Below are 72,089 nucleotides of genomic sequence, written 5' to 3'. Positions count from 1 at the left end.
ATGAAATGGATCCCAGAAAGCGTATAGGTCGCGGTTCGGGCACAAATTGGAAGCTCTTGTGCACAGCCCCAAGCCATTGTAAGGTCCTTGCCCACAGCATGCAATCTTTGATGTAGTAAATCCTGCACAACAAAAATTAAACAAGCAACTTTATGTCACCAACACGAAAAATGCATAGTAAGCGACAAAATGATTGGCAGGGTTGAAAATAAGCGTTGATTAGGAGATTCCTGAATAGGTTAATCTTTCGAACAAAACTTAATCCATGATCATAATATTAGGTCATGAACATAAAATTGATATAAATGTATATTGTATAATTAATTTACCAAATGCTTGAGGGTTCTTGATGAAGTCATTGCGGGTCTCCTGTACGTTGGCAGCAACGAACACATCAGAACCGAGTTGGCTGTTGACTGATCTCAGCATCTGAATGAGTTGGGGGTTGTACAGAGCCGCCGCTCGTTGCAGCTCTGCTGCGCATTCTCCGTTCCTGCTTCTCATGGCCAATTCAGCAGGCGCGCAGCCTAGCGGTCCTGTCCCCGTCACCAAAACCCTTCGTGCTCCAAGATCATACATTTTCTGTAAAGTTATGACACACAGAATGATCAATCTACACATAATTATAAGTCATTAACATGTGACATTGTCGCTTAGCTAGCAAGTTATTTTCGAACTTAGCCAAATTAGTAGTTGGTTACCAAGAGAATTTTTCGGAGCTCGGAAATGAGGTATCTGACATAGTCTGGCAGAGCAAACTGGCGAGATCTTGCGGAGAAAGGCACTAGGTAGTAGTTGTTGACAAAATCGTTGCCGCCGACGGTGAGGAGGACGAGTGCTTGATTTACGAGCTGTTTGGTCCGTTGAGGTCCGATTTGGGCAGACAACCTTCGCTGGTATTGTTGGAAGTTTAGCAATTGCGCTGGCATTCTGATTATATTTGCCTGAAAATTTCACAGATATCCATCCATTACTAGTTCAAAAAAATTTGTTGGTTGACAACTTTACCAAGGTAATTAATTTACTAGCATGTAGCACTTTTCTGCGCATGACGGGCACTAAAGAGCTAATCTCTCGCATGATCCTCTATTTGGTTTAAAAGAAAACTTACAAACTGAACCCCAGTGTCATTAAGAATTCCAATGCCAGCAGAGGCAAAGTTTGCACCAACTAGTAGCTTTTGCCCTGTGAGCTGTGGACTCAAGTATGGCAATGTAGGTTCTGCACCAAGCTTCTGACCTACACACACACACACACATATTAGGTCAATTCAGTACGTGTGAATAACGAGAAAAGAACCCGAAAAATCGGAAAGAAAAAGAGAATGGAAGAAAGCCTAACTGATATAGTCAGGAATGGTGAGGCCATTGGAGAAACGGCCGGTGGGTCGACGGGTGGGATAGTCAATGCCGTAAGGAGGAGAGTCGGCACGAGCACTGGTGGCTAAGTAGTTGTTGTTACCAGTGTCGACCAGTGAGTCTCCAAACACAAAAAAGGCACGAGCCTCAGCCCCATAACTCAACATTCCCAACGCCATGACCACACCAAAAATGGCCAATGAGCTAGCCATGGAATTGGCTTTTGACTTCTTGGGAGTAACCTAACGAAGAAAATAGAAAGGAGTTTGGACTAGATCTTTTCTTATGATTGGACAAAGATCACAGTGTTTGTGAGGAATTTTGAATAGATGAGAGGGCGGTTATATAGAGGTAGGGGTGTTTGACAATTGGAGCAAAATTTTAGGCCCACTTGTACAAAAGCAAAAGCTATATTGTAGTTTGTGTTTATGGCAATACCTTGTATGGTTGGCAATGCAAAAGAAAAATAAAAGCTAACTTTGACATTTCTGCTTCCTGTTCTAGTGATCAATTGAAGTGACTTTTCGACCAAGATTTAGGCTTTAGGTTAATCTACTACCAAGTCAACTCAGAAATGAGAAAATTTTGGTGTAATTGTCAGTTGGGTCAGGCTCATCAAAGTATGTCCTCGAATTGGAGAGAGACTACCTACACAATCCGTTACTATAAAGATATTCAAAACCATCAACGCATTAGTGCGTACACATAGAAAGTCAAAAATTCATTACAGTGCGTTATTGATTTAGAATCTGCCACAGTAGCTAGTGCAGGCAAGTCATGCTCCTGCAACTAAGGGTAAATACACACTATTATGTCTATAACCTGACGAGTGTTTTCGACACGACCATACACCCGATGACACAACAGATTTTCTAGACAAGCTATAGCACGCTTGCATCAAATCTATCAGATTTATAATAGTTAAAACAACTTAAATTAAACTTGCATATACGCTATTCAAGTTTGTTCTCTAGCTCACCTGCAACCTCGTTTTTACAGTTTTTGCTTTTCAAACCTTGTGTGCTAAAGGTCTAGTAGTGTTGGAAGGGATCAAATTAACCTGCTGCAGATAAATTGTTCTTATTTGAAAACACCAGTCTTCCATGAAGAAAGTATGTCAGTATTCCATGAAGAAAGTATTCCATGAAAAATTTGGTGTAATTGTCAGTTGGGTCAGGCTCATCAAAGTATGTCCTCGAATTGGAGAGAGACTACCTACACGATCCGTTACTATAAAGATATTCAAAACCATCAATGCATTAGTGCGTACATATAGAAAGTCAAAAATTCATTACAATGCGTTATTGATTTAGAATCTGCCACAGTAGCTAGTGTAGGCAAGTCATGCTCCTACAACTAAGGATAAATACACAATATTACGTCTATAGCCTGACGAGTGTTTTCGACACGACCATATACCCGATGACACAACAGATTTTCTAGACAAGCTAGAGCACGCTTGCATCAAATCTATCAGATTTATAATAGTTAAAACAACTTCAATTAAACTTGCATATACGCTGTTCAAGTTTGTTCTCTAGCTCACCTGCAACCTCATTTTTACAGTTTTTGCTTTTCAAACCTTGTGTGCGAAAGGTCTAGTAGTGTTGGAAGGGATCAAATTAACCTGCTGCAGATAAATTGTTCTTATTTGAAAACACCAGTATTCCATGAAGAAAGTTGGATTCCATCGTAAAACTAATTGGAAATAAGAGGAGTAGTTCAACCTCTTATAACTCCTTACAAGGTTTCTCCTTTCACCAATGTGAGACTCTTTTACCTTTAAATCCCCTCACACGCCCTCACAAGTGTAGCAAATTTTCAAGCCAAGCACATGAACAACAGGAATTGGGTGATGTGGAGCAAATGTGGCCGTTAGGCTTCACACGTGGGCCAACCTGCTCTGATACCCGAAGGAAAGTTGCGGTTCCACCTTAAACCAATTGGCAATGTTGCGAGTAGACCAACTTCTTATAAGCCCTTGCAAGGTTTTTCCGTTTACCGATGTGAGACTCTTTTACCTCCACATCCTCACATGCTCCCTCGCATGTGGTAACATTTTCAAGCCAAATGCTTGGCAACACGAATTGAGTGATGTGGAGCAAGTGTGGTCTTTGGGCTTTACATGTGGGCCAACCTGCTCTAGTACTAAGAAGAAGGTTGAGGTTCTACCATAAAACCAATTGGACAATATAGAAAATAACTCAACCTCTTATAATCCCTTGCAAAATTTCAAGTTTCACCGATGAGAAAACATCAAATTAATATGACAGCAATTCCACATGCAAGTAAACGGGACAGCTGGTGGTCAATTATTTGTGAAGAAATTTCCACGCTCTTGAATGACATTTCTTCTTAAAACTTTGCTTGTGACAATTACCATACCAACATCGCTATATCTAATGATAATTCAAATTTGGTGCCAGTAAATTAATGATTATGGCTGTGACCATGCATCCTTGGTTATAATTTAATTAGAAGCCATAGAATATAAGAAGCACCTATGAATATAACTTATGGACTTAAACTTTTTCACTCCCAGCAGTTTTGCTAACCTAGAAAACTTACCACCAGGGCATGTGACCAAAACTAATTGTTATCATATAAATGGGTCAATTATTTAGTCAACATAGTTCGTAGATGATTGATTGCAAAACCAACTACTCTCACAGCTCCAAACTCTTTTGCTAATCATTCTCAATTTCATATCATTATGGTCCTGAAAAAGTTGTTTATAATAATTATTGGTGATTGGAATGTGATTGAAACCCTAGATTCAATACAAAAGTATAGCTGCAAGCCTACGTGCTTTAGCATAATTTGTTTGCGAAGGAAATTGAGGTTTTACCATAAAATCAGTTGGCAATATAGAGATTGAGAGTAGTCCAACTCTCTAGCTACAAGGACATGCAAGCTTTAGTAAACTTCTGATATAAGATATTTATTCGTATTCCCACACACCCCCTCACGTGTGATGAATGTTCAAATCTAACATGTAGACATCACAAATTGGAGGACGTAGAGCACGTGTGTTATTGAGCTTCACACATGAACCAACTTGTTCTGAGATACATGAAAGAAGTTGAGGTTCCGCTATAGTACTATTAATAATATGGGAGTAGTCAAACTCCTTATATGTCCTCATAAGGCTTGGTCCTTTCTTGATGTAGGAGTTTTGCCTTTCACTGCATCTAGTTGAGTTGAGAAGGCGAAGAACTTGCATGAAGCAATATATATTTCTCGTCATGTCACGATGTATGCAAGTTTCTCTTGCTGAAAAGATACTTTATAACACAAGCGCGTTCTACTACTAAATAGATTTGTATTTGGGGACCCAGAATTTACTCCTCAAAATTATTGGTACGTCTAGGGTAATTTGCATGAAGTAATAATAGAGCTGAGGGAGCCTTCATAATACACCCTACTACACAACAACATCTTCGTACGAAATAACTTTGCTGGGAACGGTTCAACTAACAAAAAGAAAAGCCTTAGCTCTCCCGAGGGTTGCAAGTTTAGCTCTCCCGAGGGTTGCAAATTTTATTCAACTCTTTTTCTCTCAACCAACTTCAAATGCCAGAAAACACCAGTTACAAAACAAAGTCACCATGCTTCCTACAGAGTTACAACATTACATTCATAAACTTCAGGTGCAATAAAACACCATTGCAAGACCTAACATGTAGATAACGCACAGTAACAAGAGGATCAGGTTCATGCAAAGCTCGATCAAGGAACCCTTGTTGAGGGTTTTCTTCATCCAGTTGAAGATGAAAAACACAACGGTGTTGGTCACTTCAAAGAGTCGGAAAAGGAACTGGTTCTCGACAAGAGTTTTTGAAGGAGTGAAGTCCAGCATAGAGGGTTGCCGAGGCAATTAGTGCTGCATAATGCTCACCGTCCCGCCTTGCTCAGTTGAATGCGCTTCAGCCTATTTTGTCTCAGGTGCCAATGCCATGGCAACGGTATCATCAGAACATAAATGCAGAAGAACATCACAAGTTCACAACAATCATAATCTAAATATGTGGCGTTTCGGGTCCTTTAGAATAACATTGAAGAACTAATCTGTCCAAATTCTCTATTTCTTGAAAAACACATACACTTGAATGGCAAAAACAAAAAGAGAAGAGTAGCATCACAAGTTCACAACTTAGTCATTCAAATGTATAGAATCAATCAACGGTGTAAGTATCAAGTAACATATTCATAATAAACCGTTTATTTACTCGATATGTTTCCCAATCATTTAATTTATATGACCAAGATATGTTATTCGTAAGTGGAGGGATATATGTGCATCCCCCCTATCAAACCTGTTACATCAAAACTTTTCATTCACGAAAGGAACTAAATCACATCTGCTCTATTGATGAAACTGTATTCAAATACAGCAGTTAAACAAGTAGTCACAAATCTTGCAAATCCACTACATAAACGTCAGGTACCCGAAAACACCAGTTAATTAACATTATAAACTTCGGGTGTTCGAAAACACCAGTTACACAACAAGGTACCATGTTTCTACCAAGGTTCTAAAAAACGCTAGGTGCTAGTCAGGCGGCGGGTTAGCCCCTAACGCCTAGGCAGCTAGGCGTTGCCTAGGCGGCCTAGGCAAATTTAGGTAAATTTCTTGTATATCTTGTAAATAAGTGCATATTGACACTTACAAAAAATTTTACTTGTATGAAATCCATGGATAAGATAATAAAAGAATAATAAAATGCAAAAAGAGTATCCAACAAGTCCAAAATTTAAAAACACATTAAGCATATATGCCATATAACCATAGTGAGGAGTATTGTAGGATGACACATGTACAACAAGTTCACAATTTAAAACAACATAAAATGGAAAATAAGGAAATTTAGTAATGTAAGATACTTATCTTTAGCATCCGGAATTTAAGTTGATACACAACACACCTATTCTATAAAATTAACAAAATTTCAAGGTATAATTAGAACTTAGATTTTAAACAAATTTCACAAAAAAACAAAAGAAAAAAAAAAAAAAACCACCCAGCCGCCTAGCACCGCCTGGCCCGCCTAGGGCCACGTAGAGCCACCCCGATTTTTCTAGCCGTTGTGCACAAAATCGCCTCGGTTCCAAGGCGCTGCCTAGGGCGTTTTTTAGAACATTGGTTTCTACATAATTACATCACATTCATAAACTTCGGGTGCCCGAAAACACCAGTTAGACAACAAAGTTACCATGTTTCTTACCGAATTACATCATCACATTCATAAGCTGCAGGTGCACCAGGAGCAAGAAAACATATTCGCAACGCCTAGTATGTAAACAAGGCACAGTAAAGAGAGGAGCGGCTTCAATGTAAACTCGATCGGGGGAACCTTTGGTGAGGATTTTCATCATCCAAATGGAGATGAAAAACCCTGCGGCGTTGAAGACTTCAAAGAGTTGGAAAAGGAACTGGTTCTTAACAAGAGTGTAGACATCGAAATTTCAGTAAAATAAATGTTAACCAATGTATTAAAATTACAACATTTATTTACTTCACCAACCTCACACACTTACTTCACCCACTTCACCTACAACCTCCAACCTCCATTCACTTCACCTACAACCTCCACCCACTTCACCTACAACCTCCAACCTCCACCCACTTCACCTACAACCTCCATTCACTTCACCTACAACCTACACTCACTTCACCAAAAAAATGAATGGTGGTGATTCACTCTCAAAGCCTATAAATAGGCTTCTCCATCAAGAGGAAAAACACACCAAGAGAACCAATTCACAAATACATTTCTCTACTCCCAAAATGGAAGAGAATACTCCTCACACATCCAAAATCCTTGAAGCTTTGAAACTCTAAAGCTCTCAAGCATCCAACCCCCAAATTCCCAAGAATCCCGAAGAATGGAGAAAGCACTCTTCGTTCTTCGTCAAATCCTTGAGGCAATCATTCATCCAAGATCAAGCCCCGAAGGCCCTTGGATCAACAAACAACTATTCTTCAAGATTAAGCCTCAAAGGCCCTTAAAGATCCGTTCAACAACTGTTCATCCAAGATCAAGCCCCGACGGCCCTTGGATCAACAAACAAATCCACACATCTATTCTTCAAGATCAAGCCCAAAAACCCTTGAAGAAAACCAACTGTTCATTCAAGATCAAGCCCCGACGGCTCTTGAAGAAAACCAACCGTTCTTCAAGATCAAGCCCAAAAGCCCTTGAAGATCCGTTCATCACCGTTCTTCAAGATCAAGCCTAAAAGCCCTTGAAGATCCACTCATCCATCAACCTTCAAGATCAAGCCTAAAAGCCCTTGAAGATCCGCTCATCCATCAAACTTCAAGATCAAGCCCCAAAGGCCCTTGAAGAAACTTCCATCAACCTTCAAGATCAAGCCCAACGGCCCTTGAAGAAACTTCCATCAACCTTCAAGATCAAAGCCCCTAAGGCCCTTGAAGAAACTTCCATCAACCTTCAAGATCAAAGCCACGAAGGCCCTTGAAGAAACTTACAACTGTTCATCCAAGATCAAGCCTCGACGGCCCTTGGATCAACAAATCTACATCTTACGAAGATAGAATCAGAGGACCAAATTTGAGAGAGATCGTAACCCCAAAATCATTAAACACAAAATATTATTTTGTACACGTATTCTTGTTCCTCGTCGTCAGGAATTTTTCGTGTTCACACAAGAGCGCATGAAGCGTAAAGTCCAGCATAGAAGGTTGCCATGGCAATTAGTGTAGCCATAAACAACATCATCTCGCGTTGCAGACTTGCATTCTTCTCTGCCTCCAGCGCCATGGGGTTAGTATCATTGCTGCAATAGGCATGGGAAAATCAGTTGCAGATCGAAGGGAAAATGTAATCAAATTCCAGACAGCCTAGTAAAGAACATAATATTTACTTAAAAACATAATCGCATCAAATATATGCTATAACAGAGGAACATCACTAGTTAAATGAGAATATAAAACTGTGGTGTGTTCCGGATTCTTTTCGACTAACACAAAAGAACTAACCTCACCAAATCCTCATTTACTTTGGGAAAACAAGAATACGAACCTGTAAATCGTAAATTTTTTCGAGCAACACATACTTCATTGGCAAAAAAACCAGAGGAACATTGCGAGTTCACAAACTCATAATCTAAATCAATAGCATTCAACAATAAAACCAGTTGTATCTAAACCTGGCAAAGAACATACCCTGGTTTGCCAGTCAGCCTTCTGCCCCTGCGACCCAAGCCAACCAAAGCAGAATTTAAGGCCAATAGCATTTACTTCTAACTCTGAATAACAAATCTCGCCTAACCCTCTATTTTTCAAACAATGCATATACTTAGGGCTGGTTTGGTATTGCTGTGCTTTGAAAAAAAGCTGCTTCTGTTGTGCTGTGAAAAAAACGGCTGTGAAAAAAAGCCAGCAGAGTGTTTGGTAAACTTTTTTGTGAAAGTGCTTTTGGAAAAAAAAGCAGTATGATAGTGTTTGGTAAACTTTTATGTAAAACAGCTGTGACTGTGTAAAATGACCAAAAAGGGTATAATACTAGATGTGCCATTAATTTAATTTTCTTAACCAATAAAGGTGAATTACTAAATATACTTTATTTGTAAAACAAACATATTTATAAACTTTATCTTAAATATTAATTAGTATGACAAACTACTTCAATTGAAATATTTTAGACTGAATAGTTAGAATTCATTAGTACAATATTGTTAATGTACTTAAAAGTAATCTAATTAGATGCATTCATCAAACTTGCCGCTATTCTATTTCTTAATGCTTCTATCTCATGTGATCCTTCAACTTCATAATTTTGGTATTCTTCATCATCATCATCACTACTATCGCTCTCTTCACAATAGTCCCTAGGGTCATCAAAATGACGATCACGTTCAGAATACCTCCGTAGCATGGATAGAAAAACCCTTGTATCATGTGCAGTGCCAAATCATGAATCAAATCATGAATCACTATTATTGAGTAGAATCGGATCACAAATATTAGAAACAATAACGAGCTCAACTCGCAAATACAAATCATCCAAAATTACAGGGGAATAAAGAGAAACTGAAACAAGTGTGGCTTCCATCTGCACTGCTTTGGCTGTAGAGGCACAAGGACGATCCCTCTCTCTCCCTATCTACAGATAAATATATCTTATAACCGCTGTTCAATGCTTGGTAAACTTCCTGAGGACTTCAAAGTAATCGGGGAATGTTTTTCTGGTACAACCGGGATCCTTGATAGTAACTGGAACGTCTCCACAGGTAGCAAGAGAGAAAGCCATGGCCATTCGGTGGTCATAATACGTGTCTATTGCTGTCACGTTTAATTTTTCTGGCGGTGTGATTATGCAGTAATCTGGTCCCTCTTCAACAGTTGCTCCCAACTGAAGGGCCAAAGGAGCTGCCATAAGCAAAGCAGTCAAGTACTGACTACTAATTGATCCAGAGAGCTTCACCTGAAAACAACAGATAAAGTGTGGATTGAATTGATTAAGTGCATCAAAACTGCAGGCATTACAGAACAACCATAAATATACAAGACAATGCAAACCACACCTTCCCCCCTGGAAGGCCTCCCTTTCCAATCACACGGACAGGAGGGCAGTTTGTTCCAAGAAAACAATCAGCATCCACACCAAGCTACTTAAGACCATCAACTAATTTCCTTCTTTAGCTCATTGATCACAAATACAGCGACTTAACAAATCCAAATTCTTTCAAAATTTCATCTTTTCTTTCATCACTCTAATGCACATCACAACAACTATCCTTTTGCATTTAAAACCTTGAAAACCGAAATACCCAGCATTATAAATCACCAAATTTGACTAAAAATTGAACAATATCCTAAAAGAAATTGAATCCAGACATCACCAACCCATAAAAGTAAGAGATTTTCAATAATCAACAGAGTCAACAACAAAATAAACATTAAATTAACAAATAAATGAATAATTAATCAGTTATGTAAGAAATCGGAAGTGTAAAACACACCTTGAGGGGTGGGTGGGGGGAGATCGAGATGGGGCATTGAGATTGAAGGCTGTAACGGAAGAAATCGGACTCGTGAGGGCAGAGAGCAGAAGAAGAAACTAATCGAAACGAAGCTACCAAGGCAGCGATATACAACAATATTACAGATTTATCCATAGACGGTGAACAACGATAACTAGTCGAATCGACGAATGGGAGGAGAAGAAGAAGGAAGAGGAGAACAGGGAAACGAAGAGGAGAACACAGGCGAGAAAAGGGCAAAATCGAAAAAATGGAAAAACCAAAATAAGGGTATGAAATTTTACGAGAAACAAAATCTGGGATAAGAAGAATTGCAACGCAGCAAAAGAAAAGAGCAGCCAAACCCTAACCTAAAAATTTAATTAATTAATTATAGCAAAAATTGAAAGCAAGTCGAGTACTTGGTACCTGGAAGGCGACGACGGTGTGGCGTTGAGAGTGACGGAGAGAAACGAAAAGGAGGAGGAGGAAGAGGTGCAGCGGCGGGAGGGAAGAGGGGTGTAGAGTGCAGCGGCGGGAGTTTTTTGCAACAGAGAAGGAGAGAGTGCAGAGTGTAGGATCGGGAGAAGGAGAAAGGAGAAAGGAGGGGGCAGTTTTGGTAAATTGAAAAAATTCATTAATTGGGTACTGTAGCTCCGCGTTTTGGAAAAATAAGCGGCTTCTGGAAGCTGCAAAATGCAGCTTCCACTTTTTGGCTTTTTTTCATGTGAAACTTTGAAATAAAGCTGTTTTGGGATGTTTACCAAACACCAAAATCCTTATCAGCTTTTTTTCATGGCAGCTTTTTAAAAAATCACCTCAACCCCAAACTGGGGCTTAGTGGCATGCAGAGTAGCATCTCAAGTTTCACAACACGTATAATTAAAATGTGGCGCTCCAGCATCCTTTAGACTAACACTAAAGAGCTAATCTCTAATCCTCTATTTTCGGAGAACGCATATACTCAAAGGGTAAAAAGAAAATAAATATATAAAAAAAAAACAGAGTGGCATCACTAGTTTACGACAATCATAATCTAATACGTGAAGTTCCAACGTCTTTTAGACTAACACTGGAAAACTAATATCGCCTAATCCTCTATTTTTTTTTTCAAAGAACACATTGACTTGAATGGCAAAAAAAATGCAGAGTAACATCACAAGTTCAAAACAATTATATACTATAACAAAAACATTCAATGATAAAACAAAATAAAAAAGAAAAATTAAATTTGAAGTAAAATGACCTCTTTGCCATATTCATCCAAAAAAGTTAAGAATCTGAAACAGAACAGGATAAAATTGTTAATGACAGTTCATTGACAAAAAAAAAAAAAATGTAAAAAAATGAAACTAAAATCCAAGCTCCAGTCACCACCAAACCTCAAAAACCCTAGATCCGAAACCTAAAATATCTCTAGGGTTAGGGTTTAACGGTTTGGAAAGAACACACGAACAAAAGAAGGTTCTAGAAACTAGAAAGTAGAGAAGGTCAGGGCTTCTTTTTCTACTAGTGTTTATTTAATTATTTAAATTTACTTTTTATTAACGAGCTGCTTCTATTGCTGCGGTTTGTGCGACGAGTTGAAAGAGGATAAATAATAAAATAAAATGGATAATTATTTTATTACCCCAAGAGTAAACTAGGGGTGGGCAAACGGGTAGAGGAACCGTGGATTAGGGCGGGTACAGGCTGGTTCTAAATGTTTTAGAAAATAAACGGGCGGGCCCATGTCATTTACGGGGTGGGCTGGTTCCTAAACCTTAGAAAAAGGGGACCCCGGACCGACCCGTTTCTAATTATAATCAACGGTCGAGATTGAATGATAACTTATCATTCAATCTGAACTGTTAGTTTGTACCCTAGTCTCACACTCTCACCACGGTCTCACTCACAGACTCTCTCACTCACTCACTTCCACCTCTCCTCCACCATCCATCACTCGACTCCCTCGAAGCCGCGACCAACACAACCCATCCAGCCATCCTCCGACCTCGACGACATCCCAATTCCCAAGACCTAGAGAACCCCCAGGTCCCACAACCTCGATTCTCTCCTCTTCGATAACACCACCGCCGTTGCGACCACCATCAGCCCCCTATCACCGACGTCGAGGACATTGTGCGACCAGCCTAGATTCTTTTACTTGCCCGGCTACCAATAAGTCTACTTCTTCGAAAATTGAACTGCTACCAGCCTATGTTGATCTGTTAGGTTAGGATTATGGATCTGTTAGGATGGGATTGTGGATATGTTAGAATGATAACTTGTTATTTTGGACGTTGGTAGTGCCGTGGTAGAATATAGAATTTGTGCAAATGCAATATGTGCAATTGCTGCAATCTGTGGTTTGCAGTATGTGTAAACTGCAATAATCTCTTATAACCAACATACTTTGCAGCAGTGATCTTCCTTTTACCAAAAGCCAACTTTATCCGCAAGAATTGTTAAAGTTGAACATGTGCAGTTGTGCACCAGAAGATGGTTGCAATATATTATATATAGCTAATAGCTTTAAATTTTTGTAGGACGAATATTGGGCTCCTCAAGATTTCAAGAGGCTATTATCGAACGATGTTTGAATCTATGCAGGTGTAATGGTTGGAATGTAATCTTTGAAACTGAATTTGTGTTGTTGTAATTGTTTTTTCCCAAACAAAAAAAAAAAAAAAAAAGAAAAAAAAGAAAAAAGGGGAATTGTGGACTCGGCTCGGACCAGCCCGTTTGAAACGGGCCGGGTTCGGTTCAATTCCTGTAATGAAATATGATGTACCCGGCCCAGCCCGTTTTGTTTAAGCTCTGGTTCCTTCAAAATTAGGCCCGGCCTGTGCAGTGACGAAGCCACGTAGGGGCAAGGAGGGGCGGCCGCCGGAAATCAACACTGAAATTGAGGAACCGCCCATCTGGTTCGTCTTTACTCGTCGGAGAATCTAGTTCTGCAGCGGCTGCACTGCTCTGTGCAGGGCTGCTAGGGTGGGTTTTTTTTTTTTTTTTTTTTTTTTTTTTTTTTTTTTTTAAATACCCAGGTCATACGATGCCGTTTTGGACCTGGGTTTAAAATTAATTTGAAACGACGTCGTTTTACTGAATAAAAGCTTGAGACTTCACTTCCTTCTTGGTTGCAAACTTGGAAGCGTTTCCGTATCTTTCTATTTCTCAGACATTCCCTGCCTTCTTTCCTCTCTCTCTCTAGGATTGTTTATTTAGTCTATGGCATTCTTTCTGCATCCCAAATCAGATGTGATCAAGTAGATCATAATCCATTAAGGGCGGTGCAGACATTGCTTATTTTTTATTTTTTATTTTATGTTTTATTAAATTTTCCTTCAAAAAAATTTGAATGAATGCCAGACCCCTTCGTCTTCTTCTCTGCAATCTAGTGTAATGAGAACTGTCATGGAGTTTTAATTGTTTTGTGTTTTCGTATTATACACTGTCACATATGTAATGGATAAGGAACCTGAAAGTAGTATGGATCATACTAATTCTTGTTCATTGTTTTGGCTAAAATGTAGTACATAATTAAAATGAAAAACGTTTACTTTTTTTATATTTCGCCCCTCCTCCTGATAATTTCTGGCTTCGCCTTTGGGCCCGTGCCCAAGTAAACTGCGGGGACCGTGAGGAGAAAGAAGCGATGTGGAAGGGTGAAAAGGGCGCAGCGGCAATTGGGATGACAAAAGGATCCTTTTCCTGGAGATCCTGGGAATCTCGTGATTGTGATCGTTCATCATATATCGTGTGGTCAGTTTTCGTTAGATAATATTTATATTTAATTTTAAATTTTAAATGATTTCTAATCGCATGATATACGATAAATGGTCATGATCACGGGATTCCATCATTTTCCAAATGATGGGAAGTTGCCCTAGTTGGTCAATCTATAGGGGCTAAAAATGTAGGGTTTGCTGGCATGTGATTTTGGATGGTTAAAACTTATGGAGGAGGATTCTCTCCCCTTCTATTATCATCCCCTTCCCTCCTCTTCTCTCACATATTGTTTTTAGTCTTATTATCTCTATAAAAAAATCAATACAAGATGTTGACGTAGCTAAACCGTAACCGTTCAAATAGGAGGGGAGGGAACGGGAGAGAGATTAGGAGAGGAGATAATCCTCCTCCAAAACTTATAAGTGTTTTTAATGACTAAAGACTTTATTTTTTTTAAAAAAAGTTTTTTAGTTGGCTGAAAGCGATTTTCGTAAAAAACGTTTTTAGAGTCAATCTTCGTAAAAATGTAAGTGAATCTTGTAAAAGCACTTCAAGTGCTTTTAGACAAAAATTTTTTTTCTCTAAAAACGGTTTCAGTCAGTTTAAAAACACTTCCAAATTAGTCATAAAAACGCATTCATTTTGGAAAACTGTTGTTTGGCCAAAAATTTACAAATGTTTTTAGTTAAAAATAGAAGCACTTGGAGTGGGTTTTAAAGAAATGCCAGGTGAAAACACGGGAAGTATTTGACTCCCTTTAATGAAATTTTTTCGGGACAAACCTCCTGTGTGGGCAAAGTTCACGAGGGTGGCGACCCTTACAGCACACTGGACAAATATTATAATCATGGCCGCATTTCTCAGTCCCACAAAAAATGCAATTATACTTGTAGACGAAAGTCGGAGAGTCTTCAACAACCTTTTTTTCTTCTTCAAGTTGGAGTTGACTCAGAGTGTCTTTAACAACCCTTGTTTTTTTTTTCTTCTTCTTCAAGTCAGGATCGACAGAGTCTTCAACAGCCCGTTCATCAAAAGCAATTTTTCTCAATCAACATGTTTATAGTTTCATTGGTTAGAGTTTTGTTCAACAATGGAGGGTGGGAGAGTTTTGATAATTGAGAAAATAAATAATACACTAAAACTGATTTGAGGTGTATTTAGAATTTTTTTATAAAAAAAAAACCTAATAAGGTCAAGATTATCATTGCATAATAGGGTAAATAAGTTATTTAATATTAAATTTTAATATGGGGTGCATTCAATATTTTGTGGGATGCTAATATAAAAAGTCTTTCTAAACTATTCCTATATTTTTATTTAGACAGTCTAAAATGCCTTTAGACTTTAAGAAAATATCAAAATTGTATTTACCAATTTTTTCTAGATTTAACACTGCCATATAAAAAAACCCACGAGTTTTTCATATCGTGCTAAAGACTGAAGCAGTCACTCTCTTGGTCTGCATCTTTCCCAAGCCTCTCTCCATCTTCATGCACATACATTTGAATTTAACTATTTTGTAAATGCCAGTTTGTCTATTGCCCGTAACTGGTAAATTGAGTGGTGCAGACTTCATGCATTGATTGAATTTGACTTGAAAACTCTAAACCCACGTTAGTAATTGAGACTTATGATTGACAGATGAGGTGTCACCGTGTCAGAAGGCCTAAAAATACTTTTCTTTCTCATTTGTTCTTTGTGTCTGCTAGCTTTCTATGACTGCTCCTATTTTTTTATTTTTAAGCTTGTAATTTTGGGTCTATGCGTTGTTAACTAGGACATAATCAATTCATAATGCAGTGGTGTATGTTGTTATTGTAAGAATTTAAAGAATGGTTAGGATCATGCCAAGTGTCATAAGATTCTATCTTTTAGTTAGTTAGTTAGAGATGTTATTCTCAATATATATACACCAATGTAATAGCTTGCATGGTAAGAAAACAAAAGAAGAAAACAGAATATATGAAATCTTCTTCTCTCTCTTTTTCAATCTCTCTCTAGTTCTTGAAACCCTAGCTATATTTCTTGATCTTTCTACGTTAACATGGTATCATTCGCCATTGATGCTCACGCTGCTTACTTCGATCTTCTGGCTGCTTCCGTTCATCTTCTCCGTCTGTGAATTTCGCTGGTAGACTTCTGGTATTTTCTTTCTTTTCTGATCTCTAGGGTTTCTGGTGTTCTTCATCTCCTTCTTTCTGCGAGTTTACGATTGTGCACACAAGGTGTTTGTGCTATTTCCTCTATCTTTTTGTTCATCTTTCTTCTGCAAATATGGTGACTGCGTCGCAATTACAAATTCTACAATCTCCAATTACTACTCTTATTTCTACAATCTCTACATCTGTGAATGTTAAGCTTGATGAGTCTAATTACTTGAATTGGCATTTTCAAATGCAATTGCTGCTTGAGGGTCACGGTATCATGGGGTTTGTTGATGGATCGCATGTTTGTCCACCTCGGTATGTTACTTGTTCTGATACTTCTACTTGATCTGAGGATGAAGCCTACATTGTTTGGAAAATGCATGATCGTGCTTTAATGCAGCTGATCACTGCTACTTTATCACCCGTTGCAATTTCATGTGCGATTGGTAGCACTAGTGCTTGTGATTTGTGGAATCGGTTGAAAGAACAGTTTTCAGCCGTTTCACGGACTAGTATTTTTCAGCTTAAGTCCAATCTTCAGACTATTCGAAAGGGTTCTGACTCGGTGTCTCAATACATGCAACGTATTAAGGAGGCTCGAGATTATTTGTCTGCTGCTGGAGTCACTTTTGATGATGACGATATTGTTATCCTCACTCTTAATGGGCTACCCTCCGAGTACAATATTTTTCGTAGTGTGATAAGGGGACGTGAGCATGTCATCTCTCTCAAAGAATTTCGTGTGCAACTGCTTGCTGAAGAACTGATTGTGGACAGTACCGTGAACTCTCAATTCATGACTGCAATGGTTGCTAATAATTCTAGCCTTAAACTCTCTGCAGGCATGTCTCAGTCTGCAAGTCCTAATCTTGGGTTTTCTTCCCATACTTTTGGTCCTCATGGTGGCTATTCTGGTCCTTCAGGTGGGTATATATCAGCTAATAACAATAGGAAGGGTAAAAGGAAGTTTAATCAAGGATATAGGTATCCTAATCTTAATCCGAGACAACAGTATTTCAATAATTTTTCTAATTCGACTCATGGTTCCTCTGGAGTGCTTGGTCCTCATCCACCATCGTTTTTTGGTCACCCTGTACCTCCACAAGTCCCTTGTCAGTTGTGCAATACTTTTGGTCACACTGCTCCATTTTGTACTTCAACACAAATGGATCGACAGGGCTGTCATATTTGTGGTAAAGCAAATCATACCACTTGGTATTGTTTTTTCAATGACAAAGGGCCTAACTATGGTGGTCCTCATCATTCTCAATCGCATGCTCGTGCATCTGTTCCTTCTGCACCAGCATTTCCTACTCCACCTCAAATGTAAGCACTGCACACATCTCGTTCTCAAGTATCTCTAGGATCTACTTCTCATCAACAACTACAAGTCTGGATCACTGACTCAGGAGCTACAAATCATATGACGGATGATCTTAGTAACCTGACTTTGGCATCTCATTATCCTACCAATGAAACAGTACAAACGGCTAATGGTTAAGGTTTGCAAATAACTCATATTGGTAGTTCTGTTATTTGAACACCTGTGCATCCTCTTAAACTTAATTCAGTTCTCTATGTTCCTTGACTTTCCAACAACTTGTTATCAGTTCACAGGATCTGTCTCGATAACAATTGTTGGTTAATATTTGATGCTTATTCTTTCTGGATCCAAGACAAAGCCACAGGGAGGATATTATACAAAGGGCAATGCAGTAATGGACTTTACCCTCTTCGTTCACTAGCCACTCATCCATCCCTTCATACTCACAGCACTTCTCAAGCTTCTGCATTTCTTGGCCAGCGTGTTAGTTCTAATCTCTTGTAACAACCCGTCCCGGAATTTACGGAAGAAAATGAGTATTTTTATATTTTCACTAAGTTTGGGGATACCTTCCTTTTTAAAATTGTTTTTGAGTCTTAATTGGTGAGCCCAAAGGGCCCACCCCCTGTTTTTGTTCCCTGGTTCCTTCCCTTTCCCTTTTCTTTTGTTTTTTTTTTCTTTCTGAAAAGTCTTTCTCTTCCCATGCTCTCTCCTTCCCCCCCTCTTGGTGCTCTTTTCTACGACAAGACCACACACACACACACCCATGCCCACACCTATAGCTCTTTTCTAACCCCGTGGTTGTGTTTTGGACGTCAAACCATGAAGAAACCACCTCGGAGACATTTCCCAGTTTTCTGGCGAGCACCGCTCCTTTCGAGGAAATTTCCGGCCAAACCACGGCGAGTTGGCCGGTGTGCAAGGTATCAATCTCTTCGTCTCGCTGAGTACTACAACTTTTCTTTTTGTTTCACCCAATTTCATTGAGTATTGAAGAAGTTATACTCATTTGAATCTTACCCAGTTTCCGGCGACCTCAGTGACTTTCGAGGAAATTTCCGGCCGCGAGTTGGCCGGCGTGCAAGGTGTCAATCTTTTCATCTCGCTTAGTACTACAACTTTCCTTTTTGTTTCACCCAATTTCATTGAGTATTGAAGAAGTTATGCTCATTTGAATTTTACCCAGTTTTCGGCGGACACCCGTGGCTTCCAGGCTGTTTTCCGGCCAACTCCGGCCACAATGACGGGAACCAAGGGTATATTTCGATTCCTTACCTTCGGAGCTTCAATTTGGTATATTGAATGACATGTTTTCGTTGAGTTTTGAGCTCCAACGGAGCTTGGGAATTCTCCGGCCGAAAACCGGCCTTCTTCCTCCTTGGAATCCGGCGAACTCCAAACCCAAGGCCTTTGGGCCTTTCCTGCCAAGCCCAAACCCATTACCCTTTTAATTGGGCCATTGGGCCGTGAGGTTTCAAACCCAAACCCACTTTCCTTCTAACCCAAACCCAACCCACCTAAAACCTAAACCCAATTACCCTAACCCAAAACCCTAAAGCCCAAACCCGTGACCCGTTGACTCGGTCAACGGTCAGCGTTGACTTTGACTTTGACCGGTCAACAGTCAACGTTGACTTTGACCGTTGACTTTTTGGGTTTTCGTGTGGGACCCTTCCTAGGCTAATTTCGACGTTCTAAACCCGTTTTCGATGTCCGTTTCCCCAAATTCAATCGTTTGAGTAGAGTTTGACTAAATGTACCTTTTATGTGCTTAGGGGCGATTATCTGTGGAGTTTCCTTCTTCGCTAGATGGCGTGGCTTTTCGACGGCGAAGTACTGTGAGTGGACCCCTTCTAAAAATGCATGTTTTGATAGTAGAAATGCATACATGAAAAGCATGATTTGATGAGTATGTTTTATGAAACGTTTTACGAGATAACATACTTACTGAGGCTAGTTTGAATTATTACTATTTTTCCTATAACCCATGTTCTTATAGAATATCTGATGGATGACGATATGATATTTAGAATATGTTTAGAACACATCTTTATAGTATAGATGATGCATGACTTTATACTATGAAGTTGATTTTCAATATATGTATGTTCACTGGTTTTGTACTTACCTAGTGGTGCTTTCCGCTACGGGACGTAGGGATAGATCCGGTCCGTCCCGGGCGACGGTTTGGTGTTGGCATAGGGTCTGGAGCGTGTTTTCCTCTGACTGTCTGCTCAGAGACGGGGAGCCGGCATGGGGCCTGGAGAGTTGTATCGGACATTCACTAGTGTTTATTATTTATGCGAATTATGATTTGAGATATTGCACGACATGCTAGGTTTCGGAAAACCTATATTTATCATTATATATGTGTTTTCATAAAACCTGGGGGTTAGTATGTTGATAACTGTTTTATTATATATATATTAACTTGGTCCACTCATGTTTGTTTTGCGCCCCCTTCAGAACTTAGAATCGAGGCTTACAATCCCGACGTCCAGGCACTTCCGCATCGGCATCTTCGAGTCCTCGTGGGGTAGGACCCACTTCTTTGTCTCATTCAATTTTATATTATTTTCTTCTAGTGTTCTAGGTTAGAGGTGTGCTCTGAACACGGTCCTTATTTGCATATTAATTATTCTTTTATATTCATAAACCTTATTTACACCTTTGTTTTCAGTTTCTACACTCAATAAATAGCTTTCGTCACCCTCGGGTGTCGGCCAGCACGTGCCTATCTTGGTATTCAGGGAATATCGGGGTCGGGGCGTGTTATCTCTGGCATAGTAGATTAGGACAACCTTCTAATACCATTGTCAATATCATGTTACATAAGTCCTCCATTTTGTGTAAAAAGGATGATATCCCTTTGCTATGTCATGGCTGTTTAGAGGGCAAATTCATGAAACTGCCGTTTCAGTCTAGTAATAATAAATCTGTAATTCCTTTTGAGGTTGTCCATAGTGACCTTTGGGGTCCTTCTCCATGTACTTCCATTGATGGATATCGATATTATGTGACTCTCATTGATGAGTGCACTCGATATTGTTGGTTGTTCCCTATTGTCAATAAATCAGATTTCTTTGAAACCTTTGTTGCCTTTCATTCATTTGTGCAAACTCAATTTTCTGTGTGTATCAAAACTTTACAATCTGATGGTGGTGGAGAGTATAGCAGTGGTAAACTTAAGCGTTTTCTTCATAGCAAAGGCATTTTGCATCATATATCTTGTCCCCATACCCCATAACAAAATGGATTGGCTGAGAGGAAACATAGACACATTGTCGAAACCACTATCACCCTATTACAATCTGCACAATTACCCTCTCCTTTCTGGTCCTTTGCCTGTCAAGCAGCTGTATATCTTATCAATCGTATGCCTACCCTAACCTTGCAAAACTGTTCACCTTTTGAAAGATTATTTGGAGTCCCTCCCCTCTTAACACATCTTAGAGTGTTCGGTTGTTCTTGTTTTCCACTGTTGAGACCTTATAATCACACTAAGTTACAACCTAAAACCACTGAGTGTTTATTTCTTGGCTATGCCGCAAAGTACAAAGGTTTCATTTGCTTTGATGTATTAAAGAGTAGAGTATATATATCGAGGCATGTTGTTTTTTATGAGTCTCGATTTCCTTATCCTCGTTTGACTATGCCTTCTACACCCCAGTTTGTTCAATCACATGTGTCTCAACCCTCCACTCCATCTCCTGTTCTTACTATGGATAAATATACTAGTTCAGCATCAGGTTCAAACTCCACCATCCCAACCTCAATCTTCCTCGACATCACCTGGTGTTCATATCTCCTCACCATCCATTCCACAGTCTCCTGGATCTCTACAATCTCTTCCTGGTTCTATACCACTGCCATCACCTGATCATGTTTCCCCTCAGTCCATTACTGTCCCTACAAGCTCATCCACTACACTCCCTGTGGATCCTGATTTTAGAACTGAGTTTCTTCAAGTGGTATTACCTATTGCCCCACTTAACTTGCATCCTATGCAAACTTGGAGTAAAAATGGTATAATCAAGAAGAAGGTGTTTCTCAGCACGGTTCCTGATTCTAGTCTCATTGATCTCACTCAAGTGGAACCTGCCACTCATAAATCTGCTTTAAAAGTTCCAGTTTGGTTGAGTGCTATGAGAGAAGAGCTTGCTGCATTGGAGTATCAACAGACTTGGAGCTTAGTTCCTCTACCCCTCGATAAGAATCTAGTTGGGTGCAAATGGGTGTTCAAACTTAAAAAGAATTTTGATGGTTCAATTGCTCGACATAAGGCTCGCCTGGTTGCTAAGGGGTTTAGTCAAGAGCCTGGTTTGGATTATGGGGAGACCTTTAGTCCAGTGGTTAAGCCAACCACTGTGCGCTTAGTACTAGCCTTGGCAGCTCATTTTAATTGGTCTCTTCGACAGTTGGATGTCAAGAATGCATTTCTGCATGGAGTATTGAATGAAGAAGTCTATATGACTAAACCACCGGGTTTTGAGGATACTTCTCGGCCTGGTTTTATGTGTAAACTGCATAAGTCCCTGTATGGTTTGAAACAGGCTCCTCGTGCCTGGAATGAACGGTTCACAAGTTTTCTTCCCTCTCTCGGATTCCAATCTACATATTCTGACTCTTCCTTATTTGTCAAGGCTGTTGGAAGTAATGTTGTCATTATTTTACTCTATGTCGATGATATTATTATCTCTGGGAATTCTTCTATAGTCATTCAACAGGTCATTCAATCCTTGACCACTGAGTTTGATATCAAAGACTTGGGCGAGCTTCATTATTTTCTCGGGATTCAGATCACCAAGACTTCTCAAGGCTTATTTTTGTCCCAGACAAAGTATATACAGGATCTCTTGGCGAAAGTTGAGATGGTCGACTGTAAAGCTTGTGATACACCATGCTTGCCCTACAACAGACTTCTTAAAGATGATGGTACTCCTTATAACAATCCCACTGCATATCGGAGCATCGTTGATGCCTTACAATATCTTACATTTACTCGCCCTGATATTGCCTTCTCCGTTCATCAGGTTTGTCAATTTATGCAGTCTCCCATGGTGTCTCACTTCACTGCAGTTAAACGTATCTTGAGATATCTCAAGGGTACGTTATCCGTTGGTATTTCTTATACTCGGGGTGAGTTATCCTTGAAGGCGTTCAGTGACGCAGATTGGGTAGGAGACCCGAATGATCGGCGTTCAACTACTGGCATGGTTGTGTTTCTGGGCAACAATCTCATCTCGTGGTCTTCCAAGAAACAATCTACGGTATCTCGATCCTCTACCTAGGCTGAGTATCGAGCTATGTCGACCACATCTGCTGAACTTGATTGGATTCAGCAATTGCTGCAGTTTCTGCATATTAGCCCTACTACTGCTCATGTCCTTTTCTATGATAATCTCTCTGCTATTGCCCTATCGTTCAACCCTGTTCAACATCAACGGACAAAGCATATCGAGATTGACGTGCACTTTGTGAGAGAACGGGTTGCTCAAAAAAAGCTTCTTGTTCAGTTTGTGTCCTCCCGCGAACAATTTGCCGACATCCTCACAAAGGGTCTCAGTACTCCTCTATTTCGCTCTCATTGCTTCAACCTCATGCTTGGTCTCCCTCACCATGAGTTTGCGGGGGAATGTAAGAATATAAAGAATGGTTAGGATCATGCCAAGTGTCATAAGATTGTATCTTTTAGTTAGTTAGTTAGTTAGAGATGTTATTCTCAATATATATACACCAATGTAATAGCTTGCATGGTAAGAAAACAAAAGAAGAAAACAGAATATATGAAATCTCCTTCTCTATCTTTTTCAATCTCTCTCTAGTTCTTGAAACCCTAGCTATATTTCTTGATCTTTCTACGTTAACAGTTATATGTTCTATGTTTTTTTTTCTTTTTCTCTTACTCGAGATATAAATTTCAAAGAATGTAGTTAAGGATTCACAAGATGCACATGGGGACAATGAATTCAAATTTTATGCATTTATTTTGTGTGTGGTTTTTCTGTGACTTTTTTTATTGATTGACACATGTCTATAAACTTTCTTAACTTTGTTATCATAAACTTAACACGTATCAATCAATAACAAAATGCCACTGAGAGGCCACACAAAATAGGTTCACAGAATTTGAACACGGGGATGATAATGAAAAGAAGAGTAAGGCAATATGGGATAATTGATGCTGGACAAGCCAAGGGTTCTCGAGAAGACGGGGGATGATAACCTGGGAGTCACTCAACTGGGGCAACGGAGCTCGCTCACGTCGCTAATCGTGAATTCGCTGACACGACCAAGCCAAATGCTTGATTGGAGAAGGAGAAATCACTCACTTCAATTGCACAAAGCAAAATATATTTTAATTTATTCCAGGTTATCTTCCCCCGTCTCCTCGAGAACCCTTGGCTTGTCCTGCATCAATAATGCAACTATTGAGGCATTTATAAGGACTTGTGTAGATGAAACATTATCCGGAAATCCAAAAGTTGGTCATGTTAGTAAAATTGGATGGAAAAATATCATTAAGAAATTTAATGATACTATTCAAAAGCCATATGCCTATAGATAACTCAAGAAAAAATAAACCGCACTTAAGAAAGATTGGCAATTGTGAAAGAGATTGGCTTAAGAAAGATTGGCAATTGTGGAGAACAAGATTTCGATCCTCCCCTTCCCCTTCCCTTTGCACCAGAGATCCAGTGCTATTCCTTCTGCTTTGTCGAATCCACTCCCTTCTTTGTAATTAAGAATTATAACGCCGATTGAATGGGCTTCTTATTCCAATTTTAAGTTTTTTTATTTATCAATGTCATGTACTAATATGACATAACTGTGTCAATTTTTCTTTGATTTTTTTTTTATCTTCCTCACTTAATCCATCTCTTTTGCAGCGGAGACGCCGAGGATAGAGCATTCCTTATTTGCAGAAGTTAAGGGCTTTCTGGTAATCTTGAGAGAAAAGAACAATATATTGCTAATGAATTGGTAGAGGATTGCTCTGTTGTATGCGTTTACAATGCAAAGGAGATGCATGCAATGAGGGTGAGCTCAAGCCAACAAGGCTCCTTGCTTTACAAGAATTGAGGAGGGAACGTCTATTGATTGCAGACTTACTCTTACTTTGTTTGCAAAGAGACTGTTTTTCTATCAATTCATTTGCAGTTTTGTTTTGTTTTTTTTTTCTTGAAAGATTTTGGGACAACCATGGTCACGCACAAAGATAATTCAAGAGTTGTTTGTTTTAATATTATCCAACATTTGGTATATTTAAGACTTGTCCCCACATCAAAAGCTGTTTTTACCTAACGCTAATGTTGAGTGAATCTCATTGGAGAAAAGAGGGAGTTTGCATGTGCTTATAAAAGATTGGGCTACTTTATATATTGTCAATTGGTTTTGTGGTAGAACAACTTTCTTCATGGTATTAAAGTAGATTGTCTTATGTGAAGCCTAACGGTCACACGTGCTCCACGTCACTCGATTTTTGTTATCCGCATGTTAGGCTTGAAAATCCTCCACATGTGAGGGAGCGTGTTGAGAGTGAATCACACATTGGGGAAATGAGAGATCTTGCATGTGCTTATGAGAGACTGAACTACTTCCATATTACCAATTAAATTTACGGTGAAACTTCAACTTTCTTCATAAGCTTGCATTATTTCAATACCAAATTACCAACACTGGTTTCAATTCAACACAAAATTCCCACACCTAATTGTATGAAGCTTATTAGCTTAGCATGCATTCAAATACCCTTACAATCATGAGCCAGCATGCATTGTGATCCTTGTTTTTTTCTCTATTTTCAGCCCTTTTTTTTGGCTTGAGTAAATTTACATATTGGAAAATACTCATTGGATTCTTATTAAAATCTTCGTCTCATGTTACCAAAAATTTTAAAAATTCATGCCCCCAATATTTTTGGCTTGAACCTAGGTGTCCTTCCAATTTTTTACATCTTAGTAAGGTCTAATTTCTATTTGTCTCTATGGTCTAGGCCTGCCAGCCTAATCCAGGTTTCCGGAAGCTATTGATATAAGCAATATTGGAGAAGGGGAGATCAAACACTAAACTTCGAGCACATAAATAACTATTATTAACTCATTTTGGTTACAAAAAACGAACTTTTGAATATTTTAGGAAGAGATTAGACAAATCACGCACCCATGTAACACGAAGAAATGGTCACGGTATGTTCAATAGCTACAAATAAACCAACATTAGCAAATTTGATCAAGCAATGTTGGCTATCCCACATCGGCCAAAGGGAAGAAGAAATAAGAGTTTAAATATGATTACTCTACTTTAACTATTACTCTAAATTATATTGGACAAGTGCTAATTATCAAATTGGGAACAATATCGTTGGACGCGGGGTCCTCAGCCTGTATCTTTGAAAATTCCACATGGTATTAGAGCCAAGGGCAGGTAGGTTCGTACTACCACTTGGATTATACCAAGATGAATATAAATACGATTACCCACTATTTAATAACGAGACATTTTGTAATAAAATCTCATACCTGATAGATTGAGCAAGTGATAATAAATTCCACAAGCATGAACAAAACGACTCAATGTAAATTAAAATGATTGTACTTAAGTTGTTGGTAAGTTTTACATTATCACCCTGGGGAAAATCTTGCAAATCAAACCATTACAAAAACTAGAAAGCAATTGGGAAGCCAATCAGTTTTTAATCACTAGACATCCCAGCGACGCACAAACATAAATGGCAGATAGTACTGGCATTCAACACAGATCATAATCTAGTACACATAAATATTAGTTTCACATGGAAATATGTCTTAGGTCCTGGAATCCAAAGCCAAGATGGTGCTAAGATTCATGGGGTACATGTACTTTTCATCCCCTGTCAAAATATTCTCAACGATCAGTCTGTTTCCCTTTTCGGACGGATGAAATGCATCCCAGAAAGCGTATAGGTCGCGGTTCGGGCACAAATTGGAAGCTCTTGTGCACAGCCCCAAGCCATTGTAAGGTCCTTGCCCACAGCATGCAATCTTTGATGTAGTAAATCCTGCACAACATAAATTAAACAAGCAACTTTATGTCACCAACACAAAAAAAAAAAAAAAAAATGTATAGTAAGAGACAAAATGATTGGTGGGGTTGAAAATAAGTGTAGATTAGGAGATTCCTAAATAGGTTAATTTTTTGAACAAAACTTAATCCATGATCATAATATTAGGTCATGAACATAAAATTGATATAAATGTATATTGTATAATTAATTTACCAAATGCTTGAGGGTTCCTGATGAAGTCATTGCGGGTCTCCTGTATGTTGGCAGCAACGAAGACATCAGAACCGAGTTGGCTGTTGACTGATCTCAGCATCTGAATGAGTTGCGGGTTGTACAGAGCCGACGCTCGTTGCAGCTCTGCTGCGCATTCTCCATTCCTGCTTCTCATGGCCAATTCAGCAGGCACGCAGCCCATCGGTCCTGTCCCCGTCACCAAAACCCTTCGTACTCCAAGATCATACATTTTCTGTAAGTTATGAAACAAAGAATGATCAAATAACACATAATTATAAGTCATTAACATGTGACATTGTCGCTTAGCTAGCAAGTTATTTTCGAACTTAGCCAAATTAGGAGTTGGTTACCAAGAGAATTTTTCGGAGCTCGGAAATGAGGTATTTGACATAGTCTGGCAGAGAAAACTGGCGAGATCTTGCGGAGAAAGGCACTAGGTAGTAGTTGTTGACAAAATCGTTGCCGCCGACGGTGAGGAGGACGAGTGCTTGATTTACGAGCTGTTTGGTCCGTTGAGGTCCGATTTGGGCAGACAACCTTTGCTGGTATTGTTGGAAGTTTAGCAATTGCAATGGCATTCTGATTATATTTGCCTGAAAATTTCACACATATCCATCCATTACTTGTTCAAAAAAAAAATTTGTTGGTTGACAGCTTTACCAAGTTAATTAATTTACTAGCATGTAGCACTTTTGTGCCCATGACGGGCACTGAAGAGCTAATCTCTCGCATGATCCTCTATTTGGTTTAAAAGAAAACTTACAAACTGAACCCCAGTGTCATTGAGAATTCCAATGCCAGCGGAGGCAAAGTTTGCACCAACTAGTAGCTTTTGCCCTGTGAGCTGTGGACTCAAGTATGGCAATGTAGGTTCTGCACCAAGATTCTGACCTACACACACACACACACACACACATATTAGGTCAATTCAGTACATGTGAATAACGAGAAAAGAACCCGAAAAATCGGAAAGAAAAAGAGAATGGAAGAAAGCCTAACTGATATAGTCAGGAATGGTGAGGCCATTGGAGAAACGGCCGGTGGGTCGACGGGTGGGATAGTCAATGCCGTAAGGAGGAGAGTCGGCACGAGCACTGGTGGCTAAGTAGTTGTTGTTACCATTGTCGACCAGTGAGTCTCCAAACACAAAAAAGGCACGAGCCTCAGCCCCACAACTCAACATTCCCAACGCCATGACCACACAAAAAATGGCCAATGAGCTAGCCATGGGATTGGCTTTTGACTTTTTGGGAGTAACCTAACGAAGAAAATAGAAAGGAGTTTGGACTAGATCTTTTCTTATGATTGGACAAAGATCACCGTGTTTGTGGGGAAATTTGAATAGATGAGAGGTGGGTTATATAGAGGTAGGGGTGCTTGACAATTGGAGCAAAATCTTAGGCCCACTTGTACAAAAGCAAAGCTATATTGTAGTTTGTGTTTATGACAATACCTTGTATGGTTGGCAATGCAAAAGAAAAAGAAAAGCTAGTTTTGAAATTTCTGCTTCCTGTTGATCAATTGAAGTGGCTTTTCGACCAAGATTTCGTAAATTTGGTCAGTATTATTTTGGCTTTAGGTTAATCTACTACCAAGTCAACTCAAAAATGAGAAAAAATTGGTGTAATTGTCAGTTGGGTCAGGCTCATCAAAGTATGTCCTCGAATTGGAGAGAGACTTCCTACGCGATCCGTTACTATAAAGATAGTTAAAACCATCAATGCATTAGTGCGTACATATAGAAAGTTAAAAATTCATTACAATGCGTTGTTGATTTAGAATCTGCCACAGTAGCTAGTGCAGACAAGTCATGCTCCTACAACCAAGGATAAATGCACAGCATTATGTCCATAGCCTGACGAGTGTTTTCAACACGACCATATACCCGATGAAACAACAGATTTTCTAGACAAGCTAGACCACGCTTGCATCAAATCTATCAGATTTATAATAGTTAAAACAACTTCAATTAAACTTGCATATACGCTGTTCAAGTTTGTTCTCTAGCTCACCCTCAACCTGATTTTTACAGTTTTTGCTTTTCAAACCTTGTGTGCTAAAGGTCTAGTAGTGTTGGAAGGGATCAAATTAACCTGCTGCTGATAAATTGTTCTTATTTGAAAACACCAGTATTCCACGAAGAAAGTTGGGTTCCATCATAAAACTAATTGGAAATATGAAAAGTAGTTCAACCTCTTATAACTCCTTACAAGGTTTCTTCTTTCACCGATGTGAGACTCTTTTACCTTCAAATCCTCACACGCCCTCTCACGTATAGCAAATTTTCAAGTCAAACATGTGAACAACAAGAATTGGGTGATGTGGAGCAAGTGTGGCCGTTCACACATGAGCCAACCTGCTCTGATACCCGAAGGAAAGTTGGGGTTCCACCTTAAACCAATTGGCAATGTTGGGAGTAGCCCAACTTCTTAGCCTTGCAAAGTTTCTCCTTTCACCGATGTGAGACTCTTTTACCTCCACATCCTCACATGCTCCCTCGCATGTGGCAACATTTTCAAGTCAGATGCTTGGCAACACGAATTGAGTGACGTGGAGCAAGTGTGGTCTTTGGGCTTTACACGTGGGCCAACCTGCTCTAGTATTAGAAAGAAAGTTGGGGTTCTACCATAAAACCAATTTGGCAATATGAAAAGTAACTCAACCTCTTATAAATTCTTGCAAAATTTCTAGTTTCACCGATGAGAAAACATCAAATTAATAGGACATCAATTTCACATGCAAGTAAACGGGACAGGTGGCGGTCAATTATTTGTGAAGAAAATTCCACATCTTGAATGACATTTCTTCTTAAAACTTTGCTTGTGACAATTACCATACCAACATCGCTATATATAATGATAATTCAAATTTGGTGCCAGTAAATTAATTATTATGGCTGTTGGCTTTTAGTCCTTCTTTCCCAAAAGAAGTAGACCTTATGGTACGTACCCTTCTTAGCCATTGGTGTGTCACGGTTTAGTGGGTAGTCTGCAAACAAAATAGGCTTCTCCTCAAAGATAGCTTGCTTACTTAATGCTTACGCTAAAGATTGACCATGCATCTTTGGTTATAATTTAATTAGAAGCCGTAGAATATAAGAAGCACCTGTGAATATAACTTACAGACTTAACTTTTTCACTCCCAGCAGTTTTGCTAACCTATAAAAACTTACTACCAGGGCATGTGACCAAAACTAATTGTTACCATATGAATGGGTCAATTATTTAGTCAACATAGTTCGTAGATATTTGATTGCAAAACCAACTACTCTCACAGCTCCTAAATCTTTTGCTAACATTCTCAATTTCAAATCATTATGGCCCTGAAAAAGTTGTTTAGAATAATTATTGGTGATTGGAATGTGATTGAAACCCTAGATTCAATACAAAAGTATAGCTGCAAGCCTACGTGCTTTAACATAATTTGTCTACAAAGGAAATTGAGGTTTTATCATAAAATCAGTTGGTAATATAGAGATTGAGAGTAGTCCAACTCTCTAGCTACAAGGACATGCAAGCTTTAGTAAACTTCTGATATAAGATATTTCTTCACATTCTCACACACCGTCTCACATGTGATGAATGTTTAAGTCTAACATGTAGACATCACAAATTGGAAGACGTAAAATACTTGTGTCGTTGGGCTTCACACAATTCTGCCAAAATACTATCAGTAATATAAAAATATGGGGAATAGTCAAACTTCTTGTATGTCATTATAAGGTTTGGTCCTTTCTTGATGTGGGAGTTTTGCCTTTCACTGCGTCTAGTTGAGTTGAGAAGGCGAAGAACTTGCATGAAGCAATATATATTTCTCGTTCTTGTCATGCATATGTCACGTTCTATTGTAAGTTTCTCTTGCCGAGAAGATACTTTATAACACAAACGCGTTTTACTACTTCATAGAATTGTATTTGGGCCCCAGGATTTACTCCTCAAAATTATTGGTACGTCTTAGGGATGGCAACGGTTTGGTTTGGGAACGGAAATGTTATATTTATCCTCATAATCACGAAAATTAACCATATCCATAATTGCAAATTAACTATCGGGTATTATCCACAACCATACTCACCGGGTAACGGATTCCCCATCGGTTAACGAGTATATCCATCTTCGTCAATACAAAAAATATATTCGTTCAGTTAAGACATTATAAGTTAATAGATATTAATTTCGTCATTGATGTACAAAATGGTCCAACGAATGGATCTTGTTGAGTATAAAAATTAAAACACTGATGATGTTGGCTTGTCTTTGATATCTCACATAAGCACCATTGAATTCACATTGATTTTGATTCAAAACTTTACTTTCCTACAAAATGCAACTTTTGTATTCTCAAGGTAATGGTTCGGTGAATAATGGATATACAAATACGCACACACACACATATATATATATATATATATATTATTTACTAATAGGGTCGGATTCGGTTATGGATACAGTTTGGGGACCTCTATAACCATATCCAAAACCATAACCAAATAATATAAGCGGTTTTTCTCCATATCCAGAATATACCCAAACTTCCATACCCAAATCCGTTTCATTTGGACGGTTATCGAGTTTAACAGTTAGAATTGTCATCCCTAGTACGTCTAGAGCAACATGCATGAAGTAATAATAGAGCTGAGGGAGCCTTAATAATACCAACTACTACACAACAACATCGTTCGTACGAAATAACTTTGCTGGGAACGGTTCAACTAACAAAAAGAAAAGCCTTAGCTTTCCCGAGGGTTGCAAATTTTATTCAACTCTTTTTCTCTCAACCAACTTTTGAGGCTCTTTAATTTCCCCCAGTGCATGGCGCTCGAAACTCATGCCGACCCTTGACCTGCAGCTAGCAGCTGTGGCTAGCTAGCTTCAAAAGGAAACTTGCTGCACAATTAAGAACAAAAAAAATTCAAAAGTAACAAGCACATAGAACTTAAGGTAAATACATTGAACTTAATTATACTTTAGGTTTCTTTTGTAGCAAGCACCGAGCGATATTGAAGGAGGAAACAATCGAACATACAACATTAGTCTATAGGTATATAATATACGCTCTTTAGCCCTAATTTGAAGAAGGTATAGGTTATAAACCATAATGTTAGAGAACATAAGCTAAATACAATGAATAACCTAATTGCACTTTAGTCTTCTTTTGTTACAAGCATCAAGTGATAATATGGAAGGGGAAAAGTCGAACACACATCGATCTATAGGTAAATGTTCATTAAGGGAAGGGATCCTATACTTTTCAAAAAATGAGGATTAGTTGTGGAACCCACTTCACGTCGAACTTCAATGATCCGAACGTCTATTTTGTAAGTCTCGATTTATAGATTATCCTTGCAAAAATTCAATTCAATCCGAAACTATTTGCTTATTTAATTATTACGATGAAATTTCATTGCTTCTTATAGAATTCGTTAATTTTTTTGAACTCAATTAGATATCTCAAATATTTCCGGTTTGACTAATATTTTGCAAGAATGATATAAGAGGTGCAACTTGAAAAATAGATGGTTCAGATCATTGAAGTTTGACATGGTGTAAGCCTTACAACTCACCCCATTATTAAAGCCTCCTATGTATAATAATATATATTATATGGTGTGCAACACATTTAGAGGCCAAGTTAATCGAGTTGAAGAGATGCGTTCATATCAGACGTCAGGCTGACATCTGTCCTATACCAAATTTATTTCAGTGTTCATACGTCCATACTCCATAGCTGTGGAGTCGTCCCTTAATAAGTTTGTGACATAAGAGCGATGCTATACTTATATATTTTATGTTTGATTTATATCGTTTGATCTTTTTTAAGTTATTTAATTTGACGGTTGAAAATTAAAATGAGTGTGTGAGAGGTAAGAAACGACGTGTGAATATCATTACTCTACTTAAAATATCGTCCGTGATGTACCATTATACTAAAATTATAATGTGTGTATTTGTTCTTAACATTTGTTAAGTTTATTAGCGTTTGCTCCCAATAACAGGTTGTTTCTCAACCGATCTATTTTTTCAGGTAAAAATTTAATTTCTCTGCGACTGGCTTGATTGTTTCCTAAAATCAAGTTAGAAATCTAAGCCAAAAAACAGTTAGAAAAATTGAATAAAATTAAGCCTCAAAAAACGAAAGCTATGGACTTCTTTAGGTGTGTTGAGCAGAAGATTTAGTACCAGTTTGGTACTGCTTAAATTTTTTTAAAAGCGGGAATGAAAAAAAAGTTGGGCTCAATATTGTGTTTGGTAACTGTAACTTAGCCAAGAAGTGCTTATTTTCAAAATCACTGTGAGAAACAGCTGAAAACGGAAGCAACTATTTGTTGTGCTAGGATAGCACCAAACTAAATGGAACCAACTCAAGCTAACCCACAGGAAATTTTATCAAATGAAAATGCAAGAACAAAATATAAAAGACACAAAGATTTTAACGAGGTTCCTCCACAGTCAGTGTAACTGGAGTACGTCCTCGGAGCAGTAGGAGCTCACCCAATAATCCACTATCAACCAAATGGGAGTTTACAAAGTGTTGACAATCTCACAACCCAAAAGCCCAATACACCCAATAGCTCTCACACACCATGATAAGCCAACCAACACAATCAACACAAAAAAACACTCCCAATCACTAGCAAGAGAACAACTAATGCCGAGCCAAATGCTCCAAAACTCCTACTGCTCAACGCCTTCTTTAAATAGGCAAAATGCGAGCCAAGTTCAAGCAATGAACAAACTTGGCTACACCAACAACCTTAGTCAACATATCAGCAGGGTTGTCTTTAGTTGGAATCTTCTGGAGAATGATCTCCCCTTCACCAACTACTTCACGAACAAAGTGATGACGCACATCTATGTGCTTGGTCCTCGCATGATGAACTTGATACTTAGCCAAATAAATGGCACTCTGACTATCACAATGTACCTCCACCTGCTTCTGATCAACCCCCAAATCTCTAATCAGTTCATGTATCCAAATGGCCTCCTTTATAGCTTCAGCAACTGCCATATATTCAGCCTCTGTAGTAGACAAGGCAACAGACGACTGCAAAATGGACCTCCAACAAACTGGCCCTTTAGCCATAGTAAACACATAGCTTGTAGTAGACTTCCTTCCATCCAGATCACCTGCATAATCTGAATCAACATAACCAACAGCAAAATGACTAATACCAGAGTCATCCCTCTCAAAGCATAAACCAACATCTTGAGTACCATGGAGATACCTCAATATCCACTTAGCTGCTTGCCAGTGCTCTTTACCAGGATTATGCATATATCGACTCACCATGCCAACTGCATGAGCAATATTTGGTCTAGAGCATACCATTGCATACATCAAACTACCAACCAAATTTGCATATGGTATATTTTTCATTTGCAGCTTCTCCTTATCAGCTTTAGGACATTGTAGAGAACTCAATTTAAAATGAGGAGCCAAAGGGGTACTAACCGGTTTAGTTGAATCATGAACTCCAAACTTCTGAATCAACTTCTCAAGGTATTGTCTTTGATTCAAACAAACTAGACCCTTCTCTCTGTCTCTAGTGATCTCCATGCCAAGGATCTTCTTTGCTTCACCAAGATCCTTCATCTCGAACTCATTCTTCATTTGATTCTTCAATTTATCAATCTCTTCGACATTATTTGAGGCAATCAACATATCATCAACATATATCAACAAATAAATGAAAGACCCATCTTGCAACTTCTTGAAGTACACACAATGATCATATTGACTTCTAGAATAATTTTGGCCTCTCATAAATTTATCAAACCTCAAATACCATTGTCTTGGAGATTGCTTCAAGCCATAAAATGATTTCTTCAACTTGCAAAACAAATTCTCTTTCCCTTTCACTTTATACCCATCCGGTTGACACATATAGATCTCTTCATTCAAATCACCATGTAGGAAAGCCGTCTTCACATCGAGTTGCACAAGCTCAAGATCATATTGTGCAACAAGAGCTAACATAATGCGAATTGAGGAGTGCTTCACAACTGGAGAAAAAATTTCATTGTAGTCAATGCCTTCCTTTTGTGCATACCCTTTAGCAACTAATCTTGCTTTGAATCTTACATTGCTTTTCTCATCAGCATTTTCTTTCTTGGCATACACCCATTTACAACCAATAGCTTTCTTACCCTTAGGCAATTTAGCTAACTCCCAAGTCTTGTTCTTCAAGAGAGAATTCATGTCATCACCCATGGCATTGCACCACTTCCCCTTTTCCTCACTCTCAATGGCTTCCTCAAAATTGGATGGAATCTCATAAGTGATAATAGGAAGAGCAAAAGCAACATAGTCACTATACCGAGCTGGCTTGGTAATTTGTCTTTTTCCTCTGTTCTTGGCAATAGACTCTTGAGGTGAAACTTGTTCTTCAACTTGAATAGAATCTTCAAGTTCAACTTCTTCAACATCCTCATGGTCTCCCACTTCTTCACTTGTAGTGACTTCGACATCAGCGGAAATAGGATTTGAAGTACTAGAGGCAACTTTCTCAAGCTCCACCTGTTGGACATCTTTCACATTCTTTTCAGAGTCTCTGAACATATTTTCTTTATCAAATGTCACATCTCTGCTGATTACAAGTTTCTTCATCTCCGGGCACCATAACCTGTAACCTTTGACACCACTACTAAAACCAAGAAAGATAGCCTTTTTGGCTCTAGGATCAAGTTTATTTTCAGTTACATGAAAATAAGCAGGTGAACCAAAAATACGAATATAATCATAATCATTAGAAAGTTTTCCAGTCCATACCTCCATTGGCGTCTTACCCTGAACAGCAGCTGAGGGTAATCGGTTGATGATGTGACATGCATAAGTAACTGCCTCTGCCCAAAACGACTTGCTCAAACCCGACTGAGACAACATGCATCTAACCTTCTCAATCAAGGTTTGATTCAATCTTTCTGTAACTCCATTTTGTTGTGGAGTTCCCCGGACACTAAAATGTCTCACAATCCCTTCCTCTTTGTAAACTTTAAAGAAAGGGTCGGATGTGTATTCACCACCATTATCCGATCTCAAAATCTTAATCTTTCTCCCAGTCTGATTCTCAACCATTTTCTTCCAACCCAAGAAAATGCTCAACACCTCACTCTTGTGCTTCATAGTGTAGACCCAAGACCTTCTTGAATAATCATCAACAAAGGTTACGAACCAATGTCTACCACTCAAAGAGGGAGTCTTTGTAGGACCCCAAACATCCGAATGCACATAATCAAGAATGCCCTTCGTCTGATGTACAGCAGTACCAAACTTCACTCTAGTTTGCTTCCCCAAGACACAATGCTCACAGAAATCAAGCTTACAAGTCGTGGCACCTTTTAGAAGACCTTGTTTCACAAGTCCTTGTAGAGCTTTCTCACCGGCATGGCCTAATCTCATATGCCACAATCTAGTAGTATCAGAATCGGATGTGCCCATATTTTCTGAGACTACAGATGCTTCACCTGTCACAGTGCTTCCTTGCAATAAATACAAATGGCCACATCGAGGAGCTTTCATCACAACAAGTGCACCATAAGTCACCTTCAATGTCTGCCCATCTGAATGAAACCTGAAGCCCTTGGCTTCCAAAGTTCCCAAAGAAATAAGATTTTTCTTCAAATTCGGTACATACCGAACACCTGTCAACTCTTTAACCATGCCATCATGCAACTTCAAACGAACTGTACCAATCCCTTTTGTTGTGCAAGGATTGTCATCTCCCATGAACACAACACCGCCATCAAACTCTTTCAAGCTTGAAAACCAATCCTTGTGAGGAGTCATATGATGAGTACAACCCGTGTCCAACACCCACTTAGTAGCACAATCAAATGATGAGGAAGTGGTTAAAGCAAAATCAGGAAAATTTGTTTCAACTTCAGCAACATTAGCTTCAGAACTTTCTTTACCTTTGGTCTTCAATTTAGGACAATCTTTCTTCCAATGGCCCTTATTACGACAAAAGGCACATTCATCCCTTTCCAAAGGTTTTCTACCTTTAGAGTTTCCTCTAGGTCGAGACTGTGATTTTTTCCTACTAGAAGATGATCTTCTCTCCGATGATCTACCTCTAACAAATAAAGCTTCCGAGGTACTATCATGATTTTTATCTCTATGCCTCATTTCATAATTCATCAAGGCATTTGACACATCTTCAAATTTCACAGTTTCTTTACCATGCATAATAGTGGTAACAAAATGCTCATAAGAGTCCGGCAAGGAATTCAACAATATTAAGGCCTTATCTTCATCCTTAATATCCTCATCTAAATTTAACAAGTCGGCAATCAACTTATTAAAAGCATCAAGGTGTCTAATCATTTTTGTACCTTCTTTGTATTGGAAGCGGTAGAGCTTTTTCTTCAAGTGTAGCCGGTTCTCTGCACTCTTCGTCATATACTTGTCTTCCAATTTTTGCCACAACACACTTGCCAATGTCTTCCGCATCACAAAATACTTCTGAGTTTTTGCAAGGCACAACCGAATTGAAGAGCAAGCCCACAAATTTAATTTCTCCCATTCCGGCTTCAACATAGCTTCCGGCTTCTCTCCCAAAGCGGCAAGTAGATCTTGTTGAGCCAACACATCTTTGACCTCACATTGCCACATCCCAAAGTTGTTTGTGCCATCAAACTTTTCAACTTCGAACTTTGCATTTTGCACCGTAGTTCTTGGAAATCCGGAGCTGCTTCCAAAAGGATTCTCATCTTGCCCGTCTGACATTTTTGGCAATTAGACAGTACCCAAGAGCAACCAGTGCTCTGATACCAATTGTTGTGCTAGGATAGCACCAAACTAAATGGAACCAACTCAAGCTAACCCACAGGAAATTTTATCAAATGAAAATGCAAGAACAAAATATAAAAGACACAAAGATTTTAACGAGGTTCCTCCATAGTCAGTGTAACTGGAGTACGTCCTCGGAGCAGTAGGAGCTCACCCAATAATCCACTATCAACCAAATGGGAGTTTACAAAGTGTTGACAATCTCACAACCCAAAAGGCCAATACACCCAATAGCTCTCACACGCCAAAGAAACAAATAGAGAAAGAAAAATAAAGAATAATTTATTCTCTATACATATAGCTCAAAGCTATTACAACAACAATTACTGTAACAACCCGTCCCGGAATTTACGTAAGAAAATGGGTATTTTTGTATTTTCACTAAGTTTGGGGGTACCTTTCCTTTTTAAAATTGTTTTTCTAGCCTTAATTGGTGAGCCCAAGGGGCCCACCCCTGTTTTTGTTCCCCGGTCTCTTCCCTTTTTCCTTTTCCTTTATTTTTTTTGTTACTGAAAAGTCTCTCTCTTCTCCCTCACTCTCTCTTCCCGTGCTCTCTCTCCTTTCTCCTCCTCTCGGTGCTCCTTCCTCCGACAAGAACACACACACACACACACACCCATGCCCACACCTATAACTCTTTTCTAACCCCGTGGTTGTGCTTTGGACGTCAAACCACTAAGAAAACCACCTCGGAGGCATTTCCCAGTTTTTCGGCGAGCACCGCCCCTTTCGAGGCAATTTCCGGCCAAACCACAGCGAGTTGGCCGGCATGCGAGGTATCAATCTCTTTGTCTCGCTGAGTACTACAACTTTCCTTTTTGTTTCACCCAATTTCATTGAGTATTGAAGAAGTTATGCTCATTTGAATCTTACCCAGTTCCGGCGGACACCTGTGGCTTCCAGGCTGTTTTCCGACCAACTCCGACCACGATGACGGGAACCAAGGGTATATTTCGATTCCTTACCTTCGGGGCTTCAATTTGGTATATTGAATGACATGTTTTGGTTGAGTTGTGAGCTCCAACGGAGCTTGGGAACTTTCCGGCCGAACTCCGGTGGTCTTCTCCGGGCACCCAGGCCTTCGGGCCATTCTGTTTCCCCGCGGGCCTTAGGCCTGACTTGGGTCTTTGGCCCAATACCCTTACGCTTTCCTTTTTTATTTTTAGTTATTTCATTTTAAAAACCCAAAAGGCCTTAGGGCCTTGGTTGTAGCCCAAACCCATTTCCCTTTTAAATTAGGCCTTAGGGCCGTGTGAACCAAGCCCAAAACCCTTTTTAATTGGGCCATTGGGCCGTGAGGTTAAAGCCCAAACCCAACCCACCTAAAACCTAAACCCAATTATCCTAACCCAAACCCTTTAGGCCCAACCCGGATCCAACCCAAGTCCAAACCCTTTAACCCAACCTGGATCCAAACCCGTGACCCTGACCCGTTGACTTAGACCCGGTCTGACCGTTGACCCAGTCAACAGTCAACGGTGACCTGACTTTGACCGTTGACTTTTTGGGTTTTCGTGCGGGACCCCTCCTAGGCTAATTTCGACGTCCTGAACCCGTTTCCGATGTCCGTTTTCCCAAATTCATTCATTTGAGTAGAGTTTGACTAAATGTACCATTTATGTGCTTAAGGGCGTTTATTTGCGGCGTTTCCGTCTTCGCTAGTGGCGTGGCTTTTCGACAGCGAAGTACTGTGAGTGGACCCCTTCTAAAAATGCATGTTTTGATCGTAGAAATGCATACATGAAAAGCATGATTTGATGATTATGTTTTATGAACGTTTTGAGATAACATGCTTACTGAGGCTAGTTTGAATTATTACTATTTTTCCTATAACCCATGTTCTTATAGCATATCTGATGGATGACGATATGATATTTAGAACATGTTTAGAACACCTCTTTATAGTATAGATGATGGATGACTTTATACTATGAAGTTGATTTTCAATATATGTATGTTCACTGGTTTTGTACTTACCTAGTGGTCCCTTCCGCTACGGGACGTAGGGATAGATCCGGTCTGTCCCGGGCGACGGTTTGGTGTTGGCATAGGGCCTGGAGTGTGTTTTCCTCTGACTGTCTGCTCAGAGACGGGGAGCCGGCAAGGGGCCTGAAGTGCATTTTCCTCTGACTGTGTGCTCAGAGACGGGGAGCCGGCATGGGGCCTGAAGTGTTATATTGGACATTCACTAGTGATTATTATTTTATGCGAATGATGATTTGAGACATTGCACGACATGCTAGATTTCGGAAAACCTATGTTTCTCATTATACTTGTGTTTTCATAAAACCTGGGGGTTAGTACGTTGATAACTGTTTTATTATATATATCAACTTGGTCCACTCATGTTTGTTTTGCGCCCCCTTCAGGATTTAGAATCAAGGCATACAATCCCGACGTCCAGGCACTTCCGCATCGGCATCTTCGAGTCCTCTCGGTGTAGGACCCACTCCTTTGTTTCATTCAATTTTATATTATTTTCTTTTAGTGTTCTAGATTAGAGGTGTGCTCTGAACATGATCCTTATTTGCATATTCTTTATTCTTTTATATTTATAAGCCTTATTTATCACTTGTTTTTAGCATTTGCACTCAATAAATGGCTTTCGTCACCTTCGAGTGTCGGCCAGCACGTGCCTATCCTGGTATTTGGGGAATATCGGGGTCGGGGCGTGTCAATTACTTTGGTTGATGATTACCAATCAAATGAAGCAACAACTTCTTCTTCTGTTTTAGGCTCTCTGCAACTCTCCCTTGCCCTCTGCAAAAAATGAGCTCTTTCTTCTCTCTTTCTTCTTCAAACCGAAATGAGCTCTCCTTTCTCTCTTTTTTCTGCAAAGGAAAAACCACTCTTTTCTTAAACCAACACCCACGGGTGTTGAAGAGGACACAAAATCTTTTCCCTTTTTTCCTCCCCAAAACAAGGAAAGGTGTTGTCCACCTTTGATTTGTTTATTCTAAAGTATATGGCCACTTGGCCACATAATCCAACACTATTTGCAGTAATGCTTAATGAAATTTTGTAACACGGCAATCCTACCCTCACATCTCGCATCGTCCTCTTCCTTGCTCTGGCATCTCACTGGTTCCCTCCCTCCCATCTCACTCGTTCACTCCCAACTCGTCGCCTCAAACGCAATCCCCAACCTGAAACTTCATTCCCAGCTCAAGCCTCCATCTCCTGCCACATCAGACCTCCAATATTATTCGATTCCATCACAGCTATGATATCACAATTTAGGCCTATTGGGCAGTCATATAATGCTTCACTTTAACGTGTCGGCCCTTTAGTTTTGGGCCTTGAATGTTTGAGACTGTTGGAGTAAATCTGTTTTCGTCCTTAGAATTTTTGTCGACTAGAAACTTTACTCTCAACAATTTATCGGGGAGGAGAGGTTTGAACTTAGAATCTATTTCAAACATTCAGAAGAGAATTTTCGTTAGACTAATAGCCAGTTGGTCTTCGAAGATGAGATAGGGTTGGTAACAAACTACGATGTTTGAATGTAAGGTTTATGACAAGAGAGTGAGGGAACAAAACAATGACAAAGCTAATTAAGCTTGAAATTATTATTAAATAGACAAACCAATGAAAACAAAATTACAGTATTACACTAGCGTTTTCCAGGACATAAGGAAAATAATGCTAAATAAGCAATACTAACGAAGACAAATTGAGGAAACGATGATAATCTTACGTTAAAAAACAATCACACCCCTCGTAGTTCTAGTTATTTAACTAGTACGTACTTCTAGGTCTTAGTGTCCAAGGCCAAAATAGTGCTGAGGTTCATTGGATTCATGTACTTGTTGGACCCGGTAAAGATTTTCTGCACAATAATTCTGTTTGCCTTCTCAGAAGGATGGAAAGGATCCCAAAACGCGTACAAATCTCTGTTTGGGCACAAGTTGGAGGCAATTGTGCAGAGTCCAATCCCATTGTAGGGTCCTTGGCCACAGCAAGCTATCTTTGACGTAACAAAGCCTGCAAAACAAACACCAGAAAACATTAATCTCTAGAGGGGGAGTCATATAAGGGGTCGGAACCCTAAACCCCAAACACATGCTAGACCTTGTGTGCAGATATGAATGCTCTCAACCAACTAAGTTACGAGCTCCTTCAAAGTTTTAGACATGCGGACCATAATGTTGTTAGATGTTATGCAACTTATTAGATCTACGCACCATAAGCTTGAGGATCGGAGACAAAATCCATGTTCATTTCATATGCATTTGCAGCAACAAATGCATCTGAGCCAAATTGGCTATTCAGGCTGTTGATCATATCGACTAGTTGCGGGTTGAACAAGGAAGCCGCTCGCTGCAGCTCCACTGCGCATTCGCCGTTTCTGCTGTGCAGAGCCAACTCTGCAGGAACACACCCTAGTGGCCCTGTGCCTGTCACCAAAACCTTACGAGCTCCTAATTCATACAGCCTCTGTATTTGAAAATATGAAGTAAAAACATCATATTGTAGAAAGCATGTAGAGTTTGAAACATATTGACCTAGCCAGTGACATAACAAGGAATTATTCATGTAAATTAGCGAAGGAAAAAATGTTCGAAAGTATGTAGCTCTAAACGAGGGACGTGTTATCTTACTTCTTTGGTCTATTTCTTAATAGTTTAAGTTAGCGCGCTCAGAGTCTATTTGTCTAGCATGATATTAGAGCTCTAGGTTAGAGTTCAAAACCTCGAGACTTATTCACCCACTTATTTGTTAATTTGTTAGATGTGGTGTCGAACTATACTATCTTTGATGAAATGTGTTAACTTGGATTGTTAACAAGTAAACAACTTCTTTAAGCTAACGATGGTTTGTCTAATAAAAGTGAACATTCTGATGTATATTATTATTTTGTCCCCAGCAAGAGACTTGAATGCAGGCTGATAGTCGTCATAAGTGCTTTTGGGCAGAATACATTAATGAAAATGTCATATTGCTTGCTGATCACACCAACCAAACCAAACATGTCCTCCAAATCTTCTGAATACTCCATGCTTACCCAATCGTCACATCACCCATTACTCCTCTTATCTATCCTAATTAACTTTCTTGTGACCATTCTCTACGTACATTCATATGGGAGTCGTGTTTTTTATGTCACCAGATTTAGTCACATCTCTTTAAATTTCTTATCAGAATTTAAGATTAAAACATTAAAATCACATACATTATTATTAAATCTTAATATCACATCTCATAGTGAGTGACTGTATTTTTTTAATTACTTGGTAGTTGGAGAACATTTCTTATATGCACTCCATGTTACTTAAATAATGAAAAGGATAATAATGCTGAAGTAATAATAGCGAGTGCATAGTGCAACTATTAGCAGTAACAAAAACAATGACGGAAACATAATTGACACTTCGTAAAAGTTGTCATAGACGTATATAGTTACCTCTAGAACTTTGCGGTACTCGGAGATAAGGTAGACAACATAGTCCGGGAGAGAGAATTGGCGAGATCTAGCAGAGAAGGGCAACAAGTAGTAGTTGTTGACAAAATCATTGCCTCCGAGGGTAATCAGAATAAGTGCTTCGTTGACAAGTCGTTGAGCCTGCTCAGGTCCAACTAAAGCACTCACTCTGGTCTGGTATTGCTGAAAGTATTCCAACTGTTTGTAGATTCGGATTATGTTGAGCTGTAAAATGTAGCATTTTTGGACATTGCTTAGATTAGGAAGTCTGCTTTTTAATTGTTTGTGGTAATTTAAAAGTAAAAACGCAAAAAAAAAAAAAAAAAAAAAATGTAATTTGCATACTTTAATAGTTTAATTGTACAATATTACCATCAACTATATATAAAGAGTGGACTGCTCCTTCTCTTACCAGAAACTTACCTCACACTTAGGCTTACACTACAGGGGTATCCCAAACTAACCATGAACTGTCATGTACAAGATTTAACATTATGCATCATAGTGTCATTAGTTTGGGATACCATCATTGTGGTGGGCGCATGCTAGATAGAGAGACAACTAATATAATAAGCTTAAAGAGGACGTACAAATTGGATTCCAGTGTCGTTGAGAATTCCAATCCCGGCAGAAGCAAAGTTGGCACCAACAAGTAGGTTTTGTCCAGTGAGTTGTGGGCTCAAGTAGGGCAACGTGGGTTCTGAGCCAATTTGCTCACCTGAAAATATGAAAATAATGCAAAAATATGTTACAACAAATATATAATCACTAAGCTATAGCCAGATAAAATGTAACAAAAGATATATAATACAAAATGCACGTAAGAACCGTACTGATAAGATCTGGTATGTTAAGGCCATTCGAGAAACGACCGGTGGGTCGGTGAGTAGGATAATCTATGCCGTAAGGGTAGGAGTCGGCCCTGGCAGTGGTGGCCAAGTAGTCGTTGTTTCCGTTGTCCACCAACGAATCTCCAAACACAAAAAAAGCCCGTGCCTCTGCTTGACGGCCAGCACAAGCAGCAAGCAGACCTAGAACAACCCAAGAAACAAAAATGGTATGCATGGTGAAATAATTGCACTAAGAAATCCCAGAACAGCTAACTCAAACGTGTACTTCGTCGTGTAAGCTCTGAACTCAAATTTATTCTACTGGGAAGTGAGTGAGCTTATTGCTTTATATATTGCTCCTGCTTCAATTGTTTGGCACCATATTAATGGCGTGCTCTACCTCCAGCGGATTAGAATCCAGGAGGGCCACCATTTTAAACATGCAAATCTCTGGTAGCTCCAGTAGGTTAAATTAAATATTGAAGAATTATTTGAGCAACCACTAGCATGTGGTAGTTATTCACTATTTAATTACGATCTACGTATAACGTGCCACGCACACGACTTACTTTGCATTGCTTTCAGAGCAACTCCACCCCTATCCACTTTGCGCCAGCACCCAGCCCATTTATCCACTTAATTGAACAGTAATAGGCCAAAGCATCTCCACCCCAAAAAAAATGTGCTGGCACCTAGTCTAAAAATGCGCTGGCACAAACGATCTTCACCCCTACAAAATGCGCTGGCACCCAGTCCATTTAAAATATTAAATAATTTTTTTATAAAATAATAATAAAAAAATAGTTTTAATTTCGGATAGGATTTTTAACCAATCTCGTCACGCCACGTGTCATTATCCGAACGTACTATTTTTTGAATAGATTTCCGCTAAAATTTTCAACCAATCCCGACAACCCACGTGTCACTTCCTGTTTACAATAATTTAGGCAAGATTTCGATAAGATTTTTAACCAATCTCGTCACGCCACGTGTCATTATCCGAACGCACTATTTTTTTAATAGATTTCTACTAAGATTTTCAACCAATCACGTAGTGCCACATGGCATTGTCCAGAACCTCATCTTCTTCTTTTTTTGTCCATATAAACCCTACATCCCTACATCCATCCTCACACTAAACTCAATCTTTTTTTTTAGCTCAGAATTCTTCTTTATCGTTTTCAAATCTTGAGTTCTTACAATGTCTTCTTCAAGGAGAGCGTATAAACAGTTGCAAGAGCAGCAGAAAAGGTTGTTGGCACAACAGGAAGAATTGGTCAATCTTGACCAAGGTGGAGGTGGAGATGAGGCCTTCACAATGGAGGAGGATGAGGATGATCACCATAGAAGGCGGAGGGTCTCACATTCCCGCCGTATCATGGAAGCTATGGGTCAGATAGCCAAACCCGGACGTGCGGCAAACATCGATAGAAGAAGGGAAAGACGAGGTAAAGATCTCTTGGAAGATTATTTTATTCCCAACAGCGTTTACCCTGATCATGTTTTTAGACGTCGTTTTAGAATGCAACGAAGTTTGTTCGCTAAAATCATGAGTGATGTTTGCAACCATGATCCATATTTTGTGCAAAAAGATGATGCTTTTCATGTTCTAGGTCTTCTTCCTGAGCAAAAAATTACGGATGCCTTGCGAATGCTTGCATATGGAGCATCTGCAGATCAAGTGGATGAGATTGCAAGGATGGGAAACTGTGTCTGCTTCTGGCGAACTGTGTAGACCCATACCGTGCATGACAACTTCTGGACCGGTTGCCACAATTTTGTATCTAGGGCAATCTTTGACAATTTGCCAACATTCCCATTTGTTGAATGATTTGTTATGGTTCTTTGCATTGTAGAATGCTTGTGCTTGTAGTGTCTATAAAAATTACATAAGAATTGTGGAATGCATAAAAATTATATAAAAATTACATAAAAATTACATAAGTATTGTGGAATGCATATTACATAAAAATTACATAAGAAATTAAATAAATTAAAATATTGATGTGGGTGGAATGCATATAAATAAATAGAAATATTGTTACCTCATCCGCTAAACTTGTCCCACTATGCAAATTACCAGAAGCATGAGAGAGGGCGTTTTTCCAACAAGTAAAGGATGCGTTGAGTTTTTTCCAACGACCTTGAAGACCTTGACTAGATCTTGCATCTTTTCCATATACATCTTTTCCATGTACATCGTTGAACGATTTCGTAATTTTACTCCACATTTCTCGCTTATCCATCTCATTACCCGTAATCGGGTCATGAGTAGTGCGAACCCAACATTCACACAACGTAACATCTTCACTGAGCTTCCACGAAGTCATTTTTTTCTCTCAAAGTGTACAAAATATTCAAATGTAGAAAGTGTAGAAAGTGTAGAAAATATTGAAATGTGGTGTAAGGTGGAAGATGAGGGTTAGATATTTATAGAAAAAAAAAATTAATTTTTTTAAATTTTTCTGTATTTTTTAAAAAATTTTGACATTTTTAATTAATTTTTAATAAATTTTAATGTTGTAATTAATCTGGACCGTTGGATTTGAAAAATAATCAAATCCAACAGCCAACACGCTGCCACGTGGCCAACGGTCAAATTTCTGACCGTTGGGCCTTTTTTTTTTTTTTGTTAAATTTCTGGTGAAATAAACGTGGACCGTTGATCTGTGATCGAACGGTCCAATTTAAAATTTAAATTTAAATTTTTTTTACCGTTGGAAATCCAACGGCCTACAAAAACTAGCCGTTGGAAATCCAACGGCTCTGAGGAGGGCCACGTAGCCCTCAGCCGGATGACTGCAAGTTGGCCTGCACGCGGGCCCCACCGCCTGCAAAGCCTGTCGGCTACTCGCCTGCAAACCCGCATGTTGTGCACGCGCCAAGAAACAGACCGGCCTCTGGGTCTGTCCATTTTGGGTTGGGCTCTTGACTGGCACGGGCTGGGTGCTAGTCACTTTTACGGGCTGAAGCTCATTCCATGCAAGCCAGGCCATTTTCTTCACTTGGTGCCAGTCAATCCAAGCCGGGCTGGAGTTGCTCTCATTGTTAGGTTGGCTATGTTAGCATAGGTAACAATTTTAGCATGCAAATTACTGCAAATCAGATTAAAATTTTGGAATTTAGGTTGTTTTTTTTTTTTTTTTTTTTTTTTTTTACCTTTGAGTCAATTCCTGCGTGCTAGTTTTCCACCGACATGTTACAGCTTCAATAAATTAGATTTTTCAGGAATTGCGAAGGTGGTACAATAAGTGATGGATTCAGGATTTAAGATTTGAATTTGCATGGTTCTAGTGTTAAATGTCCAAGTTTTTTCGATAAAAATATAGCACGAAGTGCACAAAACAAATTTCAGTTTATTCACCGAGACAATTCATTGAACACTTGATGACTGATATCGAGAAATTTATTGAGTTTTGTCCATGTAACCTGTTGAGATGTGTCTAGCAAGTATTACATCAAACACTAAATAGGTACAAAGGGACTCGTACAAAACATTCAGAGGGTCATTGGAAGATCTTCACATGTATATTCTCTGAACTTCGGGTGATCTTTAGACCACCTAAGTACTAGTGTGCATCCTCCTCTAAGTACAGTTTCCAATGTCATAAAATAAAATTCAGCAGCATATATAATGAGGATATATTTTTTATCAAGCAATAATTGTAGTACGCCTTCAGCATTCAGTCATCCTGGAAGCTGTTATATCATAAGCCAATTGCAAAGAAAATTTTGCGTGCAAGCAATGATATGTGTTTCCTCTTTTGTTGTCATTTCGCGACTACATATCTCGCTTTTTTTTTTATCTCTTGTCACATAAGAGAGTTTTATCATAAGCCAACTGAAAAGCACAATCTTGGATGCAACCAATGATATATATTTTTTCTTTCTGTCTTTTTAATCACGTGACTAGTTATATCATGTTTTTTCTATCTCTCTATTCATGTGACCTATACGGTGATCCCCCAATCTAAAAGGAAATAACAATATTGAACTTCATTTTCTTCTTTATCATTCTGCAGTTTTTCTTTTAATGGTTTAAAAGCTGGACTCTTATAATAAGGTCAATTTCATAGCCATCTGACCTCCCTCATATCCTGCAACCCCTGATTAGTACGTTGATAAATATAGAACTTAAGGATGTCCATCACTCTCTAAATCTATTTATTTATCTAATTATGACTTGGCAGGTTTATATATCGCTATGTTAATGTAATTAGTTTTAGCAGCTAAATGAGTCAGCCCTATCTCATCCCAATTATTCGGGGGAAGTTTGATGCAGTTTTTAGCTTTGCCTTACATAGGAACATGATGCATGTATTGGTTATAAGAGGGGGCAGAGAAATGACGTACAACAGATAAATAAGCCATGTGACCTAAATAAATGAGGTGGGGTTTGATCTATCTACTTCCAAGAGGCACTTCATATGTCATCGTAATGTACATTAAACTAACTGTGAAAATTTTAGGTATATGATCCCTTTTTTAAGACAAATAGAGGAACTCTCGGAAGCATGCTAACAACACAACATTTGCAATGAGTTTTGTGGAATTAGATTACCAAACAATGGGAAGATGTCCCTTTACAAAGAAAATGATTTGGGATTATTCAACACATCACATCTGATTAAGATTGGTGGAATAAGAGGCAGTTATTTCATCGTTCGACACAATTAAGACCTTGCTAGATTGTTAGTGATCAAGTTTTTAAAGAAGTCAAATGTGAAGATTGATGCTGATGGAGTATAAATGTTGTTTACATGTATCTCTTAGCAGTAACATCAACAGTTCAACATGCATGTACTATTTTGTCGTTTAAGTGTCACTCAAGTAACAGTAGCAGCAAAAGGAGCAACCCCATTTTGTTTTTTAAGTGCAAAGCAAAGCTGCAAATTGTAAAAGCACTTATCTGTCATCGGCTTCTTCAGAACTCACACACAATCCTTTGGTCTACTGAAACCTCCTCTTGCGAATGTGCTTCATTACTGCTTAATGAAAAATCAGATCATAGGCTAGAGCCCTAGTAGAGATTATATCTGCAGCCATGCAAACTTGAGTTCAATAAATTCATGAGGTTAAAATTTCACAGCAACTGGGTAACAAAAGTAAGGCTTCTAACTTACTAAGTGCAAGCTACAAATCATCATAACCCATATTTGGGCTTAGCCAACTTGATTATAGCATAACGCTTCCTCAGTATCCAAATTCGAATTTCAAGTCTCGTAGTTAGATGAATATTTAGTGTAAAATATCTCTTTGTATATAGAAAACACAAATCACAATAAATTTCTGGTTACAACTGATAATCAAAAACTTTTGAAAGTCATAACAGAATTGTTTAGCCGAGTAAATGAAAACAAATTCAAGAATAGTTTGGTAAGCTTCTATGTGATACTATATATTATAAAATAAAATTTGCTACAATATTGTCCCCAGCTTCCTCTGCAACAAACCCTTCACGTGCATGGCATAATTAGACAAGCAGCCAACTGGCCAGGTTCCACAGATTCCCAAAGTACTATAACCATAAACCAATCTTTTCAGGCCCTTAAATTCCCAACAAGTACAAAGGTAAGAGTATAAATTCATGTCGTCGTAAATAATTAATTTTCTAGATCCCAAGATGCAGTATAGATTCATATTGTAATATAACTTTGTTGATATTATTTGCCAGTTTTCAGTACTTCATATTCTTGGGATAACTTTTCCAGTAACTCCTTAAATTGATGGCTAGATCGTGGGAACTTGTATTTTGTTAACCTATATCAGATGAAGAAGATCTTGATGTAAAAGGAAGAACAGTTTCGGTATAGAGAAGAAGAAGAAGGAAGAATATGTAGCTTTGTATATCTATTCTTATTGTGCAAGTAATAGAAGGTAGAGTTGTTATTTATACAAACCAATCTCAACTAACTAAATAACATAGCTCCTAATCTTATGACAAGTGTCACAATCTAACTCATACTCTAACATCCCCCTCAATTTCATGCTTTGATGAACTAAGCATGAGATCGTTACAATGAGTTTGAAACAATGTATTAAAAGCGTGAGGCGTGGGCGAGGCGTCCGAGGCGAAGCCTAGCCTAGGCGTGAGGCGTGAGGCGAAGCCTTACAGGATTTAATTTTTTTTTATATATATGTTTTATATATTATACATATAATTGTATAAAAAATAATACTATGTAAAATAAACATCCATTCTCAATTTTTCATTCAAATCCATAGTCATTCAAAAGATAATATCATTTAAATTCATCATTCAAAGGTAATATCACCCAAATTCATCATTCAAAAGGTAATACAAACAAAGAAAACAATCATTCATCCAAATCATCTTCATATAAATCAAAATACAAACAAAGATATAAATCATTCATCTAAATCCTCTTCATCTAAATAAAAGGCCACATCATCCTCTTCATTGCCAACTCTAGATGAACTTGTCGGGTATCTCATCATTTCATCAAAAGAATCTTCCGAATCATATTCCACATTTCTTCTAGTTCTACTTGAGGATTCTTCATTACTCCATTTTCTTTTGTATGTAATAGGACCCCGAGGTTGAGTAGGCTCACGAGGAGAAGGAGGAGGAGTAGGCTCACAAGGAGGAGGAGTAGGCTCACGAGGAGGAGGAGGAGGAGGAGAAGACTCTCTAGGCTCTCGAATGTATGAGCCACCTTCATAAACCGGGGTTGGCACATTCCTTACGGCCTCAACATTATACAATAACTCATCCTCAAGCCATGTAGGATCTTCAGGAAGAACGGGATCTTCTATCTCTGTTATCCATTCATCATCGGAGGCAATTTCTTCCACAACAATAGGATCATACTTCTCCATCCTTTTCTTACTTCTTTGTTGTAAAGCCAAATTGTACTTGACATAAGCTAAAGCATTAAGCCTTTTGTGTTCAAGCCTATTCCTTCGTTTTGTATGAATCTACAAATAAATCAATTCTATTATTCAAGTCTAAACATTTTAAGCAAAAATGACACTTAAGATACTAATAATATATTTACTTACCATTGAAAATGTGCTCCAATTCCTCTCACATCCCGATGCACTACAAGTAAGGCTTAGAACTCGGATAGCAAATTTCGTTAACTCGGGTGTTTTATGCCCAAAGCGCTCCCACCAAGCCGCTAAAAAAACAATATTAATAAGGTAAGTAATTTAAAGGTTAATGATAAAAAGATATTAACAATTAACTAATTAAATCTTACTTGGTGTTCGCTTTTTCCTAGTTTGCATAGCCATAGAATCCGCAAATGGACCACGCTTATTAGTAAATAAATCCAATTGAGCATCGGCCTCTTCACGTTCTTTCCCTTTCCCAAGCATCCTATCCATGCAAGCAAACAACCCATTTCGCACTTCATCAGTATCTGAGAAATTATCCTCATATCGAAATTGTGGGTTTAAGTAATAGCCCGCCGCATGTAGTGGTTGATGAAGTTGATCGTCCCATCTACGATCTATCTTTCTCCAAATAGGCATATATTTTTTCTCCACTTTGTTAAGATTGCTTGCAATTTTCTCTTTTGCGTCATCCATCAACTCATATATAAAACCCATGGGGGGTCTCTCCTCCGAATCAACCTCTCTCAAAACACAAACAAAAGGAAGAACGCCCTTAATGCAAAAGGAAACTCGACCCCAAAACTCACGATCATATAACACATGATGCTTAGCCAACTTTGCTTCACGGGATTTTGCATAGGTACTTTCCGACCATTCTTGAGAGGTAAACAAAGCAACAAGATTTTCCTTTTGCTTTTGTAAGCTTTGTAGTGTAAGGAAAGAAGTGGCAAACTAGTGACCGCCGGACGAAGAATTTCCAAATTGTTAGTGTACTTTCTCATCAAAGCTAGTACCCATTGATGCCCATATAGATACTTTGAAATACACCTAGCACGTTTGAGTGTGTCATCAAACCATGCCATCTTAGAAATATCTTCTAGCATCAAATCAATGCAATGAGCCGCACATGGAGTCCACCACACCTTCTCTTTCCTCTCCATAAGTTTTGCCCCGGCATTCTTGTAGTTCGAAGCATTGTTAGATATAACTTGAACCACATTCTCCTCCCCAATTTCTTGAATAACGTCATCCAAATAGCCATACAACAAATCTCCATTCTTAATAGAGGCCGATGCATCAACCGATTTCAAGAACCAAGTACCTTGAGGGCTATTGACAAGAAAGTTGATTAAACATCTACTTTTGCCATCCGACCATCCATCCGACATAATAGTGCATCCATATCTCTTCCAAGCCTTTTGATGTTCTTTCATCATACTTTGTACATCATCAACTTCTTCTTTGAGCATCTAAGTTCTATATTCATGGCTTGTAGGAGCATCAAAGCCGGGACCAAAATTGGACACCAATTTCATTGCATTAACATAATATTCATTGTTTGCCGCATTGAATGGAATGGCACTAGTGTAGAACCATCGGGGCAATGCTCGGGATGCTTGTCTTCTTTCCTCTTTTTTGAAAGGTGTATTCAACGTGGTTTGACGAGCTTCCGATGTAACATACCTATCAAGTGGTCCCCTTGACCTAGGTGGTAGAAAAGAACCGGTTGGTTGTGAATGTGTGGCACTCGCACTCCCACTCCCACTACTTACATATGTTGTCCTTGTTGTGCCCATATCGACACTTGCACTTTCTTCTTCACCACCACGACACAACTCATGACTAGCTTTCCTCTTTTCTTTAGTTCCCATAACATTAGCAAAACATTCTTCCTTCACATTGGGTGGGACTTTTTTACAACTTATCATTCCTCCCGAACTTACACCACCCAAGTGATGTTTGAATCTAGAAATTGAACCTGTGCATTTGTGGTTACAAAAAACACAATAGAAGTGCTTAGTGACAGGATCCAAATCTTTTGTCCATTGCCAAGCAAAATCTTTCTTAGAAGAAGAAGCCATATTCTTCAATACCCTAAACAATAAACAATAGATGCATGCATACAATTAATAAACCAACAATTTATTAATTAATTTATATACCAACAATTTCTAACAATTTATTAATTTCTTTCGATTTCTTAGATTAGATGCACCATACAGCTTACCAGAGAAGCTGGGGTTAATTAAATTGTGCCAATATAGGAATTCAGTAGAATAAGTCTCATTGTCTTGCATTCACACAAACACAGTTGATATTACTGCAAAATGCAAATTAATACCGTGGTTTTCATTTTATCCCCCTCTTCCCTCTTCGGTACATTTCACAATTTGATGTTCTTTTAAACGAAACATTCCTCCTCCAAGAGCGAATATTCTTCCCTGGGAAAAGTAAGATTAGCTTGTGTTTAAATATTGAGTGTTAAAATTGTTGTATTTCCAGAAGGCTCTGTGACTGTGTCTATTCTTTTACTCAGATGTAAATTATGCATCATCGATAGACTGCTAGGGGCAAATTGAATTGGTTTATTTGATTAATCAAGCTAGTACACTGGCTGCTATTACTATTAATAGGTTGGCCTGGAATAATCTCATCTTAGTCTTTTATTATGTCCGTCTCGAGCGTAGTTCTAGGAGTAACAATTGCAAGTTTCAAACTTTAGGAATAAAAAAATCTTAAAACAATTATATACCCCTTTAGTGCCAATTTCTAACAATTTAATAATTTATTAATTAATTTATATACCCCTTTAGTGCCAATTTCTAACAATTTCTAACAATTTATTAATTAATTTATATACCCTTTTAGTGCCAATTTCTAACAATTTCTAACAATTTATTAATTAATTTATATACCCCTTTAGTGCCAATTTCTAACAATTTCTAACAATTTATCTAAGTGCCAATTTATGGCACACAAACACAATTTATGGCAGCCAGGAGCATTAAATTTATGGTATAATTGCACAACAGTTTATGGTATAAATTATAATACTATAATTGCATAATTGCAAAACAGGTTATGGTTTAATTGCAAAACATCCAAATAAAACCATGGGCTATAGCCTTATTCCCCTGTTTTCTATTTCTACTCTGCGTCTTTCTCTCTGTCTCACTCTGTCTCTCTCTCGCAGAAATCATCATTCCCCAGAAAATGCAAAACCTTCCCCAGAACCAGAAAACTAAATCCTTCCTCAGAAAACGAAATCCTTCCCCAGAAAATGCAAAACCTTCCCTAGAAAACTAAATCCCTAATTTCAGAAACCCTAACCTTTGGGATCTTGCTGACGGCGCTGGGGCTGGGCTGATGGTGCTGAGGTGACGGCGGCAGGGTGATGGCGGCGTGGCGACTGGACCGGTGTTCTGAGCCTCTGGGCTTCTGGCGCGCGGGAGAAGAAGACGCAACAAGGCAGAAGGCAAAAGGCAGAGGCAGGAAAAATGGGATCGAATTCGAAGGTATGGTAGAAGACTGAAAATCCTTACCCAAACGACGTCGTTTTGGGTTTGGATGGTTTTTAAAAAAAAAAAAAAAAATGGTCTGACAAGGCGTCCAGACGCCTTGAGGCGCGCCTCCGCCGCCTCGGCGTCTCCGGCGAAGCATTTCGCCTACTCCAGCAAAACTGAGGCGTTTGCCTCTCCGCCCAGCCTCAAGGGCGCCCTAGGCGCGGCCCGAGGCGAGTTCTTTAAAACATTGGTTTGAAATAAAGGAGCATTCAACCCTTTGGTAAGTATATCTGCAAATTGTTCTTTTGAAGATACAAATTGCACAAATAGCTGTTGTTTGGCCACTCTTTCCCTAACAAAGTGCACATCTATTTCAGTATATATACTTTATCTTTTGATGTTGAACTGGATTGAATGAGAGGGCAATAGCTGACATGTTTTCACAAAATAACATTGGACCTGAAGTTACAGGAACTTGCATAAACACAAGAAGCTGCTTAATCCAATCAATTTATGTAGAAGTGGTTGACAATGCATGATACTCAACCTCAGTTGATGACCGGGAAACAGTTTGTTGTTTCTTGGAAGACCAGGAAATGGGATTAGAACCAAGAAACACTACCAAACAAGTGGTTGACCTTCTGTCATTGGGATCTCCTACATAATCAGCATCATTGAATGCTTTTAAATTTAAATCTCCTTTGGTGTAGGTACTTTCCAAGTGCATAGTACCTTGTAAGTATCTCAAAATTCTCTTCACAACAGTAAAGTGTGCAACCATTGGATTTTGCATAAACTTGTAGACCTGATGCACAAAGAATGCAATATCAAGTCTGCTAAAGGTAAATATTGCAATGCCCCAACAATGCTTTTGTACAAAGTTTGATTCCCATAAGGCTGACTATCATCTTCAAGCAATCTATTATAGGTAAGCAAGGAGTATCACAAGATTTGGACTTAACCATTTCTGTTTTAGACAATAGATCATGCACATATTTAGTCTATGACAAGAATAAACCATTTTTGGTCTTGGAAATTTGAATACCCAGAAATTAGTGCAATGGACCTATGTCCTTTATCTCAAATTCAGCTGTGAGAGCCTGACTAAATTCTTGAATTGCACTAGTTGCATTGCCTGTAATGATAATATCATCAACATACAATAGAAGTACCACAATACTAGAATCCACTTGTGTACAAAGATAGAGGAATCAGAGTATGTTCTTAAACCCCAGTTTAGGGAAAAATGTGGTGAATATCTCATTCCAAGCTCTGGGAGCTTGTTTTAAACCATATAATGATTTTTGAAGTTTGCAGACCAATGTAGAATGATTTGGATCCACAAACCTAGGTGGCTGAGCCATATATATAGCTTCTTGAAGAATGCCATGTAGAAATGCATTCTTGACATCGAATTGTCTCAGATTCCAACCAAAATATGCTGCAAAGGCCACTACAAGTCTAACTGTAGTTGGTTTAACTACAAGACTAAAACTTTCCCCATAATCCAACCTAATTCTTGATTGAATCTTTCAGCCACTAACCTGGCTCTGATACTATGTTAACCTATATCAGATGAAGATCTTGATGTATTTGTGTATCTTTTCTTAATGAACAAGTAATACAAGATACAGTGGTTATCTTTACAAACAATCTCAACTAACTAACTAATACAGCTCCTACTCTTATGACAAGTGTCACAATCTTACTCAATTTAACTCATACTCTACCATATATTATGTTCTCGGTGACATTCTTTCTTTTTCTAGATATAAGCAATAGTGGGGAGGGTGATTTGAATATTGAACACAAAATCTCGCGTGTGAGGACAAACATTATTAACCAGTTGAGTTACACAAGTTCTTTGTGGTTTTGTTTGACATGTTAAGGAAACAATGTTTTCTGTTTGCACCAAGTTGTCAAAAATCCAATTGCCTAGCTGCATAATTAGCCATTTTAAAAAAATATTATTATTAAGGGGAGGAGGAATAATTCGATATTATCAAAATAATTTAAGAAGGAGAGAGTTTCGAATCTAGAACGTATTGGTAGAAACTCAACACTCTATCACTGGGATATTGGACATTTGGACTACATGCAGTTGCGTAATTAGCCTTTTTTGTATGTTTAGTTGGGAAAGAAGTGTCTGACTTCAGGTTTTTGGTCGAGGATTTTGATTATAAAGGAAAAACAGGTGAATTAGGTTTGCGCAAATGATTGTTGCTTTTAACACTAAACACGCAAGAATTAAGTAGAAAAGAAAACTTTTGGGTATACATTAATTAATGATATGGGGAAAACTATTACTGAGATATGTGAATTGCAACTTTGATAAGCCTTCAGCCTGCACTTCAATCAACTAATAAAAGATATTGGCGTTAGCCAAAATAATTTATGAGATTTACATAATTTCTTACTTTAGTCTTAATATTGAAAATAGATAGAAGTGATCTCTAAATTTATCCACCGTAAGTTATTTTGTTTTGGGAAAAATCTGTCAATATAAGTTGAGGGGTTGGTTTCACAAAAATACCCTTAAAAAGCTGGTCACGTGGTCGTTCACGAGACAATTTATATTGACAGGTTTTTCACGAAATGATCAAAATGATTATGGTGGACAAACTCATGGACTACTTCTATCGATTTTCATTATCAGGAACGAAAGTGGGGAGTTATGTCAATCTCAAAGACCATTTTAGCTAAAAAGCTAAAGAAATTTGATGGAATGCTGGGTTTTCAGTTTGCTTTTGAGTGGGCATGTAGGTTGGGTATCTAACAAGGATAATGCAAGGAAAATAATCAATATAAATCATATTTTGTAAATCTTATGTTGTGGTTGTTGATGATTAGATTATTACTTCAGTATTGATTAACGTGTTTATTTTGTATTGATAACACGTCACATGGTTTGCAAATATGGTCTAAAAATTTGATCTACTTAGCACTACTCATTTGATAATAAGCGCCATTGTACACACCCAATTTCTAGGGCTACCAAGGTTCTCCTCTTCCTTTTTGTTTTCGGCAAATTATATAAAGGAGAAATTAGGCTCTTATCCCTTCTTTTGCTACTCCATTGACTAAAACCTTATTCCTTTTCAATTTTTGATCAAGGTCCTTGGATGTTAATAGCATTATCATTAATAATTTCAATAATAATTTTTTTTAAATATATTCCTTTAGTGTTAAAAATGTTACAATTAGTATATTTATATTTATGGCTAAATTTTTTATCATATATTTTTATTTTTAGTTTGTCCCATTTTTAATTTTTAAACCATTTTTAATTTGTGCCAATTTTCTTTTCAGTTTTAATTTGTACCCATGTATTAATTTATTTTTGTGCCCTTGTGTTTACCATCACGTAACATTGTATAATTAATCAATGATAGAAAAATTACATATGGTATATTTATGTTTTATGGCTAAACTTTATATCATATATTTATATTTATAGTGTGTACCCACTTTTAGGGGGGGTGTAGTCAAACTAGGATTTGAGAGGATTTTAAAAGACTTTAAAATCCTAATGTAGTCAATTAAAAGATTTTAAAAGATTTTGAAATCCATTCAAATCTAGGTGTAGTCAATTAAAGGATTTTAGAATCCTTTAAAATCTAGGTGCAGTCAATTAAAGGATTTTAGAATCCTTTAAAATCTAGGTTAAAATCCATCCAAATCCAAGTGTATTAAAAAAAAATTAAGATTTTGGAGGATTTCAATAAGTTGTGGATTTTATGGGATTTGAGAGCCAAAAGTATATATAACCAAGACTAAAAAGAATCCAACCTCACCCCCTAGGATTTCAAATCCTTCCACCACAATCCACCACAATCTATTCAAATTCTTTAAAAATCCATATGAATTTTGTAAGAGTCTTTAATCCTCTTAAATTCTATCAAATCTATCACTTTTAAAATCCTTTAAAATCTTAATTTGACTACACCCCCCTTAATTTGCAACCTTTTTTAAATCTGTAGTATTTTCTTTTTAGTTTTAATTTGTACCCATGTATTAATTTCTTTTTGCGCCCATATTTTTTAAAATTTCATTTGTACTCATAATTTTTTAATCTTTTATTTGTACCCTAATTTATTTATAATATACCCGTTCTTCTTTATTAATGTACCACTTTGTTATATGTGAAATGTACCAATTTTTTTTTGTAAAATGTACCAATTTTTTTAACACTACGGATACATATTTTTGCCATTTATTATTTCTTATTGTTTCATAGTTTTTATCCATGTATGCAAACAAAATGTTTGAATTTTTTTTTATTTTTATTGTAGCCGTTTCTAATATTATTATAATGAGGGATTTTAAATTTATAGGATTATAAATCTCATAAAATATCAAACAATTGATGTCAAAACTATAACAATATAAATATTACTAGTAATATAATGAGGTATACAAAGTCAATAGACTTTGATCAAACTTTAAATACCGTTAAGATTTTGGTCAAAGAATGTTTGGAATTAGGAACCGCATCCAAAGTATCTTTTATATAAATTTTTAGGGCCGGATGTTAGGGCTCGTTTAGTAACATTTTACAAAACTATTCTTAAATAATTGTTTTTTTTAAATTAAAACAACAAATAATTTTTTTTTTCTTACTTTTATGTTTGAGAATGAATGTGTTTGCTAGTTTAATCCGATAATTATTATTTTTTTTCTATGAAAAACATTGAATATGTGAAATCTAGTACAAAGAAAACACTGGGGAGGCAAGTAGTCTCCATGACGGGACTCAAACTCATCCACCGCCCTGAAATGAGTCGAACCACCATGATCTATAAGATCCGGCACATAGATCTATGTCCATCTCTGTTTACACACACAAACTATTTTGGTCACGCAAAGTGTTATTATGACCTAAAAATCAATAGTCCTATGGATCTACGCTAATAATATTTCATATGAGAGAATCAAGAGAAACGAGTTTTATAACATATTGTCCAAGATAAAATGGATAAACTTAGTATCTTTGGGGCTTATAGCTTAACTTCAATGTATAACTTTTGAATGTACATGACTATATGAATAAACGTTCTTAATTACTTAAGCTATAAGTCTATATCACTCGCCTTTTTTGAGACCTGGGTTTGGTCACAAACTATAAACAATTGTTAGCCCCACGTTATTTACAACTTTCCTAGCCTGAGAAGTGCTGTTTGATTGGGCGCTGTACTCATCCTTTTTGGCCACAAATTATTTACAACTTTCTTGGCCTATAAGGCTACAAGTAGCAAAGTTAAATAATGTCATCGAGGTCATATACCACAATGTATTACCTCTTTGGTAAAGTGCTCACAAATACAAATTTTATATTTATTAGAGAAGTGATACAACGTGATGTTTTAAAATATAATCTTTTTAGCATTTTAAAGCAATTAGATATATGTCAAACTTCAATTAAGTTGAATAATATTGTAATTTTGCGAGGGTAGTGCTATTCACTTATCTTTTTTTATTTCTCAAGCACCTTTTTTACCTCTCACATACTCTTGTTAATTTTTGTCATTAATTTTTCTTCAATAATTTGATTTGACAACCAAAAATTAAGAAAGAAGCTTTGGAAAAAAATAGCAGAAAAATAAATTAATAAACGATATGCACATCATATTTTGTTCCACTAACATCAACGAGGAAATAGATGAAAATCATAACCCAACCAAAAAACATTTAAAGAAACAAAAGTGGCTCTCTACGAGACCATATAAAGCTGCCTATATGAGTTTAAATCTTATGCACCCAAAAATTTTTGTGGTCTCTGTCACCTATTTCATTTGTTGACACATGATAATTCATTTAAACACCACCTACTAATGTAAACCCTTCAATTTATCTTTTCAATAAAATAAAAAAAAAACTAAACATAAATTAAGTTAAAAAGACGTACATGTGCCACTCAAGTAAATCAAGCATGAAGAGGCCACAAAGAATTTTAGGCATAGAAGGTTTGAACTCTTGTGTACACAAGTTATTACTAGTCTATGACATATGTGCCCCTTTACAAACTCTACTAGCTAATTATTTAGTTCCATAATGGAGCTTCCAAAGCATCCCAATTTATGAACTCATCACCTCCCAACCCCATCATATCTCCCATGTCATTCATCTCTATGAAATCCTTTTCTCCACAAACTGCGCCCCAATTACTCAACACACAACAGTGGTACCACTACTACCAGTCTACCACCTCCACTGCCACTCTCCCACAAATCATCTCCAACACTCCAACCTCCAACCATCAATGAAGCCAAGGAAGCTTCACACCACCACCACTACTGATTCTACTGCCACTACTCCAACCCCTCACAGAGTTCCCAGACTCAGTGGTAGACTTACTGATTGAAGAGGTCGAATTAGCAGATGACAACGATGAGGACGGGGGGTGGTGGTCGTCCGGCAAATTGAGCTTGGTGGAGGAGCCGTAGAGCTTTCTAGCTGCTTCATCATAAGCAAGTGCTGCCTCCGTCGAAGTGTTGAAAGTCCCTAGCCAAAGCCTAGCTCCTCGATTCGGATCTCGAATCTCCGCCACCCATTTCCCCCACGTCCGCTGCCTCACTCCGCTTAAAGCTACACAAAGCATTCTCCGGCCCTCCCTTCCCTTTCATGCAACCTTTTCTCGACGGCCCCATGCTATCTCCTCCTCCTCCTCCTCCTCTCTTATTTCCCTCCTATCTTCCTTCTCCATGTCCACGACTTGATTAAAACCCTAATTAGGGCCAAATCTGATCCTTTTATTAGCAAGCAAAATTTTTTGTGTAATTTTTTTAGGAAGGCAAGGCATTGAGGATATAGACATGTGTAAAACAATTGCTTGGCTGTTGCTGTAGAACACAATCCTCGATGAACATGTGTTCTACGGTCAACCTACACCTGTATAATTGTTTCAACTCCTTAAGCTTGAAGATATGTGCTGTCTATGTTCCTTTTTTATTTTTTATTTTTATTTATTTTCCCGTGCTTAATTTTTAGTGTGTTTTTGAATTGGATTATTTGAGTCTCCCTTTTTTGAATTGGATTATTTGTGTGTACAGAAATACTTACGTACTGTATGCTGCATGCGAGCGGACAAGTAGCTAGTTTTTCATTTAGAATTGGCCACGTGTTTAGGGTTTACAGAGGCTTGCTGTCACAGGTACACAGGCAGAACGAGTTACAAATACTTGTCACATGTTTAGGGTTTATAGAGATTTGTCACAAAATATATGCAATTTTTTTTTGGATGACACGAAAGGTCGAAAGCTGAATAGACGAGATTAATAGGAGATATATCTAATTGGTGCAGAAATTAAAAATTTAATGGCTATAACTGTTAGATGTATGTCAACATTTCATTTAATTATTTAATTATAAACACGATGACATTAATGAATTAGATAGTTAATTGTTTAAGAAGATAATCAATTGAAATTGAATACGCACAAAGATGTAAAAGACATGATTGCTTTCCATTACTGTTTTTTTTTTTTTTTTTTTGAAGAAGGTACGATATTCCATTAATGAGAAAGGAACTGTACACACAACGAGGATAAGGTGCTTACAATAGACCTCGATAAAAATCTTGTCGGGATTTTCAATCCGATTCAAGGGAAAAAGAGCGTCTTGCACCTCTAAAATTAAGAAGGAATACTATCCTCTAAAAGCAAATCTAAAATTACATCTGAATGTTCTTCAAATCATGAAACTTGAGCATCCAACGATAAGCCCAATCTTACGAGCCGATGTACAACCTTATTTGTCTGACCCGGACCAAACGTAGCCTTCAACCTCAGAAAGGATTTTAACATGTGACTTGCATCCTGCAAAATATTCCCAAACTGACCATTTCCTAGAGCCGCCGTGTCCTTCTGCAATGCATTGATGACCACCAGTGCATCCCCCTGCATTTCCACCTGCATGACGCCCAGGTTCTGTGCAAAAAGAACAGCTGCCTACTTTCCACTACTGTTAAAGTTATAGACGTCAAACGATTTGAGCTTTCAGCTTTGGACTCACAGCAAACACAAGACGTTACCTGATAACCTTTGAATGTGAAGTCAGTCTGCATCATGATGAGATGAGAAACAACTTCTGCATCTACTAATTAATAAAACACTACTTTAAACTACATATATCACATTTTAGGAGACCATATTATATCATTTTTCTAATAGAAGCAAAGATTTACCTCTACTAATTAATAAAACACTCATTGTCAACCAAAATTCTATAAAATTACTAGTTTAACCCTCTAATTAAAACAAAATATGAATAAAAAATATGAGGCAGAAATGTAAAAAATATGGGATAGAAATGTAATTTAATAAGAAACAATATTGTTTCTGAAAAACTTCAACTTAAGTGTTTATGATACTTTGATTGCCTCCAAACTTTAATTTTATTTACAATATTATCATCAAACGTAAACTTATTTATGATTCTGTCACCGTCTTCAAATTGCCACCTTTAGTTGGCAGATTCCCTGGTGCCTTTCTAGCAAGGGTTTGAAACCAGCTGAGAGCACCTTGTAGCCAGAGGCAAACCGAACCTCAAGCGAAGATTAGTCCCACCCTTCGGATGTGGGGACAGCTCGTGATCTTGACAAAAAAAAAAAAAAAAACCCAAATATCGTTCATATAAAAATAAAATAAAATTTTCATGTATCGGGCCTTAGGGAATAGGGGCCTTTTAGCCTCCAAAAGTTTCAGTGTTTTTCTCAAATGGGCTCCACAGCCTCATTCGATCCAAGCCCAAACTACCCAAAGTGGCCCATTAACCACTCTGACGTCACTCCCTCCAACTCTGACGACATTCACAGCAGCGAACTGAACTCGCAGAGAACAAACCTTCTGCATTCCCAACCGGATCCTCCATTCGGATCTCCCTGCCCGTTTTCCTATGGCGACTCCGACCGAGTCACTCCTCTCCATCGCCGGGTCGGTCTCCACCAACTCCACCAAGAAACGGGTTCGGATCTTCCGTGATGAAATTCCCGCCGTTCTCAGCGGCTCCGGTTAGTGATAATCTTGGTTCTCGATTTCAATTTCACTGTAATTCCAGTCATTTCTGAAAAATTTAAACTTGTTGCAGCCGTCCTAGCATGCATACGTGAAATTCATGAAATTTGTGTGTGTGTAAAATCTGTGTGTATTGAAGGAAAATAGAACACCAAAATAACGTATTGCTAATTGAATTTAGTATGTAGAAATTCGAATTAAACTCGATTTTGATGAACTGTTGAAGCTAATGTACTATTGTTAATTATTGGTGTAAAGAGTAAATTTGTTAGGCAATGGCTGTGCTTGCACGGTTTTGTTTTGTTAAAATTGTTGCTTGATGAAATTTACCGTATTTTTACACAAATGTGTGTTTGCTTTACAGAATTAGCTAAAGAAACAGATGTGGAAAACTAACGAAGCTGATGAATATCTTCGAGCAATGAGGACATTATTATGTATTAGGTGGTTAATTCAGTTTGAATAACGAAGCCGAAGAAGATTTAAGTATTTTGAATAATGAAGCTGAAGAAGATTTAAGTATTAACATTAGTTTACAGGAATGCTAAATGGAAAGTTTTATTCTTTATGTCAATTGTGATTATGAAAAGTTAAATTTATTTGCTTTTCGTCCCATCTTTTCTTATACTGATCTCCTGTGTGACTAGTTATGCACATAACGTTTTCCAGTACTGGGCAGTGGGCACCTAGATAATTTGGTACTGGGATTAGAGTGAGCTTACTTTAATGCATAATCCTTTGGGGTTTTGCTATGAGCTGATTATCCAAGCACATTCTATTTCTAAAGTTACTTGCCATTTTGAATTCTACAGAAATAGGTACCGAGGCAGTATTGCCGTTGATAGATATAATATTTAAAACATTGTACATTTACGATGATTGTGGGTCCAAGAAAGCTGTTGATGACATCATTACAAAAGGTTTACAAGAGGTTTCCTTCATGAAAAGTTTTGCGGCAGCCCTTGTTCAGGTCTTCTATTGAGTAAGAGTAAGTTTGCCAGTGTCTCGAAGAATGCTATGTGTAGAGTTGCCACAGTGCAGGCATTGTTACTTAATCTTGTTATGCAAAGGTCTTTCCATGAGCGAAGGGCTTACAAGAAGACATTTTGTCACTTATTTTCTCAGGTTTAGCCCGTTGAACCTTCTGTTTAAGAATAAGTATCCTTCCATAACTTCACATTTTTTTTTGCTCATAACATTTCATATTTTTTGTTTCATCAGTCACCAGACATCTACAAAATGTATATAGAGGAACTCAAAGATGCCCGTATCCCATACAAAGATAGTTCTGAATTAATATGGTTGTTATTAGAGTACTCAAGTACCTCAAGCAAATCATCTTCTTTGTATGAACAATGCAAGGTGAGAGATTTGGTATTTCATGATCATGTATTGAAGGGGCTAGCCCCATTTGTATTTATCTTTAAGTTCATATTCATGTGGCATTATGTGCCAAAGCTTTTAACCCATCCATTGCTTTTCACAGCCAACATTTTTGGAGATATATCTCAAGGCAATCTTAAATGCAAGAGAAAAGCCAGCAAGGGGCCTAAGTGAAGCTTTTCATCCACTTTTTAAACATATGTTGCACGAAGATTTTCAAAATATTGTGCTTCCATCTGCTGTTAAAATGCTGAAACGCAACCCAGAGATTGTATTGGAGTCGGTTAGGATTCTGTTGAAATCAGTCAACCTTGATTTAAGCAAGTATGCCGTTGAAATTCTTTCAGTGGTATTGCCTCAGGCTCAGCATGTGGACAAAGGCAGAAGGGTTGTGGCACTGACAGTTATATGATGCTTGAGCCAAAAGTCTAGTAATCCAGATGCCTTAGAAGCAATGTTCAATGCTGTCAAATCTGTAATTGGAGGTTGGTTCCTGATTATTTTATTACTTTGGAAGTTTTGAAATGGATGGAACAGAAAGGAAAGTAGTAATGAAGAGGGAATATACTGAGAAAGAAATTATTAACTGAAGGGAACACAATCTCGTTGTTAATGAATTTATCAGTGTATCCTTTTAGTTTCTTCTTTTTCTTCTGTAGGTGAATGGGTAAGGAAGGGACTTTTTTAAAATTTGGTGGAAGTTTCTTTCACTTCTCGTTTTCCTATCTCACTAATTAGGAACAAAGAGTGGGGTTAGGAGGTAAGTCCATATCTGCCTCAGTCAGATTAATATTCAAATTAGGGAAAAGACAAGTCCCCACTATATTTCCTTTACATTTCCTTATTTGAGCACACTGTTAAGCGGCTTCAAATATTCTTCATTATGGTTAAGTTGGTTTTTAAAGTCTGCTTGTGTTCTTTAATTAACATTTCCATTTAAGCAGGCTCAGAGGGAAGACTTACACTTCCATATCAGAGGATTGGCATGATCAACACACTGCAAGAAATGTGTAATGCTCCAGATGGGAAACACCTTAACAGCCTGTCACAAGCCTTATGTAGTTTCCTTCTAACTTGTTACAAGGATGATGGTAAGAAGTGAACTTGTAGTCTTATATTATTTTGTCTTTAAAACTATTTTATCAACAATTTTCTCCTACTTTTCTTCTTGGTATTAAAATTTGTTTACTTTATCCTTTTTGGATTTAGATCGTCACTTAGCTTTCTAATTGCGTGTCCTATTCATTTTTGTTTATGTTTAATCTTTGTGGCCGAAGTTTTGGGTGTTTATTGCTGACCAATGTTCTTATTTCCAGGAAATGAAGAGGTGAAACTTGCAAAGATAGGGTTGTATTTATTGTATTTGCATGATATGTTGGGCAATTATGCATATTTTGGGTCTTGGTAAAATGTCAGTAACTTAGTTGTTGACCTTGCCTGATAACTGTGCTCCATTTTTTTTCCTTTCTTTTTGTTAGAATTTTTTTGGTTTCTTATTGTCCATCGGCCTTTAAGTTAGTAATTTCACCAACTTTCACTAACATTTACTGTGTTACACTTTGTAATTTACTTAAACTATGTCAATTTACTTTGTTTTGTAGTTTATTTCAAATTTGTTTCCACTTGTAATGTTTCAGATTTTTCATACCCCTGAAGGTTGCTTTCCAGCGAGCAAGGTGTCTACGTTGCAGAGTCTGTCGCTGCTAAGAACATGAAACAAGCAAAGGGCCGTTTTCAGATGTATGAAGACCTAGATGACATGGTACCAAACAGTTTCTTTTATTTATTCATGTCTACTTTTTTTTGAAAGTAATTCTTAATTTTTATGGTGTCGCATTTGTATTTATTCACAAGACCATGGTGGTTCCAATCATTCTGCAAAAGTTGAGCAAACCAATAATTCTGTGGGTAAAAGGGAAACTGGAAAGTCTGCAAAGAAACCTGGTGAATTGTTGTTGCCTCTCTTTTTTAAGTGGAATTTTTGTTTTAATGTTTTTATTTTATTTATTTATTCAGTAGCATTACAATATTTCAATTTGCCAGATAAAGGAAAGACTGCAAAGTAGGAAGCGCGTGAGGTTCAACTTAGGGAGGAGGCATCCATACGTGAGAAGGTCTGAGAAATACAGAAAAATCTGTCTTCCATACTTGCAGCTCTTGGGGAAATGGCAATTGCTAATCCTATTTTCGCGCACAGTCATCTTCCTTCCTTATGCTTCCAAGAGCCAGAATATGTGAAATCTTTGTTAGTCTTTAAGTAGTTCATTGAAATATCCTTTTGTTTCTACTTTTCATAGAATATAATTTGGCTTGCTGATTTGCTCCTATCTCAGTGGTGTATGATCTTCAGCCTTCCTTAATATTATTGTCAATAGGAAACATTTTATTATGTCAGGAATTTGATGATTTATTTCTGCTTCCGTCTCTTATTTTATTGCCCATATATCCCTTTATTTTCCATTTGTTATGAACTTTGTTAACATATTTCAGACCTGAATTTTCTGTATAATATATTGTGTTAATAGGTTTGACCTGTTATCTAATATCAGGTTAACTATGTTGATCCATTGCTAAGGTCCCCGATAGTGAGTGACGTGGCATATAAAACTGTGGCGAAACTCTCTAGATGCACTTCTCCACCTCTTTGTAATTGGGCCCTTGACATTGCTACAGCTTTGCGCTTAGTTGGGACTGAAGAAGTTCGTCTTGTGTTGGATATGTTTCCATCGGTTGGTGAAGGGGAAGTCAATGAAACACCATCTTTGAGTCTTTTTGAGCGAATAATTAATGGCCTTTCTGTATCTTGTAAATCGGGACCTCTTCCTGTAGATTCTTTTACAGTTGTGTTCCCTGTAAGTTTTCCTGCTTTCCCATTTAACTGATTCAACTATACTGTGCTTCTTCTCTCTGGCTAATCCCTTTTGATGTTTATGTTGTCAGATAATGGAGCAAATTCTGTTATGCTCTAAGAAGACGGGACTTCACAATGATGTGCTTCAGATTCTATATCTGCACATGGACCCCCTATTACCCCTTCCAAGGCTTCAAATGATTTCAGTTACTGAATTTTCCTTCAGCAAAATTCTCCGTTTCCAATAATTTCATAGTATCCTTATTTGTTGTTCTTCTCTAATTCACTTCTTTTTACAGGTTCTTTATCATGTACTCGGTGTTGTTCCAGCTTATGAAGCCTCTGTTGGACCTGCGTTGAACGAGTTGTGTTTGGGCCTGCAACCAGATGAAGTGGCAGCAGTATGTTATTTCTATTTGTACTTTAATTTTTTTCTTTGATGTGCGTTGATGATACTCATCCTTCATGATGTCTATCTTCAGGCTCTGTACGGGGTTTATGCAAATGATGTTCATGTTAGAATGGTCTGCCTTAGTGCTGTCAAATGTATTCCTGCTGTTGCCAGTCGGTCTCTTCCTCAGAATGTTGAAGTCGCTACAGGCATTTGGGTTGCTTTACATGACCCAGAAAAGGTTTGGTGTACCAATTATTTTTCAAAAGTTAAGAGTGTATATGTTGACTAATGGATAAGGGTCCCATCTTATGGCTGAAGCTTAAGATGGAGATTTATCTGTATTTTAGTTTACAGTTATAAACTTTTCTCCTTCACTAATGTAAAATATTCTATTGCTATGCAAACATGTTTCTAGTCTCATTTGTTTTCTTTATGCTTTTGCTTTAGTCCGTTGCAGAAGCAGCAGAGGATTTATGGGATCGATATGGGCATGACTTTGGGACTGACTATTCAGGCCTTTTCAAAGCACTTACCCATATCAATTATAATGTTCATTTTGCTGCTGCGGAGGCATTAGCAGCTGCTTTGGATGAATGTCCTGATTCTATACAGGTTTGTCTGACTTTGAAGTATCAAACCTGCATTGACCTTCTTATACCTGTCTCTCAAGTAGTAATGTTATAATAATTACTGTAATGCAGGAGTCTCTTTCTACTTTATTTTCTCTGTATATCCGTGATGCTGGTTTGACTGAGGAGAATGTTGATGCTGGTTGGCTGGGTCGACAAGGTGTAGCCTTAGCATTAAATTCTTCTGCTGATGTACTCAGAACAAAAGACCTTCCTGTTGTTATGACATTTCTTATTTCAAGAGCACTAGTAAGATTTACATCACCGTTGTTTCGAAAGCATGAACAATGCATTCAATTGAAAAGAGATATTGTATAGTCCTTGTCAGAAAGGAGACATAGTTAACTTTAACCAGTTTGTCGTTGCTTCTCAATATGCAGGGTGATCCTAATGCCGATGTTAGGGGAAGAATGATCAATGCTGGTATTATGATTATTGATAAGCATGGCAGGGATAATGTTTCCTTGCTATTTCCCATCTTTGAGAACTACTTGAACAAAAAGGTTTTTCTCACTTCCTAACTAGTGATGGTTGCAAAATTATTTTAGTTTTTATTTCAGGTCATGTCTGTTTTTGTGTTAAATGGCTGGAACTGTTGTTTCCATGCCAAGCTACTACATGAACCTCATAATTTATCTTAGACAATAACTTAACTTTAGGCATCAGATGAAGAGAAATATGATTTGGTACGCGAGGGAGTTGTTATTTTCACTGGAGCATTGGCAAAACATTTGGCATAGGTACTGTCTTTACTCTTTCCTTTTTTTGATTTCATCCCTTCCCTTCCTTTTTCTTTTGTGAGATAACCAGTGACCACGGCTTTCCGGAATTCACAGTTTAGCGTTTGTCTGTACTCTGGAACAGGATGATCCAAAAGTTCATGTTGTTGTTGAGAAGTTGTTGGATGTGCTAAACACTCCATTCAGCGGGCTGTATCTGCATGCCTGTCTCCACTAATGCAGTCGAAGCAAGGATGACACGACTCAAGTGTAGCTACAATAGTTTTCCTCTTTGATCAAGTTTTGTTTTTTCCATTGTCTTATGACTTTGTTTATGTTGATAGATACAGTATTGACGTTAAGAGGAAAGCTAATCCTATTCTTTTCTCTGTACAAGGATGATGGACCAGCTCTTGTCTCGAGGCTTTTGGATAAACTGATGAAGAGTGACAAATATGGGGAACGCTGTGGAGCTGCTTTTTGGGCTTGCTGGAGTGGTCAAGGGATTCGGTATTTCTTGCTTGAAGAAATATGGGATTGTAGCTCGACTACAAGAAGGACTCGTAGACAGGTTGGATTTCTAACCCTGGTTTAAGAAGTTGACTGGCATTTCTATATATGTTGTAGACAATTATATTTTGTGAGTTTTGTATAGTGATGTTTCCAAACATATATTGATTAGTCATTGAATGATTGATAGATATCATCACTGTGTTGTTGGACTACTCTTAAGCTAGTATATTCTGTGGGGACAAATAATTGTTGATTCTGAGGTTGTGGAGTTTTCTTTCCTCTTATCATTAGTTATGAATCTTTTGAAACTTCTGTTGCAACTTCTAGAATAGAAGGGTCTTGGTGTTGTGAGTCAATTATTGTTGCAAGATTGCTAGATTACTCAAAACTTTTGTTTCTTATGCATTTTATTTTTTCAATTTTTTTTATTTTTTGGGGATGCAGCTTTTCATTTTTGTATTTCCTTTCCATTACAGGAATTCAGCCAAATGTCGTGAAGGAGCTTTTCTCGGATTTGAGTGTCTCTGTGAATCACTCGGAAGACTATTTGAACGGTAAGTGATAGGTTATGATCAAAGAAGTTTTCTTTATGGACTTTAATATTCACCTGAACTCTCTCTATCTGTCCTCCTATCATCTTTCTGATGCAGGTTTGTAATTAAAATGTTGCCACTACTGTTGGTTTCATTCTCGGCTCAAGTTGTTGCCGTTCGTGAAGGTGCTGAGTGTTCAGCTCGTGCAATGATGTCTCAACTCAGTGCTCAAGGAGTTAAACTGGTTCTTCCATCTCTTTTGAAGGTAATTATCTTATACCTTACCTATTTATTTATAAACTTATTGGGAAATTTTCTTAATCTTCAAATTTGTCATTTTATATAAATACATTATTTTGATAGGGTCTTGAAGATAAATCTTGGCGTACAAAACAAAGTAGTGTCCAACTGCTTGGGGCTATGGCCTATTGCACTCCTCAACAGCTATCTCAGTGTCTCCCCGAAGATTGTTCCAAAATTGACTGAGGTTTGTCTTTATATGGACATTAGTTTATGTAGCACTTTTAGAATATGTATATTGTTGTCTTATGCTTTGTTCTTAACCTTGTTATTGCACCTGCAGGTTTTAACAGATACACATCCTAAAGTCCAGTCAGCAGGACAAATGGCACTTCAACAGGTTTTTAAATTTTGCAATGAGATACCTATTTATACTTTATAATCATTGTTAATGCATTTTGTTTTTGTTCTATTCTTAGGTTGGGAGTGTAATAAAGAATCCTGAAATAGCTTCCCTTGTTCCTACTCTTCTACTGGATCTTTCAGATCCCAATGACCATACAAAGTACTCTCTTGATATTCTCTTACAGGTAAGGATTTGAATGGTGAACTCTGCCACTTTATTTTAACTTTGTTTCCTTCATTTATTTATTTGAACGTTTTGAATTCTTTGCAGACCACTTTTATTAATACAATTGACTGGCACTGTTGGTGCCAATAGTACATAGAGGGCTACGGGAAAGGAGTGCTGAGACTACAAAGAAAGCAGCACAAATAGTTGGCAACATGTGCTCATTAGTTACTGAACCTAAGGATACGATTCCATATATTGGCTTACTTCTTCCTGAAGTGAAAAAGGTACCATTTTTCAAGAGTGGTATATTTGACTCTTCTATATAACTGTTTTCTAAGTACTTGTATGCCCCAAAACTAGGTTCTTGTGGATCCAATTCCAGAAGTTCGGTCAGTTGCAGCAAGGGCCCTTCGATCCCTTATAAGGGAAATGGGCGAAGATCATTTCCCAGATCTCGTTCCCTGGTTGTTTCATACACTTAAATCTGATAATAGTAATGTTGAGCGCTCTGGAGCAGCTCAAGGGTTGAGCGAGGTCAGCTTTACTCTTTAAACTAAGAAATTCTTTCTTTATTTTTTGTCTGAGCATGGTTAAACTTCTGTTACATATCATATTAATTGTTACTTTGAAAAGGGAAATATAATTGCATGCTCGAAAAGCTGGGAACATGGTCATATTTATATCTGGTATTACATTTATTAGAAATATGCTATAATTTGATCGTAGCTTTTTGTATATTGAAGGTAAGAGTGAGTTCTTTTGCATTACTTGGTAACTTAAATGTTCATTGGTTTCCTTTCGCTCAAATCCCACTAAGTTTTAGATCATGCATTCATTGTAATGTTAATGATTACAAGCCAATTATTTATGCTGTGAATTTATAATGTCATAACTTTCTTAGGCCATTTATTTCATCCAATGTATGCTCTTTTTTTTATCCAATAATTAAATGACTCCCGCCCATTTTACTTTCAATGTATTTAGTGGAAATATCCTTATTGAAACTTAATAAAAAAATAGGTCAAGGAAA

The 72,089-nt window shown here is 37.9% G+C and overlaps 3 protein-coding genes and 2 pseudogenes across 4 annotated transcripts in view; 1 reads left to right on the top strand and 4 right to left on the bottom strand.

Moving 5' to 3' along the window:
* The window catches only part of LOC137723330 (GDSL esterase/lipase LTL1-like), a 1,996-nt gene extending 344 nt beyond the window's left edge, over positions 1-1,652 (bottom strand). The window contains exons 1-5 of the mRNA XM_068462495.1: positions 1,342-1,652; positions 1,112-1,239; positions 702-944; positions 330-582; positions 1-122 (exon numbers count right to left, since the gene is read on the bottom strand). The exon at positions 1-122 is cut by the window's left edge and continues 344 nt beyond it. Of these exons, the coding sequence (XP_068318596.1) occupies positions 1-122; positions 330-582; positions 702-944; positions 1,112-1,239; positions 1,342-1,570 (975 nt within the window). The 5' untranslated portion in view covers positions 1,571-1,652. The remainder of the gene's footprint in view (positions 123-329; positions 583-701; positions 945-1,111; positions 1,240-1,341) is intronic.
* A 24,451-nt stretch (positions 1,653-26,103) lies between these two features.
* LOC137722803 (GDSL esterase/lipase LTL1-like) lies at positions 26,104-28,135 on the bottom strand. The gene is made up of 5 exons (XM_068461899.1): positions 27,808-28,135; positions 27,572-27,699; positions 27,159-27,401; positions 26,788-27,040; positions 26,104-26,568 (listed from the first exon to the last, which is right to left on the bottom strand). Exons 1-5 carry the CDS (start codon positions 28,034-28,036, stop codon positions 26,336-26,338), a joined length of 1,086 nt encoding a protein of 361 aa, XP_068318000.1. The 5' UTR covers positions 28,037-28,135; the 3' UTR covers positions 26,104-26,335.
* A 13,012-nt stretch (positions 28,136-41,147) lies between these two features.
* On the bottom strand, positions 41,148-44,229 carry LOC137723389 (GDSL esterase/lipase LTL1-like). 2 transcript variants are annotated; one of them, XM_068462581.1, is made up of 5 exons: positions 43,852-44,221; positions 43,609-43,736; positions 43,001-43,243; positions 41,781-42,033; positions 41,148-41,580 (listed from the first exon to the last, which is right to left on the bottom strand). In XM_068462581.1, the coding sequence occupies exons 1-5, from the start codon at positions 44,081-44,083 to the stop codon at positions 41,348-41,350; spliced, it is 1,089 nt and encodes a 362-aa protein (XP_068318682.1). In that variant the 5' UTR covers positions 44,084-44,221; the 3' UTR covers positions 41,148-41,347. The 2 variants fall into 2 exon arrangements, with proteins under 2 accessions (XP_068318682.1, XP_068318683.1); XM_068462582.1 differs by having other exon boundaries at positions 41,315-41,559; positions 41,777-42,033; positions 43,852-44,229.
* Positions 44,230-60,252: 16,023 nt separating this feature from the next.
* Positions 60,253-60,915, bottom strand: LOC137722382 (dehydration-responsive element-binding protein 2D-like; annotated as a pseudogene).
* Positions 60,916-63,031: 2,116 nt separating this feature from the next.
* Positions 63,032-72,089, top strand: part of LOC137722219 (protein ILITYHIA-like) — a 16,196-nt pseudogene continuing 7,138 nt past the window's right edge.

This window comes from Pyrus communis, chromosome 17 (genome assembly GCF_963583255.1).
Source record: "Pyrus communis chromosome 17, drPyrComm1.1, whole genome shotgun sequence".
Taxonomy (NCBI): domain Eukaryota; kingdom Viridiplantae; phylum Streptophyta; class Magnoliopsida; order Rosales; family Rosaceae; genus Pyrus; species Pyrus communis.
This window is presented reverse-complemented; position numbering and strand designations above follow the sequence as displayed.

What these genes read in the sequence shown, in the direction of transcription:
- LOC137723389 (XM_068462581.1), bottom strand. Translation starts at nt 44,083, where the DNA reads ATGCATACCATTTTTGTTTCTTGGGTTGTTCTAGGTCTGCTTGCTGCT. An exon ending in TAACATACCAGATCTTATCA is followed by an intron (nt 43,737 to 43,851) that starts GTACGGTTCTTA and finishes TCATATTTTCAG; the next exon opens with GTGAGCAAATTGGCTCAGAA. An exon ending in AGTACCGCAAAGTTCTAGAG is followed by an intron (nt 42,034 to 43,000) that starts GTAACTATATAC and finishes TTTCAAATACAG; the next exon opens with AGGCTGTATGAATTAGGAGC.
- LOC137722803 (XM_068461899.1), bottom strand. Translation starts at nt 28,036, where the DNA reads ATGGCTAGCTCATTGGCCATTTTTTGTGTGGTCATGGCGTTGGGAATG. An exon ending in AGCTCCGAAAAATTCTCTTG is followed by an intron (nt 27,041 to 27,158) that starts GTAACCAACTCC and finishes CATAACTTACAG; the next exon opens with AAAATGTATGATCTTGGAGT. An exon ending in CAGGAACCCTCAAGCATTTG is followed by an intron (nt 26,569 to 26,787) that starts GTAAATTAATTA and finishes TATGTTGTGCAG; the next exon opens with GATTTACTACATCAAAGATT.